The 72,089-nt window shown below is 42.4% G+C and overlaps 1 protein-coding gene across 2 annotated transcripts; it reads right to left on the bottom strand.

The window, feature by feature from the left end:
- Positions 1–21,483: 21,483 nt before the first annotated feature.
- Positions 21,484–32,101, bottom strand: org (oogenesis-related gene). Of its 2 annotated transcripts, none has more exons than XM_073069489.1 (5): positions 31,981–32,101; positions 31,819–31,896; positions 28,189–28,411; positions 25,451–25,581; positions 21,484–21,590 (listed from the first exon to the last, which is right to left on the bottom strand). In XM_073069489.1, the coding sequence occupies exons 1-5, from the start codon at positions 31,990–31,992 to the stop codon at positions 21,579–21,581; spliced, it is 456 nt and encodes a 151-aa protein (XP_072925590.1). In that variant the 5' UTR covers positions 31,993–32,101; the 3' UTR covers positions 21,484–21,578. The 2 variants fall into 2 exon arrangements, with proteins under 2 accessions (XP_072925590.1, XP_072925589.1); XM_073069488.1 differs by having other exon boundaries at positions 31,970–32,025.
- Between the last annotated feature and the right edge of the window lie 39,988 nt (positions 32,102–72,089).

The following is a 72,089-nucleotide window of genomic DNA, read 5'->3' as shown; positions in this document are numbered from 1 at the left end:
ATTATTGCAGAAAATAACAGCCCGGGGTTTGTGAGGGTTTGGTTAATCCACCTTTCACAGGTTTCACGGGAAAGCCGAAATGCTGATTGAAGTCACTTAGAGAATCTGTCCTGGGTCGGTCGGCACATAAGTACCATTACAAAGAAAGCACAGAAGAGATGGGGCAGTGTTGGATCTCCTGTTAGGGAATGCGATAGGTCAGCTGACAGATGTATGTGTTGGGGAGCACTTCGGGTCCAGTGATCACAATAGCATTAGCTTCAATATAATTATGGAGAAGGACAGGACTGGACCTAGAGTTGAGATTTTTGATTGGAGAAAGGCTAACTTTGAGGAGATGCGAAGGGATTTAGAGAGAGTGGATTGGGTCAAGTTGTTTTATGGGAAGGATGTAATAGAGAAATGGAGGTCATTTAAGGGTGAAATTATGAGGGTACAGAATCTTTATGTTCCTGTTAGGTTGAAAGGAAAGGTTAAAGGTTTGAAAGCGCCATGGTTTTCAAGGGATATTAGAAACTTGGTTCGGAAAAAGAGGGATGTCTACAATAGATATAGGCAGCATGGAGTAAAGGAATTGCTCGAGGAATATAAAGAATGTAAAAGGAATCTTAAGAAAGAGATTAGAAAAGCTAAAAGAAGATACGAGTTTGGTTTGGCAAATAAGGTGGAAGTAAATCCGAAAGGTTTCTACAGTTATATTAAAAGCAAGAGGATAGTGAGGGATAAAATTGGTCCTTTAGAGAATCAGGGTGGTCAGCTATGTGTGGAGCCGAGGGAGATGGGAGAGATTTTGAACGATTTCTTCTCTTCGGTATTCACTAAGGAGAAGGATATTGAATTGTGTAAGGTGTGGGAAACAAGTAAGGAAGTTATGGAACCTATGACAATGAAAGAGGTGGAAGTACTGGCGCTTTTAAGAAATTTAAAAGTGGATAAATCTCCAGGTCCTGACAGGATATTCCCCAGGACCTTGAGGGAAGTTTGTGTAGAGATAGCAGGAGCTCTGACGGAGATCTTTCAGATGTCATTAGAAACGGGGATTGTGCCGGAGGATTGGTGTATTGCTCATGTGGTTCCATTGTTTAAAAAGGGTTCTAGAAGTAAGCCTAGCAATTATAGACCTGTCAGTTTGACATCAGTGGTGGGTAAATTAATGGAAAGTATTCTTAGAGATAGTATTTATAATTATCTGGATAGACAGGATCTGATTAGGAGTAGCCAGCATGGATTTGTGCGTGGAAGGTCATGTTTGACAAACCTTATTGAATTTTTTGAAGAAGTTACGAGGAATGTTGACGAGGGTAAGGCAGTGGATGTAGTCTATATGGACTTCAGCAAGGCCTTTGACAAAGTTCCACATGGAAGGTTAGTTAAGAAGGTTCAGTCGTTAGGTATTAATGCTGGAGTAATAAAATGGATTCAACAGTGGCTAGATGGGAGATGCCAGAGAGTAGTGGTGGATAATTGTTTATCGGGATGGAGGCTGGTGACTAGCGGGGTGCCTCAGGGATCTGTTTTGGGCCCAATGTTGTTTGTAATATACATAAATGATCTGGATGATGGGGTGGTAAATTGGATTAGTAAGTGTGCCGATGATACTAAGGTAGGAGGTGTTGTGGATAATGAGGTGGGTTTTCAAAGTTTGCAGGGAGATTTATGCCGGTTAGAAGAATGGGCTGAACGTTGGCAGATGGAGTTTAATGCTGAGAAGTGTGAGGTTCTACATTTTGGCAGGAATAATCCAAATAGAACATACAGGGTAAATGATAGGGCATTGAGGAATGCAGTGGAACAGAGAGATCTAGGAATAACAGTGCATAGTTCCCTGAAGGTGGAGTCTCATGTAGATAGGGTGGTGAAGAAGGCTTTTGGAATGCTGGCCTTTATAAATCAGAGCATTGAGTAGAGAAGTTGGGATGTAATGTTAAAATTGTACAAGGCATTGGTAAGGCCAAATTTGGAATATTGTGTACAGTTCTGGTCACCGAATTATAGGAAAGATATCAATAAATTAGAGAGAGTGCAGAGACGATTTACTAGGATGTTACCTGGGTTTCAGCACTTAAGTTACAGAGAAAGGTTGAACAAGTTAGGTCTCTATTCATTGGTTCGTAGAAGGTTGAGGGGGGATTTGATCAAGGTATTTAAAATTTTGAGAGGGATAGATAGAGTTGACGTGAATAGGCTGTTTCCATTGAGAGTAGGGGAGATTCAAACGAGAGGACATGATTTGAGAGTTAGGGGGCAAAAGTTTAAGGGAAACACGAGGGGGTATTTCTTTACTCAGAGAGTGATAGCTGTGTGGAATGAGCTTCCTGTAGAAGTAGTAGAGGCCAGTTCAGTTGTGTCATTTAAGGTAAAATTGGATAGGTATATGGACAGGAAAGGAGTGGAGGGTTATGGGCTGAGTGCGGGTAGGTGGGACTAGGTGAGATTAAGAGTTCGGCATGGACTAGGAGGGCTGAGATGGCCTGTTTCCGTGCTGTGATTGTTATATGGTTATATAAGTGCTTCTACGTTCTTAGAAGCTTGTGAAGATTTGGCACGTCATATAAAACTTTGACAAACTTCTATAAAACATTGAAAAGTATATTGATGGTATAGAACACCAATGGAAAAGCCTACAAAATGTAGTCGATACGGCCCAGTCTGTCACGGGAAAAGCCACACACCTCCACCCCACCGTTCAGCACATTTACAAGGAGAACTGCCACAAGAAAGCGGCACCCATTATCAGAGACCCCCGCCCCCCACCACCCAGGCCAAGCTCTCTTCTTGCTGCTGCCATCGGGGAAGAGGTACAGGAGCCTCAGGACCCACACCACCAGGTTCAGGAAGAGTTATTGCCCCTCAACCATCAGGCTCTTGAACCAGAGGGGATAACTTCACTCAACTTCACTCACCCCAACACTCAACTATTCCCACAACCAATGGATTCACTTTCAAGAACTCTTCATCTCATGTTCTCAATAGTTATTACCTATTTATTTATTGTTATTATTATTTTCTTTGTCCATCCAGTTGGGTGAGGTCCTTCATTGATTCCATTGTGTCTCTTGCATTTATTGTGAATGCCCACAAGAAAATAAATCCTAGTGTTGTATGTGGTGATGAATATGTACTTTGATAATATATTTACTCTTTACTTTGAAATATTTCTAAGTGGTTATTTGGGTAAAGGTCACAAAGACTGCAATAAATCATGTGTCCCTTCACTTGCAAAGTTCTGGCTTCAGGTGTTGAAATGTTTCCAATTCATTTAAAGTGTGTTCTGCAGTACGATTAGACGCCTGTGGTAGAATACTACCAGTGCTAAGGTATTTTTAGTTCAGTGGAGAAGTATTACATTGCCTGCAGTTTGCACTGAGAATTGCAGACTTCAATTAATTAAATGTCAAAGAGGTGCATGTGGCTTCCTGACTTTACCTGCAGTCTTTCAGTGCTGTGGCTCTAGCTGCAGGTTCCCCCACCCGTGACAATGACCAACGTCCAGGGGTGGGAGAATGAGGCTGTGGTCAGATTGATCCACCTCTCACATCACTTAACACTACAGATATTTATTGCCTACTTATTTTTTTATTATTCTTTCTTTCTTTTTGTATTTTTTTGCAATCTGGTTGATTGCCAAGTTGGTGCATTGAATCTGTTGTGGTTGTTCTTCTACAGATTTACTGAATACTGCCACAATAAAATGAGTCTGCAGATGGTGACATAGATAATAATTTACCCTGAACTTTGAGATGCTGGAAATCCAGAGCAACGCACACAAAATGCTGGAGGAACTCAGGTCAGGCAGCATCTGTGGAAATGAAAACTGTAATGCATGGATCCATTTCTTTAACAGCAATGTCTCCCCCACCCCCAGCACTATGTTTTGATCTGCTGTCTGCACATGCACATTGCTCTCTCTCTCTCTCTCTCTTTCGCTGCAATGTGAATACACCGCCTCCCATATACGTGCTTTTATTTAATCGATATGTCATTGCAAAGACACAAAACTGGTGCCAACTACGAACCTGAAAGTCAGAAGATATCACGAACTGCACCAACAGTTACAGAATGAAACAGTGAGAGGAAAGAGTTAAACAGTACTGAAGCTGTTGCGGACTCTAACAAAGGGACACGTGAGTAACAGCCCACGTAGTACACAGTGAAAGTCACACAGCTAGCAAAGTTAAAGTGAAAATAACATGGCAATGAGTTCAGTTGGGAAAGCTGATGAATTTGATACATCGAGAGGATTGGACTGGATTGTAATGCGAACAATGAGGAGGAGCAAAAGAAACCATCCACACTTCCTAGGATGGAAGATAATAATCCCTGAAAAGCCAGCAGGTAAGATGTTCAAAGAAATTGTTCCAGTTTTACAAAATCACTTGAGCCCTGAACCACTGGTAATAGTTGAGGGATTTGGATTTTACAGAAGGAACCAGTCAAAGGATGAAAGTATTTCTCAATACATTGCAGAACTGTGCAAACTTTCCCAGTGCTGTGACTTCAGAGACAGACTTTCTGATGCATTAAGGGACAGGCTTGTATGTGGCACGCAAAGTCAAAGCACTCAAAAGAGGCTACTGTCAGAGAGACCTAACCTTAGAACGGGCACTGACCGTTACAAAATCTTTAGAGACTGTGGCAAAGGATGCAGCACAACTACAAAAACAGATTTAGAATGTGAAATGCACTAAATGACCCTGAATGGTGCAAAAAGCTAAAAATGTTTTCAATGTGGCAAATCCTCCCATGGTGCAAATGACTATCGATTCAAAGAAAAGTCTACAGATAGTGTCACATAGAGAGAGTGTGCTGGTCAGACAAAAAGCACAACTGAGTGAAAAGTCTCAAACACAAAACTAAGCAAGTGCAAAAAGTGACCGAATGTAAAACTGAATCAGACAACACAGAGTCTGACAGAGGTGAACTGTCATGCCTAGGACTGCGCGGTATTACTGCAGCAGATCACAATAGATGTGCCAAGTGTAAAACTAAAAATGAGCTGAACACAGGGTCAGCTTTGTCTACAGTTTCAGAGGCTGACTACAACAGACTGTTTCCTAAGCTACCTTTTGAAAAGACCTGAGTGATGCCAAAGATCTACCCAGCTGAAAAAGTATCCCCCAAAGGCAAACTGAAAGTGAATGTGACGTATGGAGACCAAACACAACAGTTAGAGCTTTACGTGCTGAAAAATGAAAGGCCCGCACTTTTCGGACATGATTGGCTGAGTGGCACTCAATCAAAGCTCCCAGTGTGGCATCAATAGACAATGGCAGCACTAACCAGAGACTGGCACAGCTGCTTAATGTTAATGAGAAGGTGTTTGAGAAGGGAATTGGTAAACTCAAAGGGAATTGGTAAACTCAAAGGGAATTGGTAAACTCGAAGGGAATTGGTAAACTCAAAGGGAATTGGTAAACTCAAAGGGAATTGGTAAACTCGAAGGGAATTGGTAAACTCGAAGGGGATTGGTAAACTCAAAGGCATTGAGGTCAGAATTGCACTGGATGAAGCAGCAACACCACGATTACATAAAGTACATCCAGTGCCTTATGCACTATGTCCTAAAGTGGATGCTGAACTGCAGAGCTTGGAGGCATCTGGAATTGTCTCCAAAGTTGAGTGAAACGATTGGACCATGCCCTTTATCTCAGTGATCAAGAAAGGGAAGGCTGGAGCCAGTCACATATGTGGGGATTTCAAGGTGAGCATCAACCCAGTGCTGCGTACTGTGCAGTGTCCCCTGCAACAATTAGAAGGCATTTTTGCATTTTCGGAAGGTGGGGAGATGTTTTCAAAGATTGACCTGTTACAAACTAATCTGCAAATGGAGACTGAGGAGTCAAGCAGGAAGTTCATGCAATCAACACTCACAAGGGACCGTTCCAGTATAATTGTCTCACCTTTGGCGTCACATCAGCTCCAGCAACTTTGCAAAGAGCAATGGACCAAGTGCTCCAAGATACCCCAGGAACAGAGTGTTACCTTGATGACATCATGGTGACTGGCGAGAATGAGATAAAGAGCATTTCCAGAAACTTGGTAAGGTGCTTACCAGACTGAGTAAGTATGGTCTGTGTGCAAATGTGAGTTCCTCAAGAGAGATATCTCTTACTGTAGACATGTCATTGACAAGTGTGCCTTACATAAGTCACAAGAGAAGACTGAAGCTGTGCTACAGGCACCAAAACAGGAAAATGTGTCACAATTCAGGTCATATTTGGGCCTTGTAAAGTACTACCACCGGTTTAGAAACATAGAAAACCTACAGTACAATACAGGCCCTTCAGCCCACAAAGCTGTGCCGAACATGTCCGTAACCTAGAACTACCTAGGCTTACCCATAGCCCTCTATTTTTCAAAGCTCCATGTACCTGTCCAGGAGTCTCTTAAAAGACCCTATCGTTTCCGCCTCCACCACCATCGCTGGCAGCCCATTCCACGCACTCACCACTCTCTGAGTAAAAAACTTACCCCTGACATCTCCTCTGTACCTACTCCCCAGCACCTTAAACCTGTGTCCTCTTGTGCTAGCCATTTCAGCCCTGGGATAAAGCTTCTGACTATCCACACGATCAATGCCTCTCATTATCTTATACACCTCTATCAAGTCACCTCTCATCCTCTGTCAGTCCAAGGAGGAAAGGCCGAGTTCACTCAACCTATTCTCATAAGGCATGCTCCCCAATCCAGGCAGCATCCTTGTAAATCTCCTCTGCACCCTTTCTATGGCTTCCACATCCTTCCAGTAGTGAGGTGACCAGAACTGAGCACAGTACTCCAAGTGGGGTCTGACCATGGTCCCTTATATCTGCAATATTACCTCTCGGCTCTTAAACTTAATCCCACGATTGATGAAGGCCAATGCACCATATGCCTTCTTAACCACAGAGTCAACCTGCGCAGCAGCTTTGAGTGTCCAATGGACTCGGACCCCAAGATCCCTCTGATCCTCCACACTGCCAAGAGTCTGACAATTAATACTATATTCTGCCATCATATTTGACCTACAAAATAAACCACTTCACACTTATCTGGGTTGAACTCCATCTGCCACTTCTCAGCCCAGTTTTGCATCTTATCAATGTCCCGCTGCAACTTCTGACAGTCGTCTACACTATCCAGAACACCCTCAACCTTTATATCATCAGCAAATTTACTAACTTATCCTTCCACTTCCTCATTCACGTCATTTATAAAAATCACAAGGGTCCCAGAACAGATCCCTGAGACACTCCACTAGCCACTGGCCTCCATGCAGAATATGACCCGTCTACAACCACTCTTTGCCTTCTGTGGGCTAGCCAGTTCTGAATCCACAAAGCAATGTCCCCTTGGATCCCATGCCTCCTTACTTTCTCAGTAAGCCTTGAATGGGGTACCTTATCAAATGCCTTGCTGAAATCCATATACACTACATCTACTGCTCTATCTTCATCAATGTGTTTAGTCACATCCTCAAAAAATTCCATCAGGCTCGTAAGGCACGACCTGCCCTTGACAAAGCCATGCTGACTACTCCTAATCATATTATACCTCTCCAAACATTCATAACTCCTGCCTCTCAGGATATTCTCCATCAACTTACCAGCCACTGAGGTAAGACTCACTGGTCTATAATTTCCTGGACTATCTCTACTCTCTTTCTTGAATAAGGGAACAACATCTGCAACCCTCCAATCCTCCAGAACCTCTCCCATCCTCATTGATGATGCAAAGATCATCGCCAGAGGCTCAGCAATCTCCTTCCTTGCTTCCCACAGTAGCCTGGGGTACCTCCCATCCGGTCAGGTGACATCCAAGTTGATGCTTTCCAAAAGCTCCAGCACATCCTCATTCTCAATATCTACATGCTCAAGCTTTTCAGTCTGCTGCGAGTCATCACTACAATCACCAAGATCCTTTTCCATAGTGAATACTAAAGCAAAGTATTCATTAAGTACCTCTGCTATCTCCTCCGGTTCCATGCACACTTTTCCCTGTCACACATGATAGGTCCTATTCTCTCACATCTTATCCTCTTGCTCTTCACATACTTGTAGAATGCCTTGGGGTTTTCCTTAATCCTGCCCGCCAAGGCCTTCTCATGGCCCCTCCTGGCTCTCCTAATTTCATTCTTAAGCTCCTTCCTGATAGCCTTATAATCTTATAGATCTCTATCATTACCTAGTTTTTTGAACCTTTTCCTCTTGACTAGATTTACAACAGCCTTTGTACACCATGGTTCCTGTACCCTGCCATCCTTTCCCTGTCTCATTGGAACGTACATGTGCAGAACGCCATGCAAATATCCCCTGAACATTTGCCATATTTATTCCGTACATTTCCCTGAAAACATTTGTTTCCAATTTATGCTTCCAAGTTCCTGCCCAATAGATTCATATTTCCCCCTACTCCAATTAAACATTTCCCTAACTTGTCTGTTCCTATCCCTCTCCAATACTATGGTAAAGGAGATAGAATTGTGATCACTATCTCCAAAATGTTCTCCCATTGAGAGACCTGACACCTGATCAGGTTCATATCCCAATACCAGATCAAGTTCAGCCTCTCCTCTTGTAGACTTATCTACATATTGTGTCAAGAAACCTTCCTGAACACACCTAACAAACTCCACCCCATCTAAACCCCTCACTCTAGGGAGATGCCAATCAATATTTTGGAAATTAAAATGTCTCACCACAACAACTTTGTTATTATTACACTTTTGCAGAATCTGTCTCCCTATCTGCTCCTTGATGTCCCTGTTATAGACCTTGATGGTCTATAAAAAACACTCAGTAGAGTTATTGACCCCTTCCTGTTTCTAACTTCCACCCACAGAGACTCCGTAGACAACCCCTCCATGACGTCCTCCTTTTCTGCAGCTGTGACACTATCTCTGATCACCAGTGCCACACCCACACCTCTTTTACCTCTCTACCTGTCCTTTCTGAAACATCTAAAGCCTGGCACATGAAGTAGCCATTCCTGCCCCTGCACCATCCAAGTCTCTATAATGGCCACAACATCATAGCTCCAAGTACTGATACACGTTCTAAGCTCATCTGCTTTGTTCATGATACTCCTCGCATTAAAATAGACACGTTTCAAACCATCGAACTGAGTGCGTCCCTTCTCTATCACCTGCCTATCCTCACTCTCACATTGTCTCCAAGCTTTCTCTATTTATGAGACAACCTCCCTTTCCTCGTCACATCAGTTCAGTTCCCGACCCCAGCAATTCTAGTTTAAACTCTTCCCAACAGCCTTAGCAAAACTCCCTGCCAGGATATTGGTCACGTGCCACGTGATAGTCAGAGTAGAAATAGGAGGATATTTCGGATGAATACGTGGCTTGAAAAATGGTGCAAGGGAGAGGGATTCAAATTTCTGGGGCATTGGAACCAGTTCTGGGGGAGGTGGGACCGGTATAAACAGGACGGTCTGCACCTGGGCTGGACTGGAACCAATGTCCTAGGGGAAGCGTTTGCTACTGCTGTTCAGGAGGATTTAAACTAATGTGGCAGGGGGATGGGAACAAGTGCAGAGAGACAGAGGGGTGTAAAATGAGGGTAGAAGCAAAAAGTAGTAAGGTGAAAAGTAAAAGTGGCAGGCAGGCAAATCCAGGGCAAAAAGCAAAAAGAGCCACTTTTCAACATAATTGTATAAGAGCTAAGAGTGTTGTAAAAACAAGCCTGAAGACTTTGTGTGTCAATGCGAGGAGCATTCGTAACAAGGTGGATGAATTGAATGTGCAGATAGTTATTAATGAATATGATATAGTTGGGATCACAGAGACATGGCTCCAGGGTGACCAAGGATGGGAGCTCAACATCCAGGGATATTCAATATTCAGGAGAGATAGACAGGAAAGAAAAGGAGGTGGGGTAGCATTGCTGGTTAGAGAGGAGATTAACGCAATAGAAAGGAAGGACATTAGCCTGGAGGATGTGGAATCGATATGGGTAGAGCTGCATAACAGTAAACGCAGAAAACGCTGGTGGGAGTTGTGCACAGGCCACCTAACAGTAGTAGTGAGGTTGGGGATGGCATTAAACAGGAAATTAGAAATGCATGCATAGAAACATAGAAACATAGAAAATAGGTGCAGGAGTAGGCCATTCTGTACTCCCTCTATGGCAAGAATGTCTTTCCTCAGATTAGGGGACCAAAACTGCACACAGTACTCTAGGTGCGGTCTCACCAAGGCCTTGTACAACTGCAGTAGAACCTCCCTGCTCCTGTACTCAAATCCTTTTCCTATAAAGGAACAGTAGTTATAATGGGTGACTTCAATCTACATATAGATTGGGTGAACCAAATTGGTAAGGGTGCTGAGGAAGAGGATTTCTTGGAATGTATGCAGGATGATTTTCTGAACCAACATGTCGAGGAACCAACTAGAGAGCAGGCCATTCTAGATTGGGTATTGAGCAATGAGGAAGGGTTAGTTAGCAATCTTGTCGTGCAAGGCCCCTTGGGTAAGAGTGACCATAATATGGTGGAATTCTTCATTAAGATGGAGAGTGACATAGTTAATTCAGAAACAAAGGTTCTGAACTTAAAGAAGGGTAACTTTGAAGGTATGAGACGTGAATTAGCTAAGATAGACTGGTGAATGATACTTAACGGGTTGACGGTGGATATGCAATGGCAAGCATTTAAAGATCGCATGGATGAACTACAACAATTGTTCATCCCAGTTTGGCAAAAGAATAAACCAGGGAAAGTAGTGCACCCGTGGCTGACAAGGGAAATTAGGGATAGTATCAAGTCCAAAGAAGAAACATATAAATTAGCAAAAAAAAGAGGCACACCTGAGGACTGGGAGAAATTCAGAGACCAGCAGAGGAGGACAAAGGGCTTAATTAGGAAAGGGAAAAAAGATTATGAGAGAAAGCTGGCAGGGAACATAAAAACTGACTGTAAAAGCTTTTATAGATACGTGAAAAGAAAAAGATTGGTCAAGACAAATGTAGGTCCCTTACAGTCAGAAACAGGTGAATTGATCATAGGGAACAAAGACATGGCAGACCAATTGAATAACTACTTTGGTTCTGTCTTCACTAAGGAGGACATAAATAATCTTCCGGAAATAGTAAGGGACCGAGGGTCTAGTGAGATGGAGGAACTGAGGGAAATACATGTTAGTAGGGAAGTGGTGTTAGGTAAATTGAAGGGATTAAAGGCAGATAAATCCCCAGGGCCAGATGGTCTGCATCCCAGAGTGCTTAAGGAAGTAGCCCAAGAAATAGTGGATGCATTAGTGATAATTTTTCAAAACTCCTTAGATTCTGGATTAGTTCCTGAGGATTGGAGGGTGGCTAACGTAACCCCACTTTTTAAAAAAGGAGGGAGAGAGAAACCGGGGAATTATAGACCGGTGAGTCTGACATTGGTGGTGGGGAAAATGCTAGAGTTGTTTATCAAAGATGTGATAACAGCACATTTGGAAAGAGGTGAAATCATCGGACAAAGTCAGCATGGATTTGTGAAAGGAAAATCATGTCTGAAGAATCTTATAGAATTTTTCGAAGATGTAACTAGTAGAGTGGATAGGGGAGAGCCAGTGGATGTGGTATATTTAGATTTTCAAAAGGCTTTTGACAAGGTCCCACACAGGAGATTAGTGTGCAAACTTAAAGCACACGGTATTGAGGGTATGGTATTGATGTGGATAGAGAATTGGTTGGCAGACAGGAATCAAAGAGTGGGAGTAAACGGGACCTTTTCAGAATGGCAGGCAGTGACTAGTGGGGTATCGCAAGGCTCAGTGCTGGGACCCCAGTTGTTTACAATATATATTAATGATTTAGACGAGGGAATTAAATGCAGCATCTCCAAGTTTGAGGATGACACTAAGCTGGGTGGCGGTGTTAGCTGTGAGGAGGATGCTAAGAGGATGCAGGGTGACTTGCGTAGGTTAGGTGAGTGGGCAAATTCATGGCAGATGCAATTTAATGTGGATAAATGTGAGGTTATCCACTTTGGTTGCAAGAACAGGAAAACAGATTATTATCTAAATGGTGGCCGATTAGAAAAAGGGGAGATACAACGAGACCTGGGTGTCATTGTACACCAGTCATTGAAGGTGGGCATGCAGGTACAGCAGGCGGTGAAAAAGGCAAATGGTATGTTGGCATTCATAGCAAAAGGATTTGAGTACAGGAGCAGGGAGGTTCTACTGCAGTTGTACAAGGCCTTGGTGAGACCGCACCTAGAGTACTGTGTGCAGTTTTGGTCCCCTAATCTGAGGAAAGACATTCTTGCCATAGAGGGAGTACAGAGCAGGTTCACCAGATTGATTCCTGGGATGGCAGGACTTTCATATGAAGAAAGACTGGATCGACTAGGCTTATACTCACTAGAATTTAGAAGATTGAAGGGGGATCTTTTTGAAACGTATAAAATTCTAAAGGGATTGGACAGGCTAGATGCAGGAAGATTGTTTCCGATGTTGGGGAAGTCCAGAATGAGGGGTCACAGTTTAAGGATAAAGGGGAAGCCTTTTAGGACCGAGATGAGGAAAAACTTCTTCACACAGAGAGTGGTGAATGTATGGAATTCTCTGCCACAGGAAACAGTTGAGGCCGGTTCATTGGCTATATTTAAGAGGAAGTTAGATATGGCCCTTGTGGCTAAAGGGATCAGGGGGTATGGAGAGAAAGCAGGTACAGGGTTCTGAGTTGGATGATCAGCCATTATCATACTGAGTGGCGGTGTAGGCTCAAAGGGCCGAATGGCCTACTCCTGCACCTATTTTCTGTGTTTCTATGTTTCTATGGTCCCCCTTGGATTCAAGTCATCCTTTTTGTACAGGTCACACCTGCCCCAAAAGAGGTCCCAATGACCCAGAAATCTGAATCCCTGCCCCCTACTCCAATACCTCAGCCACGCATTTATCCTCCACCTCATCCTATTCCTGTTCTCACTGTCGCGTGGCACAGGCAGTAATCCCGAGATTACGACCTTTGTGGTCCTGCTTCTCAACTTCCTTCCTAACTCCCTGTAGTCTCTTTTCAGGACCTCCTCCCTTTTCTTACCTATGTCATTGGTAACGATATGTACCACGACCTCTGGCTGTTCTCCCTCCCACTTCAAGATATCGTGGACGCGATCAGGTTCATCCCAGACCCTGGCACCTGGGAGGCAAACTACCATCTGCATTGTGGAAAATCCTATAAAAGGTAGTGGATATCGACCAGACCATCATGGGTAAAGCCCTCCCCATCACTGAGCAGATCTACATGAAGCGTTAGCGCAAGAAAGCGGCATCCATCATCAGGGACCCCCACCACCCAACGAGCTTTTCTCATTGCTGCCATCACAAAGAAGGTTAAAGGGCCTCAGCTTCCACACCACCAGTTTCAGGAGCAGTTATTACCCCTCAGCCATCAGAATATTGAAGCAGTGCGGATAACTTCACTTGCCCCGTTTTGTAAAGTTCTCACATTCTATGCACTTACTTTCAAAGGTGTTTCATCTCACATTCTTGATTTTCATCGCTTATTATTATTTCTTTCTTTTTGTATTTGCATAGTTTGTTGTCTTTTGCACACTGATTGAATGGCCAAGTTGGTGCAGTCTTTCATTATTTTATTATTGTTATTATTCTATTATGGATTTATTGAGTATGCCCACAAGAAAATGCATCTCAAAGTTGTATTTAGTGACATATATATGTACTTTGATAATAAGTTTCACATTGAACTGGGAACAAACCATCACAGTTTGTGGACAACACCCCCACCCGGTGGTAGACCTTTGCAATAGCAGGTCTATTTTCCCATCTTCCTTTCTCAATATCCAGGGATCTAGATAGATGATAGATAGATAGATACTTTATTCATCCCCATGGGGAAATTCAACTTTTTTTCCAATGTCCCATACACTTGTTGTAGCAAAACTAATTACATACAATACTTAACTCAGTAAAAAATATGATATGCATCTAAATCACTATCTCAAAAAGCATTAATAATAGCTTTTAAAAAGTTCTTAAGTCCTGGCGGTAGAATTGTAAAGCCTAATGGCATTGGGAAGTATTGACCTCTTCATCCTGTCTGAGGAGCATTGCATCGATAGTAACCTGTCGCTGAAACTGCTTCTCTGTCTCTGGATGGTGCTATGTAGAGGATGTTCAGAGTTATCCATAATTGACCGTAGCCTACTCAGCGCCCTTCGCTCAGCTACCAATATTAAACCCTCCAGTACTTTGCCCACGACAGAGCCCGCCTTCCTTACCAGCTTATTAAGACGTGAGGCGTCCCTCTTCTTAATGCTTCCTCCCCAACACGCCACCACAAAGAAGAGGGCGCTCTCCACAACTGACCTATAGAACATCTTCAGCATCTCACTACAGACATTGAATGACGCCAACCTTCTTAGGAAGTACAGTCGACTCTGTGCCTTCCTGCACAAGGCATCTGTGTTGGCAGTCCAGTCTAGCTTCTCGTCTAACTGTACTCCCAGATACTTGTAGGTCTTAACCTGCTCCACACATTCTCCATTAATGATCACTGGCTCCATATGAGGCCTAGATCTCCTAAAGTCCACCACCATCTCCTTGGTTTTGGTGATATTGAGACGCAGGTAGTTTGAGTTGCACCATATCACAAAGTCCTGTATCAGTTTCCTATACTCCTCCTCCTGTCCATTCCTGACACACCCCACTATGGCCGTGTCATCAGCGAACTTCTGCACATGGCAGGACTCCGAGTTATATTGGAAGTCTGATGTGTACAGGGTGAACAGGACCGGAGAGAGTACGGTTCCCTGCGGCGCCCCTGTGCTGCTGACCACCGTGTCAGACCTACAGTCTCTTCAAATTTCTTTAAAAAGTAATACGCACAAAATGCTGGAGCAACTCAGCAGGTCAGGTAGCAACTATGGAAAAGAATAAATAGTCCACACTTCAGGGTAAGATCTTTCATCAGGACTATAATTTTTGTAACTCTCTTTTCACATATATGGTTGTCTTTTTTCACTGTAATTTATCGGTTTTATTTCTTGTCAGTTCACTGTCCACAAATTAAGGCTTGTTATTGCAGAACACCACCACCAAGTAGAAGTGTTGTCCACAAATTTAGGAAGCATGTTATTACAGGAGAGCACCACTAGGCGGTAGTGCTGTCCACAAATAAAGAAGTGTTGTTATTGTAGGAGAATTCCACCAGGTGGAGGTGTTGTCCACAACCTGGAGGGGTCGTCAGCGAGGGTTGTTGGGGCCAATGGAGATTCGGGGCGGGGGAAGGATGTGGAAAGAGGTTACAATGACAGTGGAGGAAATGGGGCCAAAGGTAGCTACAGACACAGTGAAATGTGAATTGAAAATACACTGGCATTTCAGCCAATTCCTGACAAAATAAATAATTCCAGCAAAAATAATCAATCTGAGGAGTTCAAAAGCATGTGCAGTGATTGTACTGAAACACACAAGATCCTTGGGATGTGAGAACAGTCAGAACCACAACCACAGTGACAGTTACAAATCAGGAAATGCTCTTTTCCTTAGGAACCTCTTAATTAGAGTGGTGAGTATGTGGGGCTCTCTGTCCTAGGGGTTGGGAGATCAGATAGTGGGGGACTATTTGGAGAGGAAACTGATATTTTTGACAGATCAGGCATTGATGGTTGTGGTGCAATAACATAGGAGCCTGGCATTGATTAGCTTTCACGGAGAAAATGCCTGATCTCATGCTGAAATTTGGCAGCCAGACAGTTAAACAAATCCATGCACTAACCCAGAGCCAGCGGAACAATCCCTATCCTACACCTCCTGTAGAAAAGGCAAGGAAGTCTGAACCCACTGTAATCGAGACAAGTTGCATTGAAGAAATTAGCCCCTGTTCGGAAATTTGAGGCAAATTTTATTTAAGGCTATAAAACAAGTAGACGTTCTTCATAGATGCTGCCTGGCTTGCTGAGTTCTTCCAGTATTCTATGTGCATTGCTCTGGATTTCCAGCATCTGCAAAATCTCTCATGTTTGGATAACATCTTTGTCAGGATCAAATTGACTGACCAATGTAGGAGGCAACAACAGATCAGCGCAACCACAGGAAGCCTTTTCTGCACAAATGGACTCTTCAGATTCTGCCCGGTCTCACTAACCTGCAATATAAACCTCCATACCTCGCCCAGGTCTATTCTTATCCAAGCTTCTGTTAAAGGTTGCAGTTAAACCCACATCCACCTCTTCTGCTGACAGCCCGATCCACTTTCTCACTATCCTGAGTGGAGACGTTCTGCCTTAGATAATTTGTTTTTCACCCTTCACCTACGACCTCTAGTTCCAGTCTCACCCAACCTCAGTGAAAAAAAAATCTGCTTGTATTTAAGCTACCTCACCATTGGTACACTGCAGACCCCCTTTTGCTCTAGCATAGATTGTCAGTGTATTTTTTGCACTAATGTCTTGTTTTAGACATTTTTCTGCACGTTCTTGTGCAGTTCGTTCTGCCTGCTCCCCTGTGATGCTGCTCTCAGCATTTTCACTGTGAGCAAAGATGATCAACTGCGAAGGGGGCCAAAGAATGGATAAGAGGGAGGTGCTGCAGCTTGGAAAGTCTAATCAGGGTAGGACTTTCACAATGAATAGGGCACTGGGTAACTGACCTAGGGCCACAGACACATGGCTCCTTAAAAGTGGAGTCAAAGGTTGAAAGTTTTCTGCCTGCTACATTTCATCAGTCAGGGCTGAGAGTATGGGGGGTTTTAAGGCCATAAGACCACAAGATATAGGAGCTGAATTAGGCCATTTGGCCCATTGAGTGTGCCATGCCATTTCTTCACGGCTGATCCAATTTTCCTCTCAGCCCCAGTCTCCTACCTAGCCCCTCTAATGTGAGGCTCTGCCCTCTGGTCTTAGACTCTCCAACCATAGGAATCATCTGCTCTATTTATGCCTTTCACCATTCGATACTTGAGGGTTTCAATGAGGTCATCCCTCACTCTTCTGAATTCTTGTGCATACAGGCCCAGAGCCATCAAATGCTCTTAATTCGACAAGCCATTTAATCCTGGAATTATTTTCGTGAACCTCCTTTGAACCCTCTCCAGTTTCAGCACTTCTTTTCTAAGATAAGGGACTCAAAACTGCTGACAATACTCCACGTGAGGCCTCACCAGGGCTTTATAAAGTCTCAATGTTATATTCTGGACCCCTTGAACTGAATTCTAACATCACACTTACCTTCCTCACCACGGACTCAATCTGCAAATTAACCTTTGGGGAATCCTGCACAAGAATTCCCAAATCTTTTTTTTTTAATCATTTTTTTTTAATTTCCTTCTATTGAGAAAATACTCCACAAAAGTGCAAACCATACACTTCCTGACAGTGTTTCATCTGCTGCTTTGTTGCCCATTTTCCATATGGACTTTGCCAAGTCCTTCTGTAGCTTCCCTATTTCCTGAAAACTACCTGCCCCTCCACCCACCTTCATATCATCTGCAAACATTGATTGCAACAAAGCCATCAGTTCCATCATCCAAATCATTGACTTACAACTTAAATCAATTGGTCCCAACAGAGACCCCTGTGGAACACCTCTAGTAACTGGCAGCCAAACAGAAAAGGCCCTCTTTATTCCCACTCTTTGCCTACTGCCAATCAGCCACTAATTTGTCTATCTTTCTTGTAACGTCATAGATCATAGCTTGTTAAGCAGCCCCATGTGTCAAAGACCTTCTGAAAATCCCAGTACACTATCAACTGATTCTCCTTTATTTATTCTGTTTGTTATTTCTTTGAATAATTCCAACAGAATTGTTAGGCAGTTTTCCACTGAGGAAACCATGCTGACTAGGGTCTATTTTATCACATACCTCCAAGTACCCCAGAACCACATCCTTAACATTCAACTTAACCCTTTAATTGCTTTGTTTGGTTTTTTGGGTGAGACAGATTTACGTTTGAGTTCGACTAAGTGTCGAATACTATCTTTTGCTTCTCTCCTGGCTAGACATTTAATCCTCCTTAGATGGAGAGATGTTGCCCCGCCCACGCATGCTCAATGGCTTAATGACATTATGTCCTGCTTAGACCTTGAAAAAATTCATTATTCAGTTCTTAATTCGGATTTAAAGTTCCATAAGGTCTGGGGACCTTTTATTGAGTACTTTCATAACCTTCCTCTTAATTAAGGTTTTTTTTTTCGGTCCCTTGCTTTCAGCTCTTTTTTTTTGGTAGTAGGCATTATTATCTTCTGTTTTCAAGTGTATTTACAGTTTTGGGGGGTTGAATGTCCTGATTTATATTCTCTATATTGTGTTGTGGTTGGTCTGGAGTTTTTTTTTGTTGCGGGGCTTGGGGAGGATACTAACTTTACATGACTTCAATTTGGGTGCTTTTTCAATTATCTTTTTTTGTATTATATTATTACTGTATGTTTATTTTTGCACTGTATTAATTTTCTTCATGTTGGTTTGGTTTTTTTTTCTATCTGTAGTGATGTACAAAATGCATAAAAAAACCAATTAAAAAAAAAACAAAAAAAAAACATTCGACTCCAAAATCTTCCCAACCACTGAGGTCAGAATAACTGGTCTACATTTTCCTTTCTTCTGCCTCTCTGCTTTCTTGAATGGTGGAGTGACATTTGCAATTTTCCAGTTTTCTGTAACCATTCCAGAATCTATTGATTCTTTAAAGATCATTACTTATGCCTCCACAATCTCTTCAATTACCTTTCAGAACTCTGAGGCGTACTCCATCTGGTCCAGGTGACTTCTCTACCTTCAGACACAAGAAAATCTACAGATGCTGGAAATCCAAACAACACAAAATGCTGGAGGGACTCAGCAGGCCAGGCAGCATCGATGGAAATGTGTACAGTTGACATTTCTGCCCACAACATTGACAGTTTACTCTTTTCCGTAGATGCTACCTGGCCTGCTGAGTTCCTCCAGAAATTTGTGTGTTATCTACCTTCAGACCTTTCAGTTTCCCAAGAACCTTCTCCCTCGTAATGGCATCTTCACATACTTCATGACCTCCGACACCTGAAACATCCACCATACTGCTAACTTACACAGTGAAGCCTGATGCAAAATACATATTCAGTTTGTCCACCGTTACTATCACTCTAGCATTGTTTTCTAGCAGTCCAATATCCACTCTTGCCTCTCTTACACTTTATGTATTTGAAAAAACCTATGGTATCTTTATTATTGACCAGCTTACTTTCATATTCCATATTACCCTAATGACTTTAGCTGCCTTCTGTTGGTATTTAAAAGCTTCCCAATCTTCTAACTTCCAACAAGTTTTCACCTTCCCTTTGGCTTTGACTTCTCTCGTTATGCATGGTTGTGTCACCCTTCCTTTAGAACACTTCCCCTTTGGGGAGGGAGGGGGGGTGTGTGTGCATGTACACACTGTACCTTCCAAATTGCTTCCAGAAATTCTAGTCATTGCTGCTCTGCTGTCATCCCTGCCAGTGTTCCTTTCCAATCAATTCTGGCCAGCTCCTCTCTCATGTCTGTAATCTCCTTTACTCCACTTTAATACCGATATCTAATGTTAGTTTCTTAAATTGAGGTGAATTCAATCATACAATGATCACTTCCCATAAAGGTTCTTTTACCTTCAGCTCTAATCAATTCTGGTTCATTGCACAAAACCCAATCCAGAAGAGATGGGCTCAACCACCAGCTGCTCCAAAAAGCTATCATAGGCATTCTGCAAATTCCCCTCCTGAAATCCAGGACCAATCTGATTTTCCCCAATCTGCACATTGAACCATCTCCTGACTATTGTAACATTGCCCTTTTGACATACATTTTCTATCTCCCATTGTAACATCCTCATTACTGTTTGGGGGTCCAAATACAACTCTTAGGGTCTTTATACCTTTGCAGTTCCTTAGCTCTACTATGACAGTTCAAACCTTCTAATCCTATGTCACCTCTTTTTGATCCTTTTTTAAAAAAACACAGCAATGCTTCCCTCTGCTTTCCTGTCAGTCTTTTCCACACAATGTGTGGAAAATCTTCTTTCAGCCATAATTCAGTGATACCTACAACATCATACTGTGCTACAATTTCATCTGCCTTATTCTGTATACTGTGTGTGCACCCTTAACTCCTGGTGGAATTGTCATGACAAGCTTTTTGGTGATTGCCCATCGTACAGATGGTCATGGGCAGCTGAAACCTGGTGGAGCCCAACCCGCTCCGCGTTTTTTTAAAAAGCGAGGTTGAGTTGCTAGCTCGACACCCAGGCACAGATGGAGAGCGTGCAAGGGAGCCGGCTGGATTCGAACTCGCCCCGCAGTGCTGATGCCACTACGCCACCAACCGGCTTATTCTGTATACTGTGCGCATTCAAATACATCTCCAGCCCTGCGTTCCTTTTCAATTGTGTTCACCATTCACATTGCAACTCATCTTGTTGGCTAATTTTGCCCCATCATCAGCCTCTGCTAGGAGTCTCACTTCACATTGCCTTTGTTTTTAAACCAACTACCTCATCTTCAGCACCATCACTCCAGTTCCCAACTGCCTGCCAAATTAGTTTAAACCCACCCAAGCAACTCTAGCCAACCTGCCTGCAAGGATATTGGGCCCCGTTGGGTTCCGGTGGAACCCATCTTTGGATAGGTCATACCTTAACCCAGAAGGAACCCCTTCCCCTATTCTTCAGCTATGCATTCACCTGCCACATCATCCTATTCTTACCCTCACTGACATGTGGTACAGGCAACAATCTGGAGATTATCACCCTGGAGGTCCTGTTTCTTAGCTTTCTACCTAGCTCCCTAAAGTCTCTCTTCAGTATCTCCTCACCTTGTCTACCAATGTTATGGCGCCAATATGTACCAAGACTTTTGGCTGCTCACCCTTGAGTTCCATGGATGTGATCTGAGACTTCTGCAATCTGACAGCAGGGAGTCAACATACCATTCTGCATCCACAGAAACTCACTGTTCCAAGGAATCTCTGATCAATACTGCAGTCTCATTCACCTCTGCTCTCCTGAGCCACAGCACCAGACTCATTGCCAGAGACCTGCTCACTGGTAGGTTGTACCTCAATAACATTGAATGTTGCACATTGAGGGGCCTGAACACGGTGTACTCTGCACCGGCTGTGCATTTCCCCTCCTGACAGTCATCCATTTGCAGTTAGACAAGACACTGAGGCTCCACACGGAGCAGAGTGGAGTTTTGTTCACCTTGCTGTTTATCCAAGCTGCTGACCCTGAACGGAGTTCAATTTCAATGCCATCTGCAAGGAGTTTACATGTTCCACCCCATGAACACACCCAGTTCCTCGGATTCAAAGACATACCAGGCAGTACATAAATAGTAAATTGTTCTGGGATTAGGCTAGGATTAGAGGCAGGGTGCTGGGCGGTGCAGTTTGTTGGACCAGAACGACCTGTTTCTCCAAATTAGAACTCCAGATGAGGGTCAGACATCTCGGAGATCAGAACAGGCAGGTAGGGCAGACAAGTTCAAATATGCACATCTCCAAGCTTCCAACTAGACACCAGATGACTCAGTAATGGAATGAATTTTATTAAAGGCTGATACTGAACTGAATTGCACAAAAAGTCCAATTGCTTCAATGTATGAACTTCATTCTTGGCAACAATCACTTCAGTTCCTGCAAACAAAGGAAACAGTTTATGAAAGCAAAAGTACATTTCTCAAAGGAAACACATTGGAACTTTGTGAAATAAGTTTTGGTATTTAATGTTTTATAAACAATTTGATCTCAATCCTATTTGCAGGAAGTGGCAATCTTCTGGGACGTCAGATTTTGGTTTCTCTCCTTCTCCTTAAGGCAGCAACCACAACCACCAGCATACAAGATGTGCAGGGGATGGGTTAGGTGCCCAACCCATTCAAACCTGTGCTGCAACATCTGTATTTAACTCCCTCTATGCCCAAGTGAACCCTTTCACTTAAAGTTAAAGTAAATTTATTATGAAGATCATGGGAGAAATTTTGCAGTCAATAAGTAAAAACATTTCCTTGTGGATTTGCGACAGATTTCTGTTCCAGAAACAGAAACATGCAGTAACAGTGACATTGCCTTCACAACTGGGCAAAACAAAATTCTCCTTTTCACTATTTTTATTATTTTGCAGAAGTGCCGATTCCAAAACAGTACATGTCACTGAGAATATTTCATTCAATGCTACAAAAGGTACAGAAGGCCAATTAGTAGGTAAAAATTGATTGGATTGAGCAAGAAATGTAGATAGAAAAAGTTAGGTCCCAGAGTCATGGGCAGCACAGCTCAGTTTAAAATGTTATACTTTGTTAGCATTTTCCACACATCTGCCTGACCTACGGAGTTTGTTGACTCTGGTTATGGTACCTGATCTCCTGTCTCATTGGACAGTACAGTAGCATAAATGCTTTAGTGATTGAAATTCAGGATTCTGTTCCTGACACCACGGAGTTTGTACATTCTCCCCATGACTGTGGGGAATAAAACCATCAAGTTCAGGCACCATGGTACTTCACAAACTATGTTGACACATGACCAAGAGTTGTCCCTCTGGCCTTCTCCCACATTCCAAAGACATGCAGATGAGTGTTAGTAAATTGTGGGCTTGCTATAATGCCACTGGAAGTGTGATGACACTTGTGGGCTGCCCCCAGCAAATCCTCGAACTGTGGTGGTCATTGATGCGAATTGGACATTTCACTGTATAATTTAATGTACCTGTGATAAAGCCAATCTTTATTTTCTTAACAGCACAGATCTGGTAGGATTAAGCTGGGTTACAATGTTTATTTACCTAAACAGCAGCTTCCATTTCTAACCTTTGAATTCTGGAGATTCTGTCTATTGGGAAAGATTTCTCGGAGATACAGCCCAGTAACAGGCCCTTCCAACCTAATGAGTCCAGACCACCCAATCACTTATTTAGAAGTTAGAGAGACAGCACAGGGCCTTACAGCCCAATGACCCCACACTGCCCAGCAAACCATTGGTGCTGCAATTAGGCTAGGTTAAATCAATCAGCCGGCTAACTGATACACCTTTGGAAAGTAGGAGACTGGAGCACCCAGAGGAAACCCATGGGGTCATGGGGAGGACTTACAGACAACTGTGGGAACTGAACCTGGGTCACTGGCGCTGTCATAGCATTATGCTAGCTGCTGCACTATAGGGTGGAGCTTGAGGGGAGAATGGAAGAAACAGGAGGGATTAAAAAAGCAATAAAAATGCTTGGCGAGCCGAGTGAATTACAGAATCCCAGCATCTTTTGCTTCTATTGCACATCGCACTGCATCTCACTTGGCATCTCAATAACGAGAACCATCAAGAAATTAAATAATTGCCAGGAGAAATAAAACAAAGTTTGGTGCTCTATGGAATTGGCACACAAGAATGAGGGGAGAATTGTTTGAGGTATACCCCTCAGTATAGGGAGGGTAAATGCAAGCTGTTTTTGTCCACCGAGGCTGGGTGAGAGAACCAGATATCAGTTAAGGGTGAAATGTCCAAGGGGGATTTCTTCACTCAGTGGATGTTGAGAGTGGAAGTGGCAGTTCTGGACTCAAATGCAACATTGAGAAGTTTGGATAGATAAGTGGATAGGAGGAAAATGATGCAAGTCAATGGGACCAGGCAGAGGAAGAGTTCAGCATGGAGATGGGCTGCAGTGCCTGTCTGTGCATTTAGCACTGATTCTTATTGCACTGACCATAAAGAGCTTCAAATATTGTGTCAATGAGTGCCAACTCATTGCGTGCTGGTCCATTGGGAATCAGCAAATATTCCCATTGAGGACAATTACAGCTGAAACCCAGTCACGTCCACAGGTACTTCAGTAAACAACATCACTGTAAAAATCAAAATCCGGCTTATCACCAGCATGTGACATGAAATTTGTTAAATTAGCAACAGTTCAATGCAATACATAATCTAGCAGAGAAAAAATAAAAACAAAAATAATAAGTAAATCAATTATGGCATATGTATATTGAATAGATTAAAACATGCAAAAAACAAACATTAATATTAAAGATTCAATGTCCATTTAGGAATCGGATGGCAGAGGGGAAGAAGCTGTTCCTGAATCACTGAATTTGTGCCTTCAGGCTTCTGTACCTCCTCCCTGATGGTAACAGTGAGAAAGGGGCATGCCCTGGGTGCTGGAGGTCCTTAATAACGGACACTGGGTTTCTGAGACACCGCTCCCTGAAGATGTCCTGGGTACTTTGTAGGCTAGTGCCCAAGGTGGAGCTGACTAGATTTACAACCTTCTGCATCTTCTCTCAGTCCTGCGCGGTAGCCCCTCCATACCAGACAGTGATGCAGCCTGTCAGAATGCTCTCCATGGTACAACTATAGAGGTTTGAGTGTATTTGTTGACATGCTAAATCTCTTCAAACTCCCAAGTATAGCTGCTGTCTTGTCCTCTTTATAACTGCATCGATATGTTGGGACCAGGTTAGAGCCTCAGAGATCTTGACACCCAGGAACTTGAAACTGCTCACTCTCTCCACTTCTGATCCCAATGAGGATTGTTGGTATGTGTTCCTTCATCTTACCCTTCCTGAAGTTCACAACCAGCTCTTTCATCTTACTGACATTGAGTGCCAGGTTGTTGCTGCGGCACCACTCCACTAGTTGACATATCTCACTCCTGTACGCCCTCTCGTCACCACCTGAGATTCTACTAATGGTTGTACCATCAGCAAATTTATAGATGGTATTTGAGCTATGCCTAGCCACACAGTCATGTGTATATAGAGAGTAGAGCAGTGGGCTAAGCACACACCCCTGAGGTGCACCAGTGTTGATCGTCAGCGAGGAAGATATGTCATCACCAATCCACAGATTGTGGTCTTCTGGTTAGGAAGTCGAGGATCCAATTGCAGAGGGAGGTACAGAGGCCCAGGCTCTGCAACTTCTCAGTCACGATTGTGGGAATTACGATATTAAATGCTGAGCTATAGTCCATGAACAGCATCCTGACATAGGTGTCTGTTGTCCAGGTGGTCTAAAGCTGTGTGGACAGCCACTGAGATTGTGTCTGCAGTTGACCTATTGTGGCGATAGGTCAACCATCAAAACTGGCAGACCCCAGACACTGCCATCAAATTTCCAAATGGACAATGAACATACCTCTTTGCATTACTCAATTCACAATAGCACATTTCTTATTGCAATTTATAGTTTATGATGTTTATAGTTAATGCACTGCTGCCACAAAACATTTTTTTTATTATGACATGCCAGTGATATTACACCCATGTCTGATAACAGTTGAGGATCACAGAAGTACAGCATGGAAACAGGCCTTTTGGCCCATCTAGTCTGTGCCAAACCATTTAAACTGCTTATGCCCATTGACATACACCCAGACCATAGCCTTATCACCCATGTGCCTATCCAAACTTCTCTAAAAGCATTGAAATTGAGCTCGCATGCACCACTTGTGCTGGCAGCTCGCTCCATACTCGTGACCCTCTGTGGAAAAAGTTTCCCCTTATTCATACCTCGCAAGTAGGTTCGGCAACTACCTCAGCATCTGAGAGAGACTCCATCCAGCAAAGTTCTTCTTCAGCCAAGTCATCTTGCTTTCTTTTGCTCCCCTTGCCATGTGGTTTATTTGGTGATCTTCTGATTTCTGAAACCAATTATGAAATTAGGAAATATGAGCTATACAGTTTACAATTACTGTATTAATATTCATACAAGCACACCCTTTTTAATAGAGGGCACTTAAGGATTCAGGCTTAAGTGAAAATAATTGTACAATGAGAATTGTACTCTAGAGAATGTTCAACCTAGCCCCCATTCCCTCAAGGGAGAAAACCCAATCAGCATTTGTCAGCCAAGGAAAGCTACCCTTTTCCAATTTCAGCTGGATATGGAAACAAGGATCACTGCAGTAAATTGCACAACATGGGAGCTGCTGAGAGAAGAGGCATCAGCTAGAATTTAATCTTCTCACGTAGTAAAAGTGTCACTGTTAAATTAATATGCATTCACAGACTTTCAATACTTACTTGAAATGCGATAAGCTTAATATACCCAAAGCTCAAAGCAAATTTATTAAACTAAAATGTCATCACATATAACCCTGGGATTCATTTTCTTGTGGGTTTTCACAGTAAATACAAAGAAATAATAAAATTAAAGAAAAAGCCGCACACAAGAAAAACACAAACGTGCAAAAATAGACAAGATGTGCAAATATAATAAAGAAAACAAGCAAAATAATAATAGTGTAGTAAGAAATAGAGAACATGAGATGATAAGTCCATAGGCTCTGGGAACAGTTTAATGATGGGCAAGTTGAAGGTATACCCTCTGGTTCAACAGCCTGATAGCTGAGGGCAATAGCTGTTTCTGAAACTGGTGAACCCAAGTCTTCCTCCTATGTAATGTAGATGAGGAAAATCACACAGACATTACATTTTCCTGCCAACTATTAAATACTAATTTAATAAATTAGGTCAACTGTTAAGTCTTCTCACCAAGTAGCAAGATGTCTTTAAGGACTCAACCAAATAACAAACCAAGTTCACCAATTTCATTGAAGTAGACTTTACAAAGAATCAGACAGCGGCTCACATCACTTCCCCCCACCCTGGATTCATTATGATATTTTTAAAAAAAAAAAAAATCACCTGCCCATATGAAAAAGGCTTTGGATACTGCCAAATCCAAAAAAACATTCATTCTACAATTCTAAAGCACCTTTTTCTTCTGTGAAAATCTGGTTCCTACATTAAAGTTATTTGTACCACAAAACGTGGAAAAATGAAAAAGGCATCACTGGGTGGTGGGGTAGAGGCATCTCAAGAGGTGGTGTGAGGTGCTCCTTCCCTCCACCAGTCTGCAGTCACCCTTGGGCAAGGTGTAGCACCTGCTTAGTGCCCCCGCCCAGTCACAATCACATGAAGCCATGGGCACAGGCAGTGGATGGCCGCATGAACAGCTGATGCTTTTCACAAGTCCTGGTTATGCGACCGCTGATGCCAGGCAGACAATCTCTGAAGAGTATGATAATGGCTGGGGTCACCCATCTGGTAAAGACACTGCCCAGAAGGCAATGGCAAACCACTTCTGCAGAAATATTTGCCAAGGCCAATCATAGTCATGGTAAGACCATGATCGCCCATGTCTTACGAATCAGCATAGAGTATCATGATATTCCTCATCATCTTGAAGGACCAATCCATATTTAAGATATTATATTTCTAATTCTCTAGAAGTCTATTTAAATGTGAAAGGGTTTGTTTCACTTATTGTTTTCTAGAACACTAGAGCACAGTCTACACCTGTCAGCCCTCAATATTGTGCCCATCTTCTAACTTACTCGAAGATTTAACCTTTCCCTTCCACAGAGCCCTCCATTTAAGGCCCTCCCCGCCACAGCTACAAGTGACACAAGTACAAATAAAATTCTGGGAATATTTTATACAAGTGTTTCATATTTCTAGCATTATCACATTTTTTGTAATTACTTCATTAATGCACCTGTAATTTCACACTACTGAACCAAACGGTCTCAAGCTGAATTTTAAAAGTTATTAATGATCTACATCTATACTAAATCAACAGTGTAGCAGTTAGCGAGGTGCTAGTACTCAGTTCAATTCTACAAGGAGTTCGTGCGTTCTCCCTGTTGGTTTCCTTTGGGTCCTTCTGTTTCCTCCCACAGTCCAATGACATACGATCAGAAGGTTAGTAGCTCATTGTAAACTGTCCCATGATTAGGCAAGGGTTAAATTTGTGGGTTGCTAGGCAGTACAGTTCATTGGACCAGAAAGTCCTGGCCCATTCTGTATCTCTAAATAAATAAATCTTTTTAAAATTCTAGTGAACCTGGAAAGAGAAAAATTACTCCATCTCCTCAAAGGCAAATATTATAATACAAAATCACAACAGTCCAACTGTAGATCAATGCTTGATTAGAATAGTTTAAGGAAAGTATCTATACAGTATGCTGCAATGTGTATAGATACCAGGAGATGTATTCTTTACACTGATGGGTGCATGGGACACCCTATCAGGGTGTCTGGCAGAGGGAGATGCATTATGGGCACCTGAGCTCTTAGGTAGGCAAATGGATGGTAGTAAAACTGGAGGGCTACGAGAGGAAAGAGGGGCGAGATTCAACTTTGTAGGTTAAACTGTTGGCACAACATTGGTCAAAGGGCCTGCTTTGTGCTATAATGCCCAGTGCCCCAAGCCCTCCAAATCTGAGATAAATAGATGCACTCACCATCTGAAATGTCACCTTGGCCCAGGTCTCTTGCCACAGGAAAGCCAAGTCTTCCTTGTATTCTGCTGGGAACAACCGCAAACAGCAACCGAGCCAGTAGGCTTAGGCGTTTCCTGACTGTGCACCAGCGTCTTTCCGGGAACAGAAATGAGTCATCGGTCCTCACTTCTTCCACAGCTGGAGTGGAGGTGGTCCCCCTCAACAACCTCCGAATCACTCCACACTAGGAAACAAGTTTTACACAAGCAGGAACCTCAGTTATATCTAAGTTATTCAAAAACATAAAACTCTGATCCTGCTCCACAGCTTGTGCAGGCAACCTTGACCCACTGCAATTTGTCTACTGCTGAAACAGGACTATGGCAGATACCACCTCCCTGGTCCTGCACTCATCTCTGGACCAGCCTGGACAGTATAGACACCTATATCAGATTTGTTTATTGACTATAGCTCTACCTTCAGTATTACAATTCCAAGAAAGCATCAGAGCTCTGGACCCTGGAAATGCCTGCCTTTCAACAAGACCCTCAATTTCCAAACCCACAGACCAGTCAGGAAAGATGTGCAGCGACACCATCACCACAGTTATGTTAAACACTGTCTTTGCTCCAAGGTTACACCATCAAACCCCCCACTCCATTCCCTGATTGAATGGCTAAATTCTGCTCCAATATAATCTACAAGTTTGCAGATGACATCATAGTGGGTCACATCTCAAACGATGAGCTGGAATTTAAGGAGATCGAGAGCACAACTGACATGGTGTCATGACAACCACCTTTCATTCAATGTCAGTAAAACAAAAGTTGGTCATTGGCTTCAGAAACCAGGGGTTTTGGATGGCAGTGCAGATGTTTCTGTCTACACCAATGGTATGAGGTTGAGGACTTCAAGCTCCTAGGAGTAAATTTCACCAATAGCTTAGAGGTGGAAATGAGACAAATGCTGGACAGCTAGCACCATTTCCTAGGACGGCAATGACTGAGGGGTTTTACTTTGTAAAGTGTGGTTGGCAAAGGACAGGTATTGCAAATGATAATGCACCAGCACCAGTTATAGGGCAACTCGTTTCATATTTCCTGTTTAACAAGTCAGCCTGTCCTGTCTGCTACACACAGTACACTCCCTTCACACCCTGTCCTGTCTGCTACACACAGTACACTCCCTTCACAACCTGTCCTGTCTGCTACACACAGTACACTCCCTTCACAACCTGTCCTGTCTGCTACACACAGTACACTCCCTTCACAGCCTGTCCTGTCTGCTACACACAGTACACTCCCTTCACAGCCTGTCCTGTCTGCTACACACAGTACACTCCCTTCACAGCCTGTCCTGTCTGCTACACACAGTACACTCCCTTCACAGCCTGTCCTGTCTGCTACACACAGTACACTCCCTTCACAGCCTGTCCTGTCTGCCTCACACAGTACACTCCCTTCACAGCCTGTCCTGTCTGCCTCACACAGTACACTCCCTTCACAGCCTGTCCTGTCTGCCACACAGTACACTCCCTTCACATTTTCTGTCCACTCTAGTCAGCCTCAAAATAGAGGACCATCCATTTGGAACAGAGATGAGGAGGAATTTCTTTAGCTAGAGTGGTGAATTTATGGAATTTGTTGCCACAGGCAGCTGTGGGGGCCACATCACTAGGTATATTTAAGGGAGAGGTTGACAGATTCTTGATTAGGAAGGTGTTGAAGGTTATGGGGAAAAGGCAGGAGAATAAGGCCAAAGGAAAATTGGATCAGTTGTGATGAAATAGCACAGCAGACTCAATGGGCCAAATGACCTATCTTATGGTCTATTCTTCTGGTATCAGAAAAAGAAATTATCATCTGGATTCCAAGCAATCCCTTTCCCCATAACCCATACTTTTATTGGTGATTGGAGGAAAGTTTAGCTGGGGGTGAAGGAGGAGGTGAGGAGTGAATGCCCGAGGCAGTTTTTTTTTTAAAACTTGAAGAACAGAAGTAGATGGAATGTGTTACTAGGGGTGCTGGTAGAGGCAAATACCTTAGGAGCATTTAAGAGTTTCATAGATAAGGACATGGGTAAAAGAAATGAAGGGTTATGTGCGAGGGAAAGGTTAGATTAACCTAGGAGTAAGTTAAGGGTCAGCACAACACTGTGGGCCGAAGGGCCTATACTGTGCTGGATTTTTCTGTTCTTTATCACTTCTCCCTCACCCACCTATTATAGGTCAGGCAGTGTCAGTGAAAAGTCAACAGTTCTGATCATCTTCAACATGAAAAGTAGACTCGAGTTCATCTCCCCAGAGACACCGTCTGACCCAATGAGAGTTTGTGACATTCTGGCTTCTGCCCCCTCTTCCAGTCCTAATGAAGGGTCTCGGTCCAAAACATTGACTGTTTACACCTCTCCATAGATGCTGCCTGACCTGTCGAGTTCCTCCAGCATTTTGTGTTGCTCTGGATTTCCAGCATCTGCAGAACTTTGAGTTTGAACCTTCCTCCCACCCAAGCATTTGGATTTTCTGTCAGATACTCTTTTCCATTTAGTAACTTTAGTCCAATTCCCTTGTTCCTACATTTTAACAGATCCTCTAGTTTCCGGGTTCAAAGAAAATTATTAAAGTACATATTTCACCATGACTCACAAGATTTTCTTGTAGACATTCACAGAAAAAAAAATCAGAGAAACAGGCAATAAAAACAACAAGAAAAATAATTATAATCACAAATAAACAGAGCATGAGATGAAGAGCCATTGAAAGTGAGTCCACAGGTTGTGAGAACGGTTCAGTGTACGTGGGTGAAGTTGAGCAAACTTATCCCCTTTGGTTCAAAAGCCTGATCATTGAGGGGTAGTAACTGTTCCTGAACCTGGTGGCGTGGGACCCGAAGCTCCTGTACTTCCGTCCTGATGGCAGCAGCAAGAAGAGTGCACAGCTCAGATGGTGGGGTCTCTAATGACACCTTCATGTGACTTTACATGAGAAAGCAAGGCCATGCACTTCCAAAGCAGGATTCCAAAGACAGTGGAGAAGGAATGCAGATGAACTGAGGGATCTCAAATTTCAAAGTAAATTTATCATCAATGTACATACATGTCACCATATATAACCCAAAGATTCATTTTCTTAGACATTCACAGTAAATAAAATAAAAAACTCATGTGCAAAAGATATACTGCAAATACAAACAAAATAAACAATTAGTATCAAGAACATGAGATGAACAGCCCTTGAAAGTGATTCCATAGATTGTGGGAATAGTTCAGTGATGGGGTGGGTGAAGTTATCACTTCTGGTTCAAGAGCCTGATGGTTGAGGGGTAATAATTGCTCCTAAACCTGGTGGTATGAGTCCTAGAGCTCCTGTACCCCCCTGATGGCAGCAGTGAGAAGGGAGCATGTCCTGGGTGGCGGGGGTGAAGCTAACATCCCAACAGCAGACATCAGGTACCCAGCGGTTTTTGCGGGAGGAGCTCAAGACGTGCAAAACTAATGTTTAATACAACTGCACTACATAAGAAACGTTGGCTCATATGTACTTCGAAACTACGAGACAGCGTTCAGTCGAGAAAAGTGAACTGGCTTTGGAAAGTGAGAACACGTGGTGGTTGAGCGTAGAGGAGACTCCGAAATTGGGGGTCACTCACATACCAGGTACCTCAGCGGCGCGAACACTCCGGACAACCGGCTCCACAGAGTGGGCGGCGGGGAATCCCCAACACATTCTCCCTAAACACAAACAGCAGAGATCAGCGGGGAAGAAGGTGATTTGGACGATGTAGGCTCATCAACTCTACCATACCTCGTCCTCACCAGGCCGGCCATTCCCCCGCACAGTCATTTCGCCAATATGGAGCTCCCGCGGGACGGGGATTTATCGCCCGCACAGCGAGATACACGTGCGCCCACGGCAGGGCCAGATAGAGTTAAAGAGACAACGCATTACCTATAAAATTCCTTTAAAAATCCCCCTCAGTCTCCGTTTCCACCGACCGGCACAATGATCGGAATTCTTTCCAAGCTGAGAGAAAGAACTTTCCTCTCCTCCTCTTAATCTTCCCTCAGGTTGGATAGGATTCGTTTCGCCTGTGACAGGAAAGGTGGTGGAGATGTGCGCATTGAAGTTAGTGGACTGAGGGAGTGATGAACAGGGAAGAGCAATGGCGTTGGAACGCGCATTCGGCCCATCACATCAATGCTGACGCCTTTGCCCATTTGCTCATTCTAATTGCCCGCATTAGGACTTGATCCTTATGTAAGTAAGGTTATTATTGAAGTGCTTTACAATGGGATAAAAGTACAAATATGAAGATAAAATAAAAATAAACATGAAAATAAAAGACAAAAAGATGTTAGAAGCGAGGTTCAATAAATAGGTTTTGAGCTGCTGTTTGACATGTTTAGAATTCTATAGTTTAGGGGTGTAGTTCAGAAAAAAACTGACCTGCCAATCATCTTTTGTTTAAATTTAAGAGGACCGCAGGAGACCTGAGAGGCCAAACAGGATTCTAAAATGAAAATGATTCTGTGATGTACTCAGGACCCAGATCGTTAAGAGCTTTAAAAACAAGTAAGAGACTTTAAAAATCAATTCTAAAAGATAGGTTGCCTCTTAAACATGGTGTTTGTATCTGATTCCAACAGCTCCTCTGGAGAAATTTATTTTTCATAGAAGGGTTTACATAGTAGAGAGCAGTTTCAAGTTCCTGGGTGTCAACGTCTCTGACGTCTCTGTCCTGCGTACGACATATCGATGCAATTACAAAGAAGGCACGACAGTGGCTCTATTTCATTAGGAGTCTGAGGAGACTTGGTATGTCACCAAAGACACTCACAAATCTCTACAGATGTACTGTGAGCATTCTCACTGGCTGCATCACCGTCTGGACTTGGGGGCGGGGGGCGGGGGGCGGGGGCACGGCACAGGATCGGAAAAAGCTGCAGAAAGATGTAAATTCAGCTGGACAGATCATGGGCACTAGCCTTCCCAGCCCCTTGGACACCTTCAAAACGTGAATACTCAAAAAGACGGCATCACCCAGGACATGCCCTCTTCTGTCTGGGACCACCAAGGAGGAGGTACAGGAGCACACTCAACATTTCAAGAACAGCTTCTTCCCCTCCACCATCTGGTTTCTGAACAGACAATGAACCCATAAACACTGCCTCAATATTTTTTCTTTTTTGCTCTCTTTTTGCACTACTTATTTAATTATATATATATTATGTTTTTTATTATTCTGTGCTAAAATGTACTACTGTCACAAAACAACAAATTTCAGGACATATGCTAATGATTTTTCCCTTTATTTATTGAGATAAAGTGCAGAATTCACCCTTCCTGTCCTCTGAGATGCGTTGCCCAGCATCCCAGATTCAACCCTAACCCTGGGCACTTTTGATGACTGGAATTGAGAAGAGTGTGGGGCAATCTCATTGAAACCTACTGAGTGTCGAAAGGACTAGATAAGGTGGATGTGGAGAGGATGTTTCCTATAGTGGGGATATCCAGAATAGAGGGCACAGACTCAGAATTGAGGGGCAACCTACTAGAACAGAGGTAAGGAGAAAAATTTTTAGCCAGAGAGTCATGAATCTGTGGAATGCTCTGCCATAGACTGTGGTGGAGGTCAAGTCTGTAGGTATATTTAAAATGGAAGTTGATAGTTTCCTGATCAGTCAGGGCATCAAAGGATGTGGTAAGAAGACGTGTATGGGGTTGAGTGGGATCCGGGATCAGCCATGATGGAATGACAGAACAGATTCGATGGGCTGAATGGCCTAATTCTGCGCCTATGCTTTATGGACTTATGGGCCTCTACCATTAACCAATGGGTCCATAGACCCCAGGTTGGAAACTCCTGCCCTAGCTTAAACATGGGACAAATTATAATGACCAATTAACCTACCTAATGGAACATTTTTGAACTGTGGGAGGAAACTAGACCACCTGGAGAAAACCCTCACAGTCATGGAGAGAACATGCAAACTCCTCACAGGCAGCGGCAGGAATTGAACTTGGAACTGTAAAACATTGTGCTGACCACAACGCTATTAAACCTGATTCTGATAATCTGGAATGTACTACCAGAGGAAGTATTTGAATAAGATAAAATCATGGTGTTTTAGAAGCATTTTGATACTTAAAAAGACAAGACATGCAGGAAAATGTGATCAGTGTAAATAGGCAAAAGGTCAAACTTTCACCCTGAAGTGGCTCCATGAGGAGCCCATCTTCGGAGCCAAGTTTGGAAAACCCCCAGACAGAGCTGCCAGCAAGTAGGAGTGGTGGTGTTCATATTTTGTAATCCATTGCTGGCCCTGAATGAGTCTGCAAGAACCTCAAACTTCCTGATAAACACTGGAAATTACAGATATAAATGCTGGAAGTTAATTTCTTGCAGTTAGCATAATGCTGTTACAGTCTGAGGCTTCAAAGCTTCAGGATTCAATTCCAGCATCTTTGGTAAAAAAGTTTTGTCCATTCTTCCCGTGTGTGCGTGGGTTTCCTCTGAATGTTCCAGTTTCCTTCCACAGTTCAAAGACATAGCAGTTTGTAGGTTAATTGGTAATTATAAATTATCCCGTGATTGGGCTAGGGTTAAGTAGGTGGGTTGCTGGCTGGCACAGCCCATTGGGCCAGAAGGGCTTGTTCTGCAATTTATCTCTAAATAAAATAAAACTGTCTGCACTTTTGCTTGTTAGGTATTTGAAAAGAAACACAGAGAAGGGAAGGAAGTGTCTCTGACCCACATCAGTCCCTGGTAGTTGGGCCTCCTCTTTAATGAAGAGGGAATGACTGCCTGACCCAAAACAGACAGATTGCATATTTTTCCCCCAGTATGAGTCAATGGGCTTCAATGGAACTTGGATCTTCCTGTGACCTTGGTCATCAGAGCATACTCAGCAAAACACCTGGAAACCACGAGCTACAACTTGAAGATATGGTCATTGGGAAAATTGCTGGCAGCTTTTTGAGCAGACGTTGATATTTTTGCCAGACAAACCCAAATGCTGAATTGTAATTTTCACAAAGAACATAGAACACTACAGCACAGCCCAGGCCCTTCAGCCCACAATGTTGTACCAACCTTATAACCTACAGTATCTAACCATTCCCTCCCACATATCCTTCTATTTTCTATCATCCCTGTACCTAAGAGTTTCTGAAATGCCCCTAATGTATTTGCCTCTGCCATCACTATTTGCAGCGCGTTCCACGCACCCACTATTCTGTGTATAAAACTTACCTCTGAAAATCTCCCCTGTACTTTCCTCCAATCACCTTAAATTTAAACCCCCTGGTATTAGCCATTTCAGTTTTTGGCTATCCACTTGTGTAACTCTATCAAATCATCTCACATCCTCCTTCACGCTAATGAGGAAGGTTTTAGCTCATGCTCCCTATCCTCTTACACATGCTCTCTAATCTAGATCACTTTGGAAAAGATCTACTGTTCCAAGTGAATGTTTTACTTCAAAGCATACAATTGTGATTGAATAACTATTAAAATCAGCAAAGAGCTGTTAGAAAATTATATCCATTAACTAATCAAACAAAAATGTGGGGAAATCTGAGAATATTTCCTGCTGTTTTCTCTGCACATGTTATACAATAAAGTAACACCCAGACTATTGACATTTCATGAAAGATGCCTATTAGTAAATAATTTAAAATCTTTGCATAGTTGAAAACATTCCATGAGTGTTATTGCTGACGGTGGTAATTAACTGACATTGTGTGACGAGAGTTAGGGTGAGGAATAAAGGGAGTAGAATAATTCTGGTTCAATCCTGAATCAATGTGTCAAAAACAGTCATTCTCTTATAACTATACCTGGTTCCAACTACCACCAGTTTACCTCAGCACTCAGTGGAGAATCGATGACCAGATCCTGTTCCTACAGATACTACTCAAGAGTCCACAACACAGTGTTTCTCAGAGCATCATGACACGTGCTCCACTATACATTCCTCATGTCTTCCTAAGGAAGGGAAGGAGAGAGAGAAGAGGAAGAATTAAAATAACATTTTAAATCATAGAAAACCTGCAGATGTTGGAAATCTGAAATGAAAACAATAAATATTAGCCATGCAGCTTCTGTGGTGTGAGGAACTGATTGAAAATATTTCCATGATTTTATGGTGGAAGAAACATTTAAGATGGAATGAAGTTTATCTTTTAATAAGCCTTTGAGCACTTTCCAGAAGGGAGCTTTTGAAAAAGGCAGTTTGCTAGCTGGGTGGTGTCTGCTATGATGTTTTTTGTGCCTGTTTCTTTGTCCTGAACACATACAAGTCTTGCAGTGACGGTAAACTTTCCATCTGAACTTCTACCTTTTCCTAACCTCAGCATTTCTCTCCTGTTTATGCCCCCCATGTCTTTAGTCCAAGGGTGTTTAACCCGGGGTACATGGATAGATTCTAGGGTGTCTGGGAACTTGGATGGGAAAAAATTCACACTTTTATTTTTACTAACCTTATTTTCACTAACTTTGTTCTCACTTACTGAAATTTAGCATTTCCTTCAACTATGAATATGGGCAACAAACCACAGTAGTATTAGCAGTACCTGTGACTTTGTTGTGTCATTATGTGTGTACATAATAAAGATCCAAAGTTTCCAGTGTGCAATATGGATGATTCATCCGGAACTGGAAGTGATGTTAGTGAACGGGTCACGCAGACACACACATATTCATGGCAGGCAGAAGCCCCCGGGTAAAGCGTGGTCAAGCTGAAGCTATGACTGTAGTGTTCTGTAACTAAAATAGTTCTGGCATTCTTACCCATGCATGTTTGTCTTTGTTAAAAGAACAAACATGGCACGGTATCAGAAGTCCGCATGAGGTAAATGAGTACCGTGAGTGGCTGAGAGAGACGTTGGTTCCAAAGGAGGAAAAAGTTGTGGCAAGCAAGGGCCAGTGAAGCAACAGGGCACATTGTCTGAAGTTCATCGGATTTACTAAGACAATAGCAGTTAGGGTGCCCAAGAAAGCCTGTCATGTATGAGCTAAGTTCTCCCATTCCTATGCAGTTTATCTGAGAAAAATACGCTAGATCAAGGCAGGACTGCACAGGCACGTGGACATCAGCGAGTGAGACTGGTGGGAAGAATTTAAAAGGAGAGAGCTTTTTCTTCAGCAGTTTGATCGAGGCAGGACTGTGCAGACACGTGGACATCAGTGAGTTAGACTGGTGGGAAGAATTTCAAAAGAAGACAGCTTTATAGGGCAGGCTACAGAGTAAAGGGAGTCAGAGTAGGAGCGCTTTGGCTCAACGGGGCTTTGGCGATAATAGGTCGAGGCAAAGGAAGTTACTTATGAAGAATAGGAAGCAGAAGTATGTCTGTGAGGCCACTGATCTGTACTGGGTGTCAGATGTGGGACGTCCGGGAGACTCACAGCCTCCTGGATGGCTACGTTTGCACCAGGTGCATTGAGCTGCAGCTCTTTAGGGACTGAGTTAGGGAACTCGAGATGCAACTGGATGACCTTCACCTGGTCAGGGAAAGTGAGGAGGTGATAGAGAGGAGCTATATTCAAGTAGTCACACCGGGACCTCAGGAGACAGATAAGTGGGTAACAGTCAGGAGAGGGAAAGGCAAGAGTCAGATACTAGAGAGTACCCCAATGGCTGTCTCTGTTAACAATAAGTACGTGTTTGAATACTGTTGGGAGGGGATGACCTACCTGGGGGAAGCAATAGTGGCCTTGTCTCTGCCCCTGTAGCTCAGAAGGGTAGGGAAAGGAAGATGATGGTAGCGGTGATAACTCTATAGTTAGGGGGGCAGACAGGCAATTCTGTGGATGCAGGAAAGAAACACAGATGGTAGTTTGCCTCCCAGGTGCCAGGGTCTGGGATGTTTCTGATCGCATCCAAGATATCCAGAAGTGGGAAGGTGAACAGCCAGAGGTCGTGGTACATATTGATACCAAGGACATAGGTAGGAAAGGAGAGGAGGTCCTGAAAACAAACTACAGGAAGTTAGGAAGAAGCTGAGAAGCAGGACCACAAGGGTAGTAATCTCAGGATTACTACCTGTGCCTTCAACAGGGAGAATAGGAATAGAATGAGGTGGAAGATAAATGCGTGGCTCAGGGATTGGAGCAGGAGGCAGAGATTCAGATTTCTGGATCATTGGGACCTCTTTGGGGGCAGGCGTGACCTGTACAAAAAGGACAGGTTGCACTTGGATCAGAGGGGGACCAATATCCTGGCAGGGAGGTTTGCTAAGGCTATTAGGGAGAGTTTAAACTAGGACTGCTGGGGGGGAACCAAACTGAAGAGATGGAGGAAGGGTTGTTGGTTCACAAATAGAGAAAGCTTGGAGACAGTGTGAGAGGGAGTATAGACAGGTGGTAGAGAAGGGATGTGCTCAGACCGATGGTTTGAGATGTGTCTATTTTAATGCAAAGAGTATCATGAACAAAGCGGATAAGCTTGGAGTGTGGATGAGTACCTGGAGATATGATGTTGTGGCCATTACAGAGACTTGGATGGCTCAGGGGTAGGAATGGTTACTTAGAGTGCCAGGCTTTAGATGTTTCAGAAAGGACAGGAAGGGAGGCAAAAGAGGTGGGGGCGTACTGATCAGAGATAGTGTCATGGCTGCAGAAAATGAGGAAGTCATGGAAGGATTGTCTACGAAGTCTCTGTGGGTGGAAGTTAGGGGTCAATAACTCTACTGGGTGTTTTTTTAGAGACCACCCAATAGTAACAGGGACATCGAGGAGCAGATAGGGAGACAGATTCTGGAATGGTGCAGTAATAACAGGGTGTGGTGATTTCCCTATATTGATTGGCATCTCCCTAGAACAAGGGGTTTTGATGGGGTGGAGTTAGGTGTGTTCAGGAAGGTTTCCAGGCACAGTATGTAGATAAGTCTACAAGAGGTGAGGCTGTGCTTGATCTGGTACTGGGAAGTGAACCTGGTCAAGTGTCAGGTCTTTCAGTGGGAGAGCATTTTGGAGATAGTGAACATAATTCTATCTCCTTTACCATAGCATTGGAGAGGGATGGGAACAGACAAGTTAGGAAAGCATTGAATTGGAGTAAGGGGAAATATAATGCTATCAGGCAGGAACATGGAAGCATAAATTGCTTCCTATGTAATCCTATGTATTTTATTTTGTGTATTTAAATACATTGTTCTGAGAAGGATCATCGGACTGCCAAAGGGATTCATGACAAAAAAAAGGTTACAAACCCTGCTTTCGTCCTTTATAACCCTCGCCTTCTTTCAATCCTATTTTGCTTCTCCTTGGTTTTTATTGCATGTAAATGCCTATATCTACTCTCCCTCTTGTTAATCCACTTCCTCCCAGAGATCAGTAAAGTGGGTGAGGGAGGAGGGATGAACTAAGAAGCTGGGCAGGGATAGGTGGAAGAGGCAAAATGCTTAAGAAGATGGAATCTAATAGGAGTGTAACCAAAGTTCAAAGTAAATTTATTATCACCGTGTACAACCCTGAGATTAATTTTCTTGTGAGTATACTCCTAAATCCATAATAGAATCGATGAAAGACTGCACCAACTTGGGTGTTCAACCTGTGTGTAAAAGACAACAAACTGCAAATACTAAAAGAAAGAAATAATAATAATAAATAAATAAACAATAAATATTGAGATCGTGAAATGAAGAATCATTGAAAGTGAGTCCATAGTTTGTGAGAATCTTTCAGTGTTGGAGCAAGTGAGGTTGATGAAGTTATCCCTTTTGGTTCAAGAGCTTGATGGCTGAGGGGTAAAACTGTTCTTGAATCTGAACCAGAAGAGGGTAAATAATATGGTTTAATTAATGTATTGATTAGATATTAAATGTGATTAGATATAAAATGAAGGGAACTACAAAGACTGGATTTTGGTTGGCCCAGGGTTGGCCTTACCTGGGTAACAGGTGGCATTTTCTGCCTAACAGAGCAAATTTGATATTTTCTTGTGAATGTCCCAAAATAACAATCTGTGGTTTACTGGTATTTTCCCAAATCTGCTCCAATGCTATACTGTTATTGAGTCAGAGACTGCTCCCTCGTGCACCTCACAGAGTAGGCACCATCTGCTCACTCCACTGTATGTTCATTTCATTACTTCAGCACTTTTAAATACTTTTCAGTTTATGGCTTCAAATTTTAAGTGTTTTATTTTTAATAAATTAAGCAGATTTGCACTCCAGGGGAGAAAAAGACCCTTTGGCCCATCTAGTCAATACTGACCTATTTCCCTACCAAGTCCATCATCTTGCACCCAGACCATAGCCCTCCATGTCTCTGCCATCCATGTACTTATGCAACTTCTCTTAAATGTTGAAATCGAAACCACATTCACCACTTCCCCTGGCAGCTCATTCCTCACTCCCACCTCTGAGTGAAGAAGTTCTCCCACAAACTCCTCTTAAATATTTAACCTTTCAGCTTTAACCTACTTAGGCCCCCAATCAGGGTCACGAGAACCCACGGAAGCAGGCGGTGGATAGTAGTATGAGCAGCTGGTGTATATCACAAGTCCTGGCTATGCGACCACTGACTCCAGGCAGACAATCTCTGAAGAGTATTGATAATTACTGGGGTCCCCTGTCTTGTAAAGACACTGCCCAGAAGAAGGCGATGGCAAACCACTGCTGTAGAAAAATTCTCCAAGAACAATCATGGTCATGAGACCATGATCAACCACATCATACAACATGGCACACAATGATGATGATGCAATCATACTACAATACCTCAATCATTTGACCTCACTACGTCAAATTTCATAACATATGGATGTGGTATTAAACCTGATTCTGATTCAAGCTCTATCTCATCATTGTTTTCTCTACAGCAGGACAGAATCACGTCAGGAGAACCATGTTATTCCTTGCAGTCTGTTGTTCAAAATGAGTAAGCTGCAATTTTTATCCTATGTATAATATATCAGTTCCCAAGCTGTCAAGTCAGCCATCATTGCTGAAGTGGTAAGTTTGGCAAAACATTCACATCAATATTTTAGTAAGGCATTTAGCTGAGGCTGTTTAGTAAGACATTGTTACATCTTAATGAAACATCACATTTGATTTTCCAGCAGCTCAATAATTTGTATCATAATATCAAAATTAATGAAAGATTCTAAAATTGTAAGTTATTATCCCTCAGGCAAGTCTAATTTAGGTGTCCGTGCGATTACATACAGAACTGAGGGAAGTGCACTGTCACCTGTATTCAGATAAGAGTTTATTGTGTTGTTGTTACTTTTACTGACATGGTCCAGCAACTCCTGCACACATGATTAAACTGAAAATCCAAAAAGCTATTTAAAAACTGTGACCTACTGCTGACTATCTTGCTGAAAATGTGGAGGTATTCACTAGATGTAGGGATCACACGGGAGGTACTAAGTGTGGTTAACGTGAATAAGTCCTGGCTAGATCAGCCTGATAAGCTTAATAAGCTGGTAAGGAAGGCAGGCTCTGTCGTGGGCAAAGTACTGGAGAGTTTAACATCGGTAGCTGAGCGAAGGGCACTGAGTAGGCTATGGTCAATTATGGAAAACTCTGAACATCCTCTACATAGCACCATCCAGAGACAGAGAAGCAGTTTCAGCGACAGGTTACTATCGATGCAATGCTCCTCAGACAGGATGAAGAGGTCAATACTCCCCAATGCCATTAGGCTTTACAATTCAACCGCCAGGACTTACGAACTTTTTAAAAGCTATTATTAATGCTTTTTGAGATAGTGATTTAGATGCATATCATATTTTTTACTGAGTTAAGTATTGTATGTAATTAGTTTTGCTACAACAAGTGTATGGGACATTGGAAAAAAAAGTTGAATTTCCCCATGGGGATGAATAAAGTATCTATCTATCTATCTATCTATCTACACATTCAACAAAATGACAAGTGTTAAAAACACAAGAGGAGCCAGAAATCAGAATCAGAATCAGGTTTATTATCACCGACATGTGTCCTGAAATTTGTTAACTTAGCAGCAGCAGTTCAATGCAATGCATAATATAGAAGAAGGAAAAAAAATAATGAATAAATCAATCAATCAATCAATTACAGTATACATATATTGAATGGATTAAAAAATTGTGTAAAACAGTAATGATATATATTAAAAAAGTCAGGTAGTGTTCACAAATGAAATGTCCATTTAGGAATTGGATGGCAGAGGGGAAGAAGCTGTTCCTGAATCGCTGAGTGTGTGCTTTCAGGATTCCGTATCACCTACTTGAAGGTAACAATGAGAAAAGAGCATGCCCTGGGTGCTGGGGGTCCTTAATAATGGACGCTACCTTTCTGAGACACCACTCCCTGAAGATGTCCTGGGTACTATGTAGGCTAGTACCCAAGATGGAGCAAACTAAATTTATAACCCTCTGCAGCTTCTTTCAGTCTTGTGCAGTAGCCCCCCCCCCCCACCCCCCATACCAGACAGTGATGCAGCCTGTCAAAATGCTCTCCATGGTACAACTATAGAAATTTTTAAGTGCTTTTGTTGACACACCAATCTCTTGAAACTCCGAATGAAGTATAGTCACTGCTTGCCTTCTTTATAATTGCATCAATATGTTGGGACCAGGTTAGATCCTCAGCGATCTTGACACCCAGGAACTTGAAAATGCTCGCTGTCACTGCAAGCATCCAGATTAATATACAGAAAGTGCTGGAGGTCAGGTAGCATCTATGGAGAGGAATAAACAGTCAGAGTTTTGGCCTGAGACCCTTTATCAGGAATAGAAAGGAAGAGGGAAGATGCCAGAATAAGAATGTGGGAGGAGGAGAAGAAGTAAAGCTGACAGATGATAGGTGACGCCAGGTGAGGAGGTAGTTGGGGCAAATGGAGGTGAAGCAAGAAGCTGGAAAATAATAGGTGGAAGATGTAAAGGGCGGAAGAAGAAGGAATCTGATATGATAGGAGAGTGGGCCATGGGAGAAAGGGAAGGAGCAGGGGAATCGGGGATGTGATAGTAGGTGAGAAGAAGAGAAGAGGCTGGGGTGGAGCCAAGTTCAAAGTTGAAAATAAATTTATTATCAAAATGCATATATATCACCATATACAACCCTGTGATTTATTTTTGTGCAGGCATTCACAGCCAGAATGGGGAATGGAAAAAGAGAAAAGAGAGAGGGTGGAGAAATTACTAGAAATTAGAGAAGTTGATGTTCATTCCGTCAGGTTGGAGGCTACCCAGACAGAATATCAAGTGTTGCTCCTCCAACCTAAGTATGGGGTGCCATGTTAACGCAATAGTTAACGTAACACTATTACAGCAGAGGGTGTCAAAGTTCAGAGTTCAATTCCAGCATACTCTGTAAGAAAATTCGTACATTCTTCCTGAGTGTGCATGGCATTCCTCCAGATGCTCCGGTTTCCTCCCACAGATCAAAGATGTACTGGTTAGTAGATTACTTGGTCACTGCAAATTGTCCTGTGATTAGGCGAGTGTTACTGGTTGCTGAGTGGCATGGGTCGAAGGGGTAGAAGGCCCCATTTTGTGCTGTATCTCTAAATAAAATAACAATAAAATAACCATGACAGTAGAGGAAGCCATGGGCCAATGTGATGGATTGGGAATGGGAAGTCAAATTAAATGGATGGCACTAGCAAATCCCATCTTTTGCACGAGAGGGACCTCGATGAAATGCTTTCCCTCATTCCTTGCATTACAAGCTGTTACAAGGATGAAGTCTCATGCTTTCAGATATCAATTATTGTAGGCTTAAACAAATCCAGGAATAAAAGGTTCATAAAAATGTAATAGCATAGAACAAGACTATTCAACCCATCAACAATGGAACTATCCCATTGACCCCTTTATCCTGCTCTCTCTTTCTCTCTCTTGCTTGCTTTTCAAAATATCCCCTTTGTAGGACCTGTCCAGTTTCCTTTGAGTGGTTCTGTTTGCATCCTCCTTCACTGAATGGAAATTCCAGACCACAGATGTTCTTTACAAAGTGTTCCTTCACATTGCTCTTCAAATGTTTACCAACGCTTGAAGCCTTTCTCCAGTGTTGTTCAGACTGTTCTTTAATGAGGGCTTCAGTGTGCCATTAGACCAAAGAAGGTTTCAACAAAAACAGTACACTGCCAAAACACAAGACTGGCACCCCCTCAACCCCAATATCCTGCCTTCTCCCCGTAACCTTTCAAGCTCTAACTAATCAAGACTCGTTCAACCTCTGCCTTAAATATACCCAGTGGCATGACCCCCACAGCCACCTGTGGCAACAAGTTCCACAGATTCACCACCCTGTGTCTAAAGAAATTCCTCCTCATCTCATTTTAAATGGACGTCCAGAAGGTTGTGCCTCCTAGTCCTAGACCAAACCATAGGAAACACCTTTTTTTTACATCCACTCAGTCTAGGCCTTTCTACATTCAATAGGTTTCAATGAGATCCCCCCTCATTCTTATAAACTCCTGCGAGTCTTAAAAATAGGCTCCCAGGGGACTTCACATAGTTTCAGTGAAGGTGACTTTGACAAACTTCTATAGATGCACAGTGGAGAGTGGTTGCATCACAGGCTGGTATGAAAACACCAATACCCAAGAATAGAAAAGCCTACATAAAGTAGTGGATACAGCCTTCTGTTGAGCACATCTACATACAAGGAGCACTGCCACAAGAAAGCAATACCCACCATCAAGGTCCCCAGTGATCCAGGTCATGTTCTCTTTTTGCTGCTATCATTGGGAAGAGGTTACAGGAAACTCAGGTCCCACATCACCAGGTTCAGGAACAATTATTACCCTTCAGTCATCAGGCTCCCAAACCAGTGTAGGTAACTTCACTTATGTCAACACTGAACTGATTCCACAGCCTATGGACACACTTTCAAGGACCTTACAGCTCATGATCTTAGTATTATTTACTATTTCTTTATTATTAGTAGTATTTGTTGTGTTTTTTGTATTTGCACAGTTTGTCTTCTTTTGCACATCGGTTCTTCAAACAGCTGTTTGCAATCTGTTTGAGTCTATTGTGTTTTTTGTACTTACTGTGAATGCCCACAAGAAAATGAATTCCATGGTTGTATATGGTTGTAAACTTAAACTTTGTACTATAAGCTATGGTAGGTAAGTTGGGCAAAGATGTAATAAATTTTGAGGTGGATTTTAGAATGAGGCAGGAAAAGATTTTAGTTGGTATAAAACTGTCAAAGAAGTAAATATCACTATTTTACTTTCATCAAGCTGAAGTAATCATTAAAAATTAGCTTTAAGGATTAAGCTTTAAAGGTGAACTGGAAACATACAGTGAAATGTGTCATTGGAGTCAAATCAGACTAGTGCGAATGTGCTAGGAACCCTAACACAGCATGCCCACAAGTTACTAACCCTAACACGTACATCTTTCGAACGTGGAAGGAAACTGGAGCACCTGAAGGAAACCTGTGCAGTAAAGTGATTGTGCTAACTGCTACAGTACCATGCATTGTGGAAAAGCTTGTCCATCCAGTATTGGGCTACCTGAAGAGGTGCTCATTTTGTGTAATGCATTCTCATCATCCAAATATCAAAGAGTAGCTTTTCCCTTGCCTCACCCTGGCTTTGGACAAATGTGTAAATTTAACCTTCTTAAGACATAGAGGCAGAAATAGACCATTCAGCCCATTGAACCTCTAGCCAGTCTCTTGTGATCTGCTTCCACTCTGGTTTTGTGAGCTCTCAGGTGACTGGTGAAGACACTGTAGGAACCACAAACTCTTCCTTGGGTTGGACAGAATCAAAATCAGGTTTAATATCACTGGCATATGTCATGAAATTTGTTGCTTTACAGCAGCAGTACAATGCAATATGTAATAATAAAAACTATATAATTACAAAAATAGGTACATAAATTATAAATTAAATAACTAGTGTAAAAAAAGAGGGAAAAATTTGGTGAGGTCATGTATATGGATCCATTATGCAATTTGAGAGGGAGAAGCATTACTCACATGTATTAGTAGCACCAATGGAATAAAGGGAATTACAGAGGCATGAGAGAGGAACATGCCCAGGAGGACTGGAGGAAGATACTGGTAGGGATGATGGCAGAACAAAGGTGGCTGAAGTTTCTGGGAATAGTTCATGAGGCGCAGGATAGATACATCCCACAGAAGAAGAAGTTAAGGACTGCATAAAAGCCAAGGAAAGGGTATATAAGGTAGCAAAAGTGAATGGGGAGTTGGATGATTGGGAAACTTTTAAAATCCAACAAAAGGCAAGTTAAAAAACTACAAGGAAAAAGATGAAATATGAGGGCAAACTAGCAAATAATATAAAGCAGGATACTAAAAGTTTTTTCAGATATATAAAGATTAAAAGGGATGTGAGGATTGATATTGGACCATTAGAAAATGATGATGGTGAGGTAGTAATGGGGGACAAAGAAATGGCAGATGATACTTTGCATCAGTCTTCACTGTGGAAGACACGAGTAGTGTGCCAGAGGTCTGTGAGTGTCAGGGAGCAGGAGTGAGTGCCATTGCTATTACAAAGGAAAAAGTGCTAGGCAAACTGATAGGTTTTAAGAAGGATAAGTCACTGGGACCAGTTAGACTACATTACAAAGTCCTGAGAGAGGTTGTTGAAGAGATAACTGATGCATTGGTCATGATCTTTCAAGAATCATTTGATTCTGGCATGGTCCCAGAGGAATGGAAGATTGCAAATGTTACTCCACTCTTTAAGAAGGTAGCAAGGCAAAAGAAAGGAAATTATAGGCCTGTTAACCTAACCTCAGTGATTGGGAAAGTGTTGGAGTCTATTATTAAGGATGAGGTTTTGGGGTACTGGGAGACTAATGAAAAAATAAGACAAAGTCAGCACAGGGTGGAGTAAGGGGACACAGTGGATGTCATTGACTTTGATTTTCAGGAGGCATTTGATAAGGTGGCACCCATAGGGCTGCTTAACAAAATAAAATCCAATGGTACTACAGGAAAGATACTGGCATGGATAGATGAATGCCTGACAGGCAGGAGGCAGCAAGTGGGAATGAAGAGGACCTTTTCTGGTTGGCTGCCAATGACTAGTGGTGTTCCTCAGGGGTCAGTATTGGGACCGTTACTTTTCACACTGTTTGTCAATGATTTAGACAATGGAATTGATGGCTTTGTGGTGAAGTTTGTGGATGATATGAAGATAGATTGAGGGGTAGGTAGTGTTGAGGAAACAATGCCATTGCAGCAGGACTTAGACAAACTGGAAGAATTGGCAAAAAAGAGGCAGATGAAATACAGTTTGGAAATGTATGATAATACATGATAATGTATGATAGTACTGACTATTATCTAAATGGGGAGAAGGTTCAAACTTCAGAGGTGCAGAGGAACAAAGGAGTCCTCGTTCAAAACTCTCAGAATGTTAATTTACAGATTGTCAATGGTAAAGAAGGCAAATGCAATGTTGGCATTTATTTCACGGGGAATAGAATATAAAAGCAAGGAGATAATGCTTTGGCTTTATAAGGTGCTAGTCAGGCTGCACTTGGAATATTGTCAACAGTTTTGGTTCCGATAAGGCAGATAGGATGTGTTGTCATTCGAGAAAGTCCAGAGGAGATTCACAAGGATGATTCCAGGAATGAAGGGGTTACCATATGAGGAGCATTTGGTAGCTTTGGGCCTGTACTCACTGGAATTTAGAAGAATGTGTGGAGACCCCATTGAAACCTACGGAATGTTGAAAGCACTAGGTAAGATGGATGTGGAGAAGATGTTTCCTATGGTGGGGGTATCCAGAACTAGAGGGCACAACCTCAAAATTGAGGGGCAACCTTTTAGAACAGAGGTAAGGAGAAACTCTTTTAGCCAGAGAGTAGTGAATCTGTGGAATGCTCTACCACAGACTGCGGTGGGGGCCAAGTCTGTGGGTATATTTAAAGCAGAAGTTGATAGTTTCCTGAATGGCCTAATTCTGCTCATGTGTCTTATTTTCCATTCATAAATCTGATGGCGATGAGGAAGAAGCTGTTCCTGAAACACTGAGTGTGTATCTGTAGGCTCCTATGCTTCCTCCCCGATGGTAGCAATGAGAAGAGGGCTTGTCCTGGGTGATGGGGGGGGGGGGCCTTAATGAAGGGTGCTGCCTTTTTCAGGCATCGTGTTTTGAAGATGTGTTTGACTGCTGGGGAGGCTAGTGCCCATGATGTAGATGGCTGAGTTTACAACATTCTATAGTTTTTTCTAATCCTGTGTAGTGGCCCCTCCATACCAGACAGTGATGAAACCAGTTAAAACACTCTTCATAGTAATGAAGCCATTATGGGAACCATAATCTCCTGCATGATTTGAACAGAAGGATTTTGGAGAAGCAGGTGGTGCTGGGGGGTGGGTGGGGTGGGAGTAGTTGTTTGTAAGTTGGTGAGCTCCCGCCACTGTTCACACAGAACCTCTCTACACGTGGTTCCAGTACCATCTACAATGCTCCTTCTCTGCTTTGAGTGGTTGTGTGCTGGAGATCCACAGGACTCAGTGGGGATTTTGCAATTTTCAAGGAGGCTTTTGGAATATCCAGCAAATGTTTCTTATCTACCTGTCTAGTTATCATTTCCCATCTAAGAGCTGGGACTAGAATGTCTGTTTCAGGAGACTGCTGTTGGACATGGAAAGGAAGTCGATCAAGTGTAATGAGGATATAAGCAATTCTGTAGATGCTGAAAATCCAGCGCAACACAGATAAAATGCTGAAAGAACTCAGCAGGTCAGGTAGAATCTATGCAAATTAATAAACAGTCAACATTTCAGGCTGAGATCCCTTTGTCTCCCTGGAAAGGGGAAGATTGCAGAATAAGAAGGTAAGGGGAGGGGAAAGAGGACAAGCTAGAAGGTGATAGGTGAAGCCATTTGGGTGGGGGAGGGCAATGAAGTAAGTAGCTGTGGAGAACGTAAAGGGCTGAAGAAGGAATCTGATAAGAGAGGAGAGTGGACTATGGGAGAATGGGAAGGGGGAGAAGGTCCAGTGTAATTAAGTGCTGGTTTGGATGTTGTCTTTTGTACTTTTGTATAAACTGTAATTAGAGTAAGACAAATCTTTCATTCCAGTAACCCAAGTGTTTTACAAAATAAGGAACATTATATAATTTATTTACTCCTAATTTGAATTTGTACCATGGTGCATCAGCATTTTTGTGGTTTCTTGGCAGTTAGAGGCTATTTTGGTTCTTATTATCCTGCAGGATGTTCTGAATTTAAAATAGCTCAACTGGGTACAAATATTGCAAATCTAGTATATTGTCAAAGATTACGTCAATGTGAGCATTTAGTTCATTCATAAAGACATGACTTTCATCGTTAACAGCTCAAACCAGTTTTTGATTACTTTAGACAGCCTCTGAAAGATCTGTTAGCAACAGTGAGAAGATTGATGCCAGCAACATTAGAAAAAACTTACCGAAACTCTGAGAAAATAAACTTGCACCATTATTCAGTGTTTATCATTCATAGCAAGTTAAGTTTCGACATGTTTTCACAAACAACCTCAGAACTCATGAAAAATTAAAAATTGGCAGTTCAGCACATTTCACCCTAATGCAGATGACAACTTCTGTAAGAACATTGTCACCAAACACAGGGAATACTTAATTGGCAGTCAAGATTGGATCCAAAGATAATGATTTACATCCTGTGTTCAATGAGCAGTTCCATTTTCATGCGACTCAAACATTCAACCTATCAAGCCCATGCTAACTCACAGAGCCATATTCCCACACAAAATTTCCCCCATACCCTATTCTCAACACATCCCCATCCACAAATTACTATGGGTAATGTATAGCTTCTAATTGATCTATCAACTTGCATTTCTTTAGGATGTGAGAGCAATCTTGAGAACCCTGTGGAAACCCATGCAGTCACAGGGAGAACATGCAAACTCCACAGAGTCAGCACAGAGTCGAACCCATGTTATTGGACCCAAAATCATGCTGAAGTTGGATTATTTAGAGCAGGGATTCTCAACCTTTTTATGGTATGGACTCATTTGTCAGTCTGGAGAAGCCGATGGACCCTTCTCAGTATAATATAAAATACACATGATTACAAAAGAAACCAATTCAAGTCAAGTCACTTTTATTGTCATTTCTACCATAACTGCTGGTACAGCACATAGTAAAAATGAGACAACGTTTTTTCAGGACTATGGTGTTACATAACACAGTACAAAAACTAGACTGAACTACGTAAAAAAGAACACACAGAAAAAAAACTACACTAGACTACAGACCTACCCAGGACTGCATAAAGTGCACAAAACAGTGCAGGCATTACAATAAATAATAAGCAGGACAATAGGGCAGTAAGGTGTCAGTCCAGGCTCTGGGTATTGAGGAGTCTGATAGCTTGGAGGAAGAAACTGTTACATAGTCTGGTCATGAGAGCCCAAATGCTTTGGTGCCTTTTCCCAGACGGCAGGAGAGAGAAGAGTTTGTATGAGGGGCGTGTGGGGTCCTTCATAATGCTGTTTGCTTTGCGGATGCAGTGTGTAATGTAAACATCTGTAATGGTGGGAAGAGAGACTCCGATGATCTTCTCAGCTGACCTCACTATCCGCTGCAGGGTCTTGCGATCCGAGATGGTGCAATCTCTGAACTAGGCAATGATGCAGCTGCTCAGGATACTCTCAGTACAACCCCTGTAGAATGTGATGAGGATGCGGGGGTGGGGGGGTGGGAGATGGACTTTCCTCAGCCTTCGCAGAAAGTAGAGATGCTACTGGGCTTTCTTTGCTATGGAGCTGGTGTTGAGGGACCAGATGAGATTATCCGCCAGGTGAACACCAAGAAATTTGGTGCTCTGAACGATCTCTACCGAGGAGCCATCGATGTTCAGCGGGGAGTGGTCGCTCCATGCCCTCCTGAAGTCAACAACCATCTCTTTTGTTTTGTTCACATTCAGAGACAGGTTGTTGGCTCTGCACCAGTCAATTAGCTGCTGCGCCTCCTCTCTGTAAGCTGACTCATCGTTCTTGCTGATGAGACCCACCATAGTCATGTCATCGGTGAACTTGATGATTTGGTTCGAGCTGTGTGTTGCAGCACAGTCGTGGGTCAGCAGAGTGAACAGCAGTGGACTGAGCACACAGCCCTGGGAGGCCCCCGTGCTCAGTGTGATGGTGTGCTGCTCCCGATCCGGACTGACTGAGGTCTCCCAGTCAGGAAGTCTAGGATCCAGTTGCAGAGGGAGGTGTTCAGGCCCAATAGGCTCAGTTTTCCAATCAGTTTCTGGGGGATGATTGTGTTGAGTGCTGAACTGAAGTCTATGAACAGCATTTGAATGTATGTGTCTTTTCAATTGATAGTAATTTATCAAAATATTTTTAAAAATCTGTGATATAGTAATATATGTGCTTCTTTATTAACACATTAAATAACAGGACTATACATTTCAAATATAGGCAAATTAAAAATAAATTTTATTGTTTAAAGACAGATCAGTATAAAGGCTAAATTTCAGAATGAGGTTAGTGAAAAGAAAGAGTACAATTTTTCCCATATAAGTTCATGGAATCTACCTATGGACCACCAATGGGTTGATGGGCCCCAGGTTAAGTACCCATGATTTAGAGTGTTCTGAAGGACATCACATCTATGTTGAAAGACAGTCTCTGTTGGGTTTATTTCTGTGACTCTTACCTTCCAGCGTTTCTTGGTGCAGATTGTAGCTGTTGTGAAATCACTGTTTCTTGATCCTGGACCCTACATCTTATGCAATCATGAAGAGGGCACACAAGTGGTGATAAGTCATCAGGAGTTTCAGGAGATTTGATATGTCATCAGGGAAGCTGATTGCGAATTTCTATAGATGTACCATGGAGAGCATTATGACTGGTTGCATCACTGTCTGGTATGGAGGCTGCAACATACAGGACTGGAAGGAAAAAGCTGCAGGGTATTGTAAGCTCAGCCAGCTCTATCATGGGCAGTCACCCTCCCAGCAGTGAGGACATTTTCAAAGTCAATTCCGCAAGAAGGTGATATCCATCATCAAGGACCCTCACCATCACCATCCAAACCATGTCCCCTTCTCATACTGCCCCCTGGGCACTACAACAATAATTGAAGGTCTTCCTCACCCAACCTGGTGCCTCCTTCTCCAGTATTGAGAGAAGCCTGTACTGGGGTCCTTCCCCACAGAGCCCTTGCAGTGGGTGCACCAAGCTTCAGTTTGTCCCTATGTACAGTAATGGGTGGCAGAGGTAAGAAATTGTTCATAATCCACAAACACTGTCATTAAGTTGCTGTCTTCACTTTAAGAGACGGCGTCTGACATAATGATATCAGTGTAAGGCGACTGCACATAAAATGACCCTTGCGTGTTTTATTCACAAAATCCTTCAATTCAGCACATATACCCACAACCTGGAATGTGCCATTCCTCCACGGTCATCTCATGGGCTGGCAGACCATCAAGTTTCGAGCAGATCAAAGCCATTGAACTCTCAGCTGCATTTGATGCCCATCTCTGTGGATCTTTGGGCACAGCCCATAGGTCAGAGAGTTATTTGTCACACAGCTCCTCAGGATAAACATGACACAGGCCCTTGAATCTTCTCTGAGAATAGCTTTAAGACCAACAGTACAAACACTGACTGTGTAGACAATTACCATGCCTTAGAGTGCATATCATATGAGAGTTAACCTGGGTCAAGCCAGACCTGAGTGAAAAGGCATTATTACTCTGTGTGTATAAATAAAGAGCAAAGCTGATGCCAATACATATTTGGCAGATTAGTCTTCTATCAACTATGCACCAGTTTATTATTAAATTGGATGTTAATATTATTTCCATGCTGCTCTCTATGGGACTTTTAATGTAAATGAAAGGTCAGTCAGCAGGCAAAATGTTCCCAAATTCCAAACATTCTTAAATGGATCTACTCACCCTATGACATTTTCAGTAATGAAGGGTGTGCCATAACTTTATTTTGGTTCCAATGTGTTTACCACTATGCACCTTGTCCAGATGATGACCTAGTTTATTTTGCATTTTGAAGTTCAAATTACAAAAAACAGTCCAAGATGGGTCTCTAATTAATCATTTTCTTTCAATGATTAATCATTTTCTTTCAGTAAGGACGAGTACTCACGGTTCCCCTTTGCCATCCCCTGCCCCGACACCACTACCACGTCCGTCATAAGAGCCCTGCTCCAGCTCTTCACTCTGTTTGGATATCCCTGCTATATCCACAGTGATAGAGGGTCCTCCTTTATGAGTGACGAGCTGCACCAGTACCTGCTGGCTAGGGGCATTGCTACTAGTCGGACACAAGTTATAATCCCCGGGGAAATGGACAGGTGGAGAGGGAGAATGCCACAGTGTGGAAGGCCACACTTTTAGCCCTTAAGTCAAAAGGGTTGCCGGTCTCTCGATGGCAGGAGGTCCTCCCTGAGGCACTCCACTCTATCCGCTCCCTGTTATGTACGTCCACCAATGCCACCCCTCATGAGCGCCTATTCTCTTTTCCCAGGAAGTCTGCCACTGGGACCACCCTACCGGCTTGGCTGATGTCCCCAGGGCCAGTGCTGCTCCGGAAACATGTGAGGAGCAATAAATACTCCCCGCTGGTCGAGAGGGTTCACCTTCTACATGCGAACCCCCAGTATGCTTACATGGTCTTACCTGATGGGCGGGAGGACACGGTCTCCATCCGTGACCTGGCACCCGCAGGAGCACCAGACCCCTACCCTAAACACTCCACGGTAACTATGAACCCTGTACCCGTGGTGACACCGCGCACACTGAGCCCTACACAGACTCCTCACGACACTCCTATACCGGGCGTCTCGTACGCGCATGTACCAGGCGCCTTGCACACGCATGAGGGATCACTGACGCTGAGTGGGCTGACACCTCCAGTTAGGCCGGAACCAGCACAACCACCATCTAAGGTGCAATCACCACCGGCACCTGTGCAATCACAGCCGGTGCTACGTAGATCGCAGCGACAGATTCAACCACCTGATAGACTTAACCTGTAAATATACTTGTAAGAAACTTCTCCCCATGGGGACTCTCTTTTAAAACAAAGGGGGGGGGGTGAATGTGGTGAACTACATATACCTGTCTGGACACGCCCCCTGCTGACTGCTCCTGTGGCTCCTCCCACAGACCCCTGTATAAAGGTGATTGAGGCCTGAGCCCGGCCCTCAGTCTCCAGGATGTAGTATGGTGGTCAACTACTGCTTGTTCTTTCTTCCAGTCAATAAAAGCCGATATCTCGCCTTTACGTCTCAGCGAGAGTTATTGATGGTGCATCACGGGCCAAAACCCTTCATCAGATTTTCGAGCATCTGCAGAATTTCTTGTGTTTAATCAAATTAGTAAGTTTAGTGAGTTGGTAAGTTTACAGATAACATGAAGGCTGGTGGAATAGTGGATAGTGTAGAAGGTTGTCGTTAGTTACAATGGGACATTGACAGGATGCAGAAAAGTGTGAAGTGACTCACTTAGAAAGATTGAACAGTCCTCTCTGTTCTCCATACAAAGCCTCAGCACTTGTGAGAGCCACGCTATGTTTGCTGTCCAGTGCCCACCATGACTCACCATGGGGCTGGGTAGCTGGGCACCCTGAAGACACACCAGCTTTGACTTGCACAGTGCCTCCCAGATGCCTTTCTTTGACTAGTTTGGACAACCGAATGTCATTAGACATCAAAAACGTGGGACTATGAACACCAGCCACCAATACACAGGGAAGCCGTGGGGTGATTGTTGGGGCAGAAGTGAGGAGGAGCAGCCTTGGTAGGAAAGGTCTTTATTTTTGTGACTCAAAGGGACATTACTGCTCCTTGTAGCTGCATGATGGAAACGTGTTAGTCATTGCTCCGAGGAGTTCCTCTTCTCCCCATTGTGAGATCTAAAAGGCAAATATAGGAATAATAAAACCTCACTCAAGCTCTTAAAGACACCAGGTGCACTCATTTACCATTCATGACTGAGGCTTGGGGTGAATATCGTCAATATATACAAAAATCTGTTCTGATATAGGACCCAGACCTATCTGATCTGCTCTGCAGTTCTCACGGCCTTCTTCTATATCAGTGCAGAAAGTTTTAAATTTGCTAAATGTTATTGCACTATTAATTACTTCTCAGTTATTTAGCAAAAGTAATCTGAAGGACATCTACAGGACTTGTGATGTTTTTGCCATTAGGTAAGATCAGGGCTCTTATCCTTATACCCTGCACCACCAGGTCACACCCAGTGACTTCCGTGAAAATTGTAAGGAGAAGGTTCAGTGGACAAGGGGAATAAAACACTTCTCTTCATAAATAACTTCCTTTATTGCTTTAATTACTCACTCCCTCTCTCCTGTTATCTATTCTGTAACCAAACCTCTCATCAGTTTTGTGGCCCTCATTATTCCAGATTGAACCCAGGTTTAACTGATCAAAGTTCAAAGTAAATTTATTATCAAAGTAACTTCTATGTCACCATATACAGTCCTGAGATTCATTGGGAGATGAGAAAGGACCTGAACTGTAAGCTCTGTGGTCACAAGGGGACACTGGCCCGTATACTGCCCGGGTGTAAAACAGCTCTAATTCAAGGGTGGTACAGGTGGTGCCGTGATAAGGTGCTGCTGGCTCTTGCTGACACACAGAGCGAGAGAGATGGAAGAAGAGGACGGCTGGCACAGATTTGAGGAAGGCCATCACCTTCATCAAACAGGGAGCCAGGCCTTTCGTAACCAAACAACAAAAGCCAAATTTGCTGCTAACGGCCAGGTCCTGGGAGATGAGGGTTGATGTGGGAAGGAGACTGCAGTTCCTGGAGGTGGTGCACACAACCCTCCGCCCGGACATTGTATTGTGGTCAACTGAAGACCGGAAAATAATTCTGGTTGAGCTGACAGTGCCGTGGGAGGAGGGATGGGAAGAGGCCCACAAGAGAAAGGCCTTGAAGTACCAGCCCTTAGCGCAGGAGTGCAAAGACAAGGGATGGCAGGCATGGTTGTTCCCTGTGGAGATCGGCTGCCGAGGTTTCCCAGCCAAATCAGCATGGCGGTTGTTGTCAGCTCTGGGCCTGGACGAAAGGAGCAAAAAACAAACAGCTCGTAGGGTGGGGGAAGAGGCAGAACGAGCCTCTTGTTGGATTTGGAGTAGGCGAGAGGAGGGAAGCTGGAAGCCAGGAGCAGATGGGCAGTGATTTGGCCACCACTGCCAGCCCACCAACTGAAGAGTGTCGTGGTTAAGGGTCGAAACACCCTGTGAAGATTGGGAACCACCTGACGACATCTGCTCCTGGCTGAAGGCAATGGTTACCTCATAAGGTATCTGGAGAATGCACCCTAACAAATGTATGTAACAAGATTAATTTTCTCATGGGCATACTCAATAAATCAATGTAATAATAAGCATAACTGAATCAATGAATGACTGCCCAGCTTGGACTTTCAACCAGAGTGCAGAAGACAATAAACTGTGCAAATACAAAATAAGTCGTAGTAATAATAATAATCATCATCATCATCGTCGTCGTCATCATTGTCATCGAATAAATAAGTAAATAAATAAATAAACAAGCAATAAATATTGAGAATATGAGGTGTAGAGTCCTTGAAAATGATTCCATTGGTTGGAAACATTTCAATGATGGGGCAAGTGAAGTTGAGTGAAGCTATTCCCTTCTGTTCAAGAGCCTGATGGTTGAGGGGCAGTAACTGTTCCCAACCCTGATGGTGTGAGTGAGTCCTGAGGCTCTTGTACCTCCTTTCTGATGGCAGCAGTGAGAAGAGACGTGTCCTGGATGGTGGGGACCCCTGATGATTAATGCTGCTTTCCTGCAACATCACTTCTGTAGATGTGCTCAGTGGTGGGGAAGGCTTTACCCGTGATGGACTGGACCGTATTCAGAATCAGAATCAGGCTTTCAGACCCTACCAACAGAGATTAACCAAAATCAATTCAATGAATGGAACAAAATGTTATCAAGATATATATGGCAAGGTAAAAGGCCTAGAGTTCGTCTCAAAACTTTTCAATTAGCCATGGAAAAAGGGGTTTGGGGCCTACCTTCTCTTAGAGATTACTTCCCATCCCCATACAGGCAATTTTGGCTTATAACAACCTACAAAGTTACATTGATACTATTGATAACCCGTGGGTGAAATGTACTCTTAAAATATGGAAAACTATTATAAAAGAATATAAACTAGAGGGAGATATGGCAATTCTTAAATGGTGTGCATATGACTTGGATTTTACGCTGAATAAACTGGATGCTAGATTTAAGGACTGGACAGCTAAAGGAATAACAGTTCTTTGTAATACGTTTGTATAATGAAAGAAGGAACACTGTTCAGTTTTGAAATGCTTAAAGAGAAACACTTATTAGAAAAATAAGACTTTTATCAGTATTTACAGATGTGACAATATGTTATTAGGAGGGTTAAAAATGGAACCAAGGCAAGTATATTTTGATAGAGCTATTTAGAAAAACTTATAATTCAGATAACAGTAGTAGAGTAATTTCAAGAGTGTATAAGGGTCTGTCAAATCTTAAAACACTTTTGACTTCATAGATTAAAACAAAATGGGAGAAGGAGGGATAATTATAGCTGAGGAAGAATGGACAATAATATGGAGGAATCAATGGAAGCGTACCAGTTCACAGAAATGGAGGGAGTTCGGTTGGAAAAACTTGATAAGATACTTTATTACACTGTCTCAGAAATCCCATTATGATAGTAACCTCCTTGTTTGCTGGAGAAATTGTGAAAATTAAAATGCAAACCATTATCATATTTTCTGGGAATGCCGTGTTATCAAAGACTATTGGAGTGGGATACATAATGCCCTACAAGACATCTTTAAATATGAAATACCCTTAGAAAGTAAGACCATATATTTTGGGTATACACCTCAAGAATGGTTGAAAAGAGATAAATATTTAATGAATATACTGTTGGTGGCTGGTAAAAGGACTCTTACTAGGAAATGGCTATCACAGGAGAACCCAGCTTTAAACTCATGAATGGAAATTACAACGGACATTTACAAAATGGAAAAGATAACAACATTTGTTAATCATAAGTTGGAACAATTTGATTCATACTGGGGAAAAATGGTTTAATTACATAATACTTCATACTTCATAGGCCTGATTTTATTCTCACAAATCAATGAATATGTTGTAAAAAAAAGATCACTCCCTACTTGTACATAGTTTTCTCCTTGTGTTTGTTCTTCCTTTCCTGTCTTTTATAGAAGTGTAAACCTCAGATAAATATTAAGTGGAGATTTGTGGCAAATATGATATATATGTATAGTATCTGAAATACATCTTGTGGAAATGTTTGTTTGATGCCGAACTTCAATAAAAAATAAATTACAAAAAAAAGAATCAGAATCAGGTTTATTATCACCGACATGTGACGTGGAATTTGTTCACTTAGCAGCAGCAGTTCAATGCAATACATAATCTAGCAGAGAGAAAATAATAATAAATAAAATAAAACATAATAATAAATAAATAAATAAATAAATTATGTATATTGAACAGATTTTTAAAAATGTGCAAAAACAGAAATACTGTATATTAAAAAAGTGAGGTAGTGTCCAAAGCTTCAATGTCATTTAGGAATCGGATGGCAGAGGGAAAGAAGCTGTTCCTGAATCACTGAATGTGTGCCTCCAGGCTTCTGTACCTCCTCCCTGATGGTAACAGTGAGAAAAAGGCATGCCCTGGTGCTGGAGGTCCTTAATAATGGACACTACCTTTCTGAGACACCGCTCCCTAAAGACGTCCTGGGTACTTTGTAGGCTAGTGCCCAAGATGGAGCTGACTAGATCTACAACCTTCCGCAGCTTCTTTCAGTCCTGTGCAGTAGCCCCTCCAAACCAGAGTGATGCAGCCTGTCAGAATGCTCTCCACAGTACATCTATAGAAGTTTTTGAGTGTATTTGTTAACATGCTTTTAGGAGGATTTTCCATTCAAAGCTGTTGGTGTGTTTCCATACCATGCTGTGAAACAATTTGAAGGGACATGGCACATTTCAAAATTTAGCAGAGGGCAAGCTAAAGAGAGTAAGAGGTATTTCTGACAGTGAATTCCAGCTCTCGTTAGAGTACTTCTGCACCCGAGCCTCTACGTTTATTATCAAAGAATGTTCAAATTATACAACTTTGAGAGTTATTTGTTCACAGGTAGCCTCAAAGCAAGCAACCCGAAAGAACCCAATTAAAGAGAAAAAGAATAAAAATTTTAAAAAGACCAACACCCAGTGCACAAAAGAAAGAAAAAAGCACAGATCATGCAAACTATTGAAGCAAGCAACATGAAGAGACACCATTAACCTCATGTTTCTAGGATCCCCTTGTGAAATACTGCAGCCATGTAAAAGATTCTACAGTGAGGCATAGGCTAACCGACATGGTTTAGACAATCAATACTCAATTGAACCTAAACATAAGACAAATTATGTCTGGTCTTAAGCATTCTTTCAAAATGATATGTTCAAATGATCAAAGTAAATTTATTATCCAAGTACCTAAAAGTCACCATGTACGCCATCTACACCATTCACCACTAAGATTCATTTTCCTATGGTCATTCATAGTATATTCAAGAAGCACTATAGAATTAATGAAAGGCCTCGCCCAAAAGGATGGACAAACAACAAAGTGCAAATACAAAAAGAGAAATAATAGAAATAATAATAATGTAGCAGTGTGCTACACGCAGCGCTGAAATAACGACACGGAGTCGGTAAACTGCAGTTAAAGAAGATTTTCTTCGAACTTCGCGGCCTCACTTTAAAGCCTCCCTGATCCTGCCCTCCCCGGGCGCGGATGCTGTAGGGGGCACGTATTCACAGTCCTGTCCCGTGCGCGTTTGCTGTAGGGGGCACATACTCACAGTCCCGCGTGGGTTTTTCCCTTTGTTGGTGAAGCAGACCTGGCGCCCTTTTGGGACTGGCCTTTATGCCGGCGCGCTGGCTATTTGTGAGCCGGTTCGAGTGCGCTAGGAAGTGGGTCGCCACAATAATAACTTTATCGATACCTATGTTCTTAAAAAATCCTGAAAGATACCCAAATTTTTGGCCGAAGTTACTTTCACCTAAATGAAAATCACAAAAGATCCATTGAAATATTGTCCTATTGCTTGTTGACAAACAATATATAATATTGTAATATCATGTATCTCACAACTAATCACCACTCACCACAATATACTTGCAGGAGAGCAGAAAGGGTGCCATAAGGGTATGAAAGGATGTAAAGAACAACTGATAACAGATTCCATAATTCTAAATCAAGCCTGGCAAAAAGGCAGAAATTTTTCATGTTGCTATATTGACTATCAAAAAAGCATTTGACTCTGTCCCACACTTGTGGTTAATAGAAGTTCAAAATATATATATTAAGTACACCCCATATTTGTGAAATTCCTTCAACATCTGATGAAGCAGGGGAATACTGTAATCACCGTCTCTAATAACAACCAAAAATGAACACCCACCGATATCAGAATAACCCGAAGCATTTTCCAAGGCGGTTCTCTAAGTCCATTATGATTCTGTCTAGCTTTAAACCTGCTTTCTAATTTACTGAATCAGATGAAAATTAGGTATCAAATCAGAAACAATAACCTTAACACACCTCTATACGTGGATGATTTGAAATTATATGCTCCTTCATCAGTAAAGCAAAAGCAATTAATTGAAATAGTAGAACTATTTTTGAAGGATATAAACATGAACTTTGGACTGGACAAATGCAGAACAATAAACATAAAGAAAGGTGCAATAGAGCTAATAGAATACAAGACAGAGCAGCAGGATGCAATACAACCAATGGATGAATATGAAAGATATAAGTATTTGGGATATCAACAAGCAAAGAAAATAGATCATAGTGTGATAAAGGGAAAATTTCTGACAGAATTTACTTCAAGGTTGAAGAAAATCTGCCAAACAAATCTCAACAGTAAAAGTATAACAAAGACAATAAGCACTTTGCTATACCCATATTAACATATTCTTTTGGCATAATATCTTGGTCCAAAACCAATCTGGAAAATTTACAGAGGAAAGTAAGAACTGAAATAACAAATTTTGGAAAACTTTGTGTAGACTTGAACGTGCTTAGATTAACATTACGTAGGACAGAAAGGAGAAGAAGAATAACAGACATTAACAATCACACAACAATCAGATAAAACTTTGGAGGATGTATTTTCATCAACGAAAACAGGATTAAGCACTCCACATGAGCATAAACAACTTTGATAAGAAGTATACACCATTAAACTTAAATGAGAGCACAACCCAGAAAAATGAAGAATTTATCACTACCGAAGAAGAAGGTAACCAATGGAAGAGCATGACCCTACATGGTCTGAGCAGACTACATGTCGACAAGGAAGTGTTGAACACCTGGCTCAGAGTTGGAGATCTCTTTTCAGAAACAGAAGTGTTCCTTCTGGTAATAACAGGACCAGATGGTTAATACAAAGTGATCAAAAATACATAATAAAATACCAACAAATTGAAGATGATAAATGTAGAAAATGTCAAGAAAAACCAGACACAATCCAACACATTACAGGATCCTGTAGCAGTTTAATTCAGTCTGATTACTTACACAGGCACAATCAAGAGGTAAACATCATTCACCAAAATCTTGGTTTAAAATACAAACTATAGAAGAAAGCCATGTGAACTGCAGTGCATGGGAGTTTAGATAGGAAGATTCAGTCGCTAAGTATACATGGAGAGGTAGTAAATTGGGTTAGACATTGGCTCAATGGAAGAAGCCAGAGAGTGGTAGTGGAGGATTGCTACTCTGAGTGGAGGCCTGTGACTAGTGGTGTGCCACAGGGATCAGTGCTGGGCCCATTGTTATTTGTCATCTATATCAATGATCTGGATGATAATGTGGCAAATTGGATCAGTAAATTTGCTGATGATACAAAGATTGGAGGTGTAGTGGACAGTGAGGAAGGTTTTCAAAGCTTGCAGAGGGATTTGGACCAGTTGGAGGAATGGGCTGACAAATGGCAGATGGAGTTTAATGCGGACAAGTGTGAGGTATTGCACTTTGGAAGGTCAAACCAAGGTAGAACATGCAAGGTAAGTGGTAGGACACTGAGGAGTGCAGTAGAACGGAGGGATCTGGGAGTACAGATACATAATTCCCTAAAAGTGGCGTCACAAGTAGATAGGGTTGTAAAGAGAGCTTTTGGTACATTGGCCTTTATAAATCAAAGTATTGAGTATAAGAGTTGGAATGTAATGATGAGGTTGTATAAGACATTGGTGAGACCAAATCTGGAGTATTGTGTGCAGTTTTGGTCACCTAATTACAGGAAGAATATTAATAAGGTTGAAAGAGTGCAGCGAAGGTTTACAAGGATGTTGCCGGGACTTGAGAAACTGAGTTACAGAGAAAGGTTGAATAGGTTAGGACTTTATTCCCTGGAGCCTAGAAGAATGAGGGGTGATTTGATAAAGGTGTATAAAATTATGATGGGTATAGATAGAGTGAATGCAAGCAGGCTTTTTCCACTGATGTCAGGGGAGAAAAAAAAAGAGGTCATGGGTTAAGCGTGAAGGGGGAAAAGTCTAAAGGGAACATTGGGGGGGGGGGGCTTCTTCACGCAGAGAGTGGTGGGAGTGTGGAATGAGCTGCCAGATGAAGTGGTGAATGTGGGCTCACTTTTGACATTTAAGAAAAACTTGGACAGGTATACGGATGAGAGGGGTTTGGAGGGATATGGCCCAGGTGCAGGTCAGTGGGACTAGGCAGAAAAATGGTTCGGCACAGCCAAGAAGGGCCAAAAGGCCTGTTTCTGTGCTGTAATGTTCTATGGTTCTATGGAAATCATGCCTTATTATAAATACAAGCCTGATCCAGTATTAGTGTCAGAATCCCACAAATTATATTCCAACCGATCTGTTAATACAGAAAGGACAATCCATAATAACCATCCAGGTATAATAATACAGGATAAACAAGCAAAAACGATTTAATAGATACAGCCATTTCAAACACACATGACTTATAGAAATCAATGTGAAAAACACTGGAAATATCCTGAATTAAAAGAGGAAATTGAAAGACTGGAACATGAACAGGGTAAACATTGTCCCAATAGTAATATCTACAACTGGTAATTTCCCAAAGGCACGATGCAATAGCAATAAACAATTAGACCTACACAACAATATTTATGTAAATCACCAGAAAGCCTCAATACTATATGCCACTAGAATAGTCCGACAGTTCCTATCAATTGAGTGTGCTTGGCTATGTCCATACCTCAGATTTTACCAGCTTGACCCCAGGCTAACCCCAGTGCTAACTCTTTCAGTACGGGTCAGTACTGTGAATGTTAACATCAGTCACAGGTAGTGTACTGTTCATTCTTACTGCAACAGAAATCTCAGCTCAGAAATAAAGCTGACCTGAGGAGTCATGAAAAAAAGCATCAGGCAGGAGAGAATCAGAATCCAAAACAGATTGATGTGTCATGAAATTTGTTGTTTTGTGGCAGTACTACATAAGAATTGTGCTATAGGTTACAACAAAAATATACAAAAATAAGTAAGTAGTGCTAAAAGAGAGCAAAGTAGTGAGATGGTGTTCAGGAGTTCAATGTGCATTCAGAAATCTTATGGCAGAGGGGAAGAAACTGTTACTGAAACATTAAGTGTGTCCTCAGGCTCCTCTACCTCTTCCTTGATGGTAGCAATGAGAAGAGGGCATGTCCTGGATGGCGAGAGTCCTCAATGATGGATGATGCTTACTTGAGGCATCACCTTTTGAAGATGTCCTCAGTGCTGAGGAGTCTAGTGCCCATGATGGAGCTGGTTGAGTTTATAATTTTCTTCAGCTTTTTCCAATCCTGTGCAGTGGCACCTCAGTACCAGCTGGAATGCTCTCCATGGTACATCTGTAGGAATGTGAAAACCTTTGGAGACATGCCAAACCTCCTCAAACTCCTAACCACTGCTCCACATCGCCACTCAAGCCCTTGATGTGGGAGATGTTGAGGAGAGAAGTATTGGTTCTGCAGGAAGTGAGAAAGCACTCCAACTAAATGACAGTGAGATAGCCCTGGAGCTCAGGTGTTGAAGACATTCTGACGCAGTGTCACTGGAGATTCAAAGAGCCTTCAGATGTGGCCAGGGTCTGTGAATGTTGTTTCTTACCAACAGTACTCCAGGCACAGCTCCACGCCCCATTACTCAGCCATCAGCGTGCCCTCTCAATCAAAGTCCCGAAACAGCATTCCAGAGCTCCTCCACACCCTCACACACTCAGCACTGACGCAAGTCATCATTCAGCTTCTACAAGTTGTATACACTTATTGTGACAGTTGCATCACCCAAACCTGTACAAAACTCATATACTAACACAGAGCACACAAAAGTACAGCACTGGAACAGGCCCTTCAGCCCACCACATCTGTCCTGACCAAGAAACCAATTCAAACTAACCCCATCTGCCTGCACATTGACTGTGCCCCTCATTCCCAAATGTTAGTACACTAACACGCTCAAAATGCTGAAAGATCTTAGCAAGTCAGGCAGCATCTATAGAGAAGAATAAAGATTGACTGCATGGGGGTCCTCTGGGTGCTCTAGTTTCTTCCCAAAGATTTATGGTTAGGTTAGGGTTAGGGTATTGAGTTGTGGGCGCACCAGGACACAGTGGGAAGTGTGGCGACACTTGTGGACTGCCCAGCGCAATCGCCGTTGATTTGATTTGAAGAAAATGACATTTCACTGTATATTTTAATGCACGTGTGACAAATAAAGCTAATCTTTAATGTTGTATTGCATCTGCTTCTGCCACCTCCCCTGACAGCCCGTTCTGGGCAGGCACCTTTCCTCCCATTAGCATCCTTCTTCAGAGAATAGAACATAGAACACTTCAGCACAGTGTAGGGCCTTCAGCCCACAGTGTGTACCAACCCTTTAACTTGAAGTTCAGTCTATGCCTTCTGTCCTACCTAGCCCTCCGTCTTTTTTAATAGCAGCAGCTATCTGCTGGGGGACAGACAGGGTCCTTCTGTCCTTTGCCCATGGTCATGAGAAGCCAATCTGAAGATACTCATTTCCTCTAGCCAGCTCAGGTGGTGTAAACCTGCACTGGAACAAAGTGCTGCCGAGAATCGAGGACACTTTCAAAAGGTGAAGCCTCAGAAGACCGTCATCTGTCCTATCACTAAGGACCCCCACCACCCAGGACGTGCCCTCTTCTCACTGCTACCATCAGGGAGGAGGTACAGGAGCCTGAACACACACTCAATGTTTCAGGAACAGCTTCTTCCCCTCTGCCATCAGATTTCTGAATGGACAATAAACCCATGAACACTTCCTCACTATTCAATATAACTTCCAATATAACTCGGAGTCCTGCCATGTGCAGAAGTTCGCTGATGACACGGCCATAGTGGGGTGTGTCAGGAATGGACAGGAGGAGGAGTATAGGAAACTGATACAGGACTTTGTGACATGGTGCAACTCAAACTACCTGCGTCTCAATATCACCAAGACCAAGGAGATGGTGGTGGACTTTAGGAGATCTAGGCCTCATATGGAGCCAGTGATCATTAATGGAGAATGTGTGGAGCAGGTTAAGACCTACAAGTATCTGGGAGTACAGTTAGACGAGAAGCTAGACTGGACTGCCAACACAGATGCCTTGTGCAGGAAGGCACAGAGTCGACTGTACTTCCTAAGAAGGTTGGCGTCATTCAATGTCTGTAGTGAGATGCTGAAGATGTTCTATAGGTCAGTTGTGGAGAGCGCCCTCTTCTTTGTGGTGGCGTGTTGGGGAGGAAGCATTAAGAAGAGGGACGCCTCACGTCTTAATAAGCTGGTAAGGAAGGCGGGCTCTGTCGTGGGCAAAGTACTGGAGAGTTTAACATCGGTAGCTGAGCGAAGGGCGCTGAGTAGGCTACGGTCAATTATGGATAACTCTGAACATCCTCTACATAGCACCATCCAGAGACAGAGAAGCAGTTTCAGCGACAGGTTACTATCGATGCAATGCTCCTCAGACAGGATGAAGAGGTCAATACTCCCTAATGCCATTAGGCTTTACAATTCTACCGCCAGGACTTAAGAAACTTTTTAAAAGCTATTATTAATGCTTTTTGAGATAGTGATTTAGATGCATATCATATTTTTTACTGAGTTAAGTATTGTATGTAATTAGTTTTGCTACAACAAGTGTATGGGACATTGGAAAAAAAAAGTTGAATTTCCCCATGGGGATGAATAAAGTATCTATCTATCTATCTATCTATCTATCTATCTATTTTTATCTTATCTCTTTTTGCTCTATTTATGCAATTTAATTTTTATACTTGCTTCTTATCGTAATTTATAGATTTTTATTGTATTGCAGTGTACTACTGCTGCTAAGCATAAAAATTCACAAGGTATGCCAGTGATATTAAACCTGATACTGATTCTGAAACTGCTCACCTTTTCCACTGCTGCTTCTAGACATGTCCAACAGAGGGTGCATGTCCTCAGCTGGTGCACTGTGGCTTCCTAACTTTTCCAATGTAGTTTTGAAGCACAATCAGCATTTGAATACCAGTCTAACACTTACAGCAGGTGCTGTGACCGTAAGTATAAATGCCCCTGCATATTTTGGTCACTGTTATGACACTCAAATGGCTCCAGATAGCTGACAGCTTCAGCTTATTGGCTTGTACCTTCAGATTCAGATTCATTAATTTATCACACATACATCAAAACATACAGTGCAGTGCATTAGTTAACAGTAACAACCAAAACAACCCAAGGATGTGCTGGAGAACTCAACAAAACAGGCAGCAACTACTGAGGGAAATGAACAGTTAATCTTTCGGGTTGAGACCCTTCATCTGATGAATCCAGATGAATGGTGTTGACTAAAAATGTTGACTGAACATTTCCCTCCTTAGATTGAGTTCAAGAGCCGGTAATGTAACAGCTTTATAGGACCCTGGTCAGACCCCACCTGAAGTACTGTGCTCAGTTCTGGTCACCTCAGTACAGGAAGGACGTGGAAACCATAGAAAGGGTGCAGAGGAGATTTACAAGGATGTTGCCTGGATTGGGGAGTATGCCTTATGAGAATAGATTGAGTGAACTCATCCTTTTCTCCTTGGAGCAACGGAGAATGAGAGGTGACCTGATAGAGGTGTATAAAATGACGAGAGGCATTGATCATGTGGATAGTCAGAGGCTTTTTCCCAGGGCTGAGTGACTAACATGAGGGGGCACAGTTTTAAGGTGCTTGGAAGTAGGTACAGAGGAAATGTCAGGGGTAAGTTTTTTACACAGAGAGTGGTGAGTGCGTGAAATGGGCTGCCGGCCACGGTGGTTGAAGTAAATGCAATAGGGTATTTTAAGAGGCTCCTGGGTAGGTACATGGAGCTTAGAAAAATAGAGGGCTATGGGTAACCTTAGGTAATTTCTAAAGTAATTACATGTTTGGCACAGCATTGTGGGCTGAAGGGCCTGTATTGTGCTGTAGGTTTTCTATGTTTCTATGCTGCAGAGTTACTCCAATGTTTTTGTGTGTTGTAACTGTGGTGAACTACATATACCTGTCTGGACCCCCCCCCCCCCCCCCCTGCTGACTGCTCCTGTGGCTCCTCCCACAGACTCCGGTATAAAGGCGATTGAGGCCTGAGCCCGGCCCTCATTCTCCAGGATGTAGTATGGTGGTCAACTACAGCTTGTTCTTTCTTCCAGTCAATAAAAGCCGATATCTCGACTTCACGTCTCAGAGAGAGTTATTGGTGGTGCATCAGTAACAGAGGTGTATATTAGGTTTATATATCATCCTTCATTGTTCCAATGTGTCTTATTATTTCAGAAGCTCAATCGCAATCAGCTATTCCAAAACAGAATTACTTTATTGGGCCATAATACTGATTGTACTGGGATCCCTCCTTTTAACAATGATAACTTATTGCCACATTAATGTTTGTGTTAGCAAAATGTAAATAGTTATCTCAGTAGTGGCTTGTCCACAGCCCATTGAAATCAAAATCCAGACACCTTCCCTCAACCAGCAATCAGCAACCCCCTCATCTGAATTTCACAGTCTCAATTTTAGTTTAGTTTGGAGGGCTAAGTTTAGAGATACAGCACGGTAACGGGAATTCTAAAGCACAATCTCAGTTCCCTTTGAACATCGATATAGTCTAACAATTAACACATGCTTGGTGAGCTTTATAATGAGAAACTTTATTTACCAGTAAGTTAGTGGAAGGTTCACAGAACCTTCCAGAAGTCTATTCTTTTAATTGTATTTTGAGCTAGTATCCAGTATTTCAGTCTGTGTGTACATTAGTAAGTATGTAGATAATGTTGGTTCCTCAAGAGGGATGACCTCATGGCCCAACCAAAAGCCCTGACTGAACGCTGAGGTATATGCCCTACTAAAATCACAGGACACTGCCTTCAAGTCAGTTGACAGAAGAGTTCCCAGAGCAGCCCGGAGGAACAAAGAGACCTGGAGGTGCATAGATTTTTGAAGGAGGCACATGTATTGAGAGAATAGTTAACAAAATACCTACAATCTTATAATCTTGAGCTTTGTAGTAGAGATATTGGCTATTGAAATCTGCTGAACCTTTTTAAAGCTCTGGTAAAATCAATATACTTGAGGAAAGACGTGAAGACCCTTGAGAGGGTTCAAAGGAAATTTACCAGGAAATGTTAACACAAGAGATTCCACAGATGCTGGAAATCCATAGATGCTGCCTGGCCTGCTGAGTTCCTGCTGCATTTTATGCATGTTACCACTACGGTTACAGGGATGAGAAGTTAGGTTGGAGAAGTTAGAATTGTTCTACTTGGATTGAAGGAAGGTGAGGTTTGGCAGGAATGTAAAAGATTCCAACAGGCTTAGATAAGGTGGACAAAGGAAAGGTGTCTCCTTTAGCTGATGGACACAGACTTAAGGATTGGATCAAGAGATAGCATGCATGTCTAAGACATTTATTTTTGGTGTTGAGTATTTATGACTGGAAACATTGTGCCCACAAGGGAGGTGCAAGGGAAGGCCATAAACAACTTTAGAAAGCACTTGAGGAAATTGAACCTATGGGGTTACTCCGATAGTGGGGAGAATGGAGAGCTGGAGCAGATGCCGTTTGAGATGCTGAGTTCCTCCGGTGTTCTACGTTTATTGTAATGTTGCACAATACTTGCATTTGGAGGACAAAATGGGCCAATGTATAGGAAAATTCCAGGAACTTGCACAATTCTGTTCAGGTTATTTTCAATATTTACCTTTAAAATTACAATATGATAGCTGATGATATTCCTGGAGTTAGGGAACTGAGCATTTCCTGTGATGATAATCTAAAATTACACCACCAGGTTCATAAACAATTGCTACCCTGCAAACATCAGGCTTCTGAACCGGTTTGGATAACTTCATTGACTACAGCTCTGAGCTGTTTCTATGGTCTAACAACTAACTTTCAAGGACTTATCTTCTTTTTATTTTTTATACAGTTTGCCTTTCTTTTACATATTGGTGTTTGTAAGTCTTTGAGGGTGGCTCAATCAACTTACAGCACTAGCAATCACCAACAGGGGTTTGATTCAGAATCAGAATCAGGTTTAATACCACTAGCATTTCTCATGAAATTTGTTGTTATGCGGCAGCAATACGTAATGGAAGTCCTTAATGAAAGAAGCCCCGTTTTTTACACATCGCTCCTTGAAGATGTCCTGGATGCTGGAGAGGCTAATTGGAGCTGACCGAGTTCACAACTTTCTGAAGCTTACTTTGATCCTATGCAGTGGCAGCTTCTTCCTTTCCCCCATACCATGCAGTGATGCAGCCATTTAGAATAATTTCCACTGTATGCCTATAGAAATTAGCGAGTGTCTTTGGTAATATACCAAATCTCCTCAAACTCCCAATAAAAGTTAGCTGCCGCCAACCCTTCTTTGCAACTGCATTGATATGTTGGATCCAGGATAGATCTTCAGAGATATTGACACCAAGGAACTTGAAATTGCTCACGCTTTCCACTTCTGATCCCTCAATGAGGACTGGTGTATGTAAGGATTCCTGCTACTACCTGTGAGGAGTTTCACCATTCTCCCCTTGACCCCGTGTGTTTCCTCCAAGTGCTAGTTTCCTCCCATGTTCCAAAGATGCATAGTTTGGGTGGGGGAATTAACAGTCAATGTTTTAGGCCAAGGCACTTCATTAAGACCCATCATCACAGACCATTTAGTCTCCTCCATAGATGGTGTCTGACTTATAGAGTTCCTCCAGAATTTAGTATGTGTTACACAACATCTCCAGCATCTGCAGAATTTTTTGTCTTTATGCTATTTTGGCACTGGAAGTTTGGCAACACTTACCGGCTGCCTCCAGTCTGTGTCAGTTGTTAATGCATTTCACTGTATGTTTAATGTTTCAGTCATTGTATATGATTTGGTGTTTCATATATTGTACTGTATTTCTTTGCATGCATGAAAATGAATGTCAAGGTAGTAAATGGTAATATATTTGTGCTTTGATAATTTTAAATTTACTTTGAACTTGGAAGTTTGAATGTGAAAATATTTTGTTCAACTATGAGAAGATAGAGTATTCCAAAGACCCAATAATAGGCACCCCTCAATGAACATTAAATGATAGCACAGTATATAGATATACAATATATCATTGCAGTTTGTCAGGACTTACAGGTGTTCCCACTGAACCACGATGCTTCCATACTCCTTACTTCATTCACCCCATCACTGAACTGTTCCCACAAACTAAGGGCTCACTTTCAAGGACTCTCCAGCTTTTGTTCTTGATATTTATTTGTTTATTTGTTTGTTTGTTTATTTCCTTTTGTATATGCACAGTGTATTGTTTTTTGTACATTAGTTGTTTATCCATCCTGTTCTTCGAGGTCTTTCATTGATTCTATTGTGTTTCTTACATTTACTGTGCATGCCCGCATGAACATGAATCTCAGGATTGTATATGGTGACATATATGTACTTTGATAATAAATTTACTTTGTATTTTTGAATTTTGAATTTTATGTTTTAAGGCTTCCCTAAGATTGGTTGGCAGCAGTGTAGGACAAATGTACCCAGCTGTAAAGTTCTGAAAGCCATTTGAACATGGCAAATTGACAGTGAAAACTTCCACATGGGTAGTTTTCTGATCCACTTTAATCCTGGGGTTTCAGCTTTTTTTCAATTACCGCTACCTAGGGGAATTTGTGTCAGTTGCTGTTTTAAACCAAGGCTGATGTTCTTGTGCTATAATTTAACATTTGGACTGCATTGAATGTACAGAAGTTATAACCTCCTTCATGTTACTCTTTGTCCTTTTATCAAGTGGAATGTTCAGCATTGTGCCCTGCCCTAGTTTTTGCTCTGGCTCTAAAATATCACATTTTACCTCACCATCCTGCAAAATCCATTAGATGCTGATGAACAGGTCCCATTAGAAGAAGAAATATGTTCTATTGGAATGTGGTGAATAACACCTTTCAGAAGTCTACAGCACGTGCATGCTTTCTCACCAGTTAGCCACTGAGGTCTCTGCACTGGTGCCTCAGAAGTGACACCACTGGCAGCACACATTACTGGATGCTCTATTATATCCTTACTGGCTACTCAAAAGTTCAATGTCAAAGTATATTTATTATCAAAGTACATGTAAGTCACCGTAAACACCCTGAGTTTCATTTTCTCAAGGGTATACTCAATAAATCCATAATAGAATAATAACCATAATAGAATCAGTGATAGACCCCACTTACTGGTATTCAACCAGTGTGCAAAAGACAGCAAACTGTGCAAATATAAAAAGAAAGAAAGAATAATAATAAATAAATAAGCAATAAATATCAAGAGCATGAGATGAAGAGTCATTGAAAATGAGTCCACAGGTTGTGGGAACATTTTGATGATGAGGCAAGCCCCTTTGATTCAAGAGCCTGATGGTTGAGGGGTAT

This window comes from Hemitrygon akajei, chromosome 16, assembly GCF_048418815.1.
Source record: "Hemitrygon akajei chromosome 16, sHemAka1.3, whole genome shotgun sequence".
NCBI lineage: Eukaryota > Metazoa > Chordata > Chondrichthyes > Myliobatiformes > Dasyatidae > Hemitrygon > Hemitrygon akajei.
This window is presented reverse-complemented; position numbering and strand designations above follow the sequence as displayed.

Excerpts from the sequence above, each read along its gene's own strand:
- org (XM_073069488.1), bottom strand. The coding sequence starts at position 32,008 with ATGACTGTGCGGGGGAATGGCCGGCCTGGTGAGGACGAG. Across the intron at positions 31,897-31,969 it reads GCCGGCCTGGTGAGGACGAG|GGAGAATGTGTTGGGGATTC; the intron begins GTATGGTAGAGT and ends GTTTGTGTTTAG. Across the intron at positions 28,412-31,818 it reads TCGCGCCGCTGAGGTACCTG|TGTGGAGTGATTCGGAGGTT; the intron begins GTATGTGAGTGA and ends CTTGTTTCCTAG.